The sequence below is a fragment of the Limanda limanda genome, chromosome 9 (genome assembly GCF_963576545.1).
Source record: "Limanda limanda chromosome 9, fLimLim1.1, whole genome shotgun sequence".
NCBI classification, from domain to species: Eukaryota; Metazoa; Chordata; class Actinopteri; order Pleuronectiformes; family Pleuronectidae; genus Limanda; species Limanda limanda.
The window spans coordinates 21,322,000-21,392,745 of NC_083644.1; the positions used below are offsets into that span (position 1 = coordinate 21,322,000).

Consider the following 70,746-nt stretch of genomic DNA (forward strand, 5'->3'; position numbering starts at 1 on the left):
AGGTGTTGAGTTTAACAATTAATGACTCTAAAACATAGTTCTTGCAATACATGGCATTACTTCAAGGCACTGCAGTCTCCATTACTTCAGATAAGGATTTAAAGATCATTTTCTGTTATTATACAGCAGGTTGAGGACACATCCATGTGTGAACGAAGGCGAATGACAAACTGAAGGTTTTTTTTATTCGCCTCCTCACACACAAATCGGAAGTCAACTTATACATTTGCCAGACCTTGCTTTTAATGTAGAAAGAGAAGTTTTGGGCTATTGCACCCACCTCATAGTCTGGATCCTCCACAACGTCTTCCTCGGCGATGAGCTCATCATTGAGGAACTCCACCCAGGTCGGATGCTCTTCTTCTTCCTCATCCTCGTCCAACTCATCCTGCTTTCTCTTGCTGCCCTTTCCACAAGGTTTAGTAGGAGAGACTCTGATTTCTGTTGGGAGAAAAAAAATGAAATATGATAAGTGTATAGAAACTTCTTTCATGACCATCTGCAGGTTCAAGTGCAACTTAAGACTTTGAGGTTTCCAAACCGCACTTCTTGAAGTTTGTTAGATAAGGAATAGATTACAATACTTTGAAGGATGTGGGATGAGGGTAGAAGATGTTAAATTTGGTTCAGATCCAGGAAGGTTCCCACTTTCTTTTAAAATCTTGGTTTACCAGGGAATAAGTCATGTAGCCTATATTGTTTTCAAAAGATGTGAAAGTTAGTGTGGAAATAAAGATGAGAAAAACAGACAGAGGGAGCATTTTATCATCTTGCATTAGGATCAGGCTTAGACAAGAGGAAAACAATCAGAAATTAAAACTAAGAATAGTCTAAATCTAACTAATCTTCAGGTGATATGAGGAGAAACATGCAGTACAAAGAGCATTTAAGTAGGCTAATGTTCCTCTGGAGACTTCCATTCTAGTAGAGTCCTCACAATTAAATTGTCTAGTAAAAGGAAATTACATTTCAATTTTACTCCGAGCTACAGACATTAAATCGAATCATGGCACCGATCACATTCCAAACACGTCTGTAGACCCCCTTTCAGCAGGACTCCAGTCAAGAAGTGTCCATGACCTGCAGAGTGGGACTGAACCAACCCTCACCTGGGGAGAGGGAGCGCCCGATGCTGCTGGACACCGGGTAGCCCAGGCGGCCCTGCACCCAGCGGGGCAGCACGGACAGCAGCAGCCGCGTCACCCGGTGCAGGCGCTTCCGGCCGGCGAGGCTCTGGCGCGCCGGACTGGGGACCTCGGAGCTGACGATGGCCACTTCCGGTGGCTGCCGGAAGCCCAGGACCCACCAAACCCCGCGGTACGCACGCACCTGGAAACCAGAGCCAAAGTTAGGGTTGTTGTTTTTTTTAAATGTGACAAACAATCAGGTTTAGTGTTCACATTACCATGATGCCAAAGGGCCAGAAGAGGCTGCGCAGCATGGAGCGGAGCGCACCGTCTCTGCGCACGACCCTGTCCTGCAGGTGAGGACAGGACACCGGTCACGACACACACACAGACACACACTCCATGGTGACTTCAGGTGACTGGAGCACCTTGGACACATTGAACCCATGCTTACCTCGGAGTGCTGGGCCTGGACCTGCTCCACGGTGTCTCTGTGGACTTCACTGGTCGTCATGCTGCTGCGGGTCTGAAGCCTGGTGGAGCTGCCGAGTTGCACCGAGGACAAGACGGAGGATTCTACTGAGAGAAGTCTGGGGGGGAGGGTCATGTACCCCGAGGTCACTGCTGGGGAGCCAATCGCTGTGAGCACGTACACCTGGTGCAATCGACAAGGACCAATGAGCGACTCCCATCAATTAACCGGGAACTGGCCGAGGAGGGTGATCACGTGACCTGTGTGGGCTCAGTGTGTGTCAGGGCTTCATTGTTATGAATGAAATGTCAATGTGTTGTATTCCTGTGTTTAGATTGTTGACACATTCACAAATCTTAAATATGTTGCATAATAACGAAGAGCAGAGAAAATGGATCAGGTGTGAAATGTAAGGAGGCCTGAGTGGTTGTGTGGAAAATTTTCCAATGCAGTTTACCATGATAATAATAAACTTTAATTATAAAGCACAATTCAACACAAAGTGCTTTAAATAAAAGCAACACAATGAAATTTTGACAAAACAGAACCAGATATTAAAATTTAATACAAACAGCAGGTGAAGCCCTATCAGGCTTAAACGTTGGCAGTATCACAGTACATTACAGAATGAGAAAAAACAAAACAACCATGAGGTAAGAACTAAAAAAACAGAAATGAAATGAAAATGCTCAATAGTTGCATTCATACTGCACATAAACAACATCCTGAAACTATTTAACGGTGAGAAGTCACACCATTAGTTCCCTAAAATGAGTTTCCATGTTATGGTTTATCTTAAAATATCCTCTGACTGCATGGAGAGGTACCAGAGGCTGTGAGAGGCAGGGAGCTGCTGCTGCTCTGTCTGCTCTTTAGCATGAGAAGAGGTTTAATAATGAGGCCCAGTCTTTATGCTGCAGTACTTGACAAGCTCCCTAGAAGGAAACCTCTTCCGGCCCTGGCCTTCGTCACATTTACGTATCTGTTGATGTATTTGTTGGAGGACAAGATGTGGGAAGAAGAGATGTATAAAAGCTGCCGTTCATCAACCCTCGTCCTTATCTACTCTCCGAACCTGTGTGTAAGGACGGCGGAAGACTAGTCAGACATGGCGAAGGACACGGTCACTCGGACGTTCAGCATTGGAGCTATCAGTGGAAACAAATCTTCAGATTATCTGTCCACAGAACGCAGGCACAGCAGCGCAGGGGTCCGGGCCCTCCTGTGGGCCACCAGCAGTGCAAAGTCCTTCGGCTGTTCCCTGGGATCAGACTCTCTGACGAGCCGCGAGAACATTTTTCCAAATATCCTCACGCCTGGCAGTATCCCGCAGTTCACTATCCCGAGTCTGTCTGTGCAGAGCGACTTGAGATCGGTGAACAAGGAGGAAGAGGGCGAGTCAGGAGAAGGTTTGGGAAGTTCTGGGACAGAGCAGGAGACATGTGAATCTGTCTCGGCCTCCTCCTCTGGCCTCTCATCGACCACGTCTTCTTCAAGTTGCAGTTCAGCTCTGTCGGTACGCAAAGCTGAGCGCAGCATCTCAGACCCTTTCATACAGAGAAGGTCTCTCCTCAGGGAGGGCTCCTATCCATTGCCCGAGGCCCAGCACAGCCTGGACCCGGCCAGCAGAGCCGCCCTCTCCCTGCCACACCTGGCCAAGGTCACCACACCGTACGGCTTCATCAGCTTGAGCCAGAGCCCTCAGATGGCGAACGAGGAGGCGCTTCTGTGCCAAGCCGGGCCACGCCGCTTAACCAGGGATGAGGAGGCCCAAGGACGTGTGGGGAAAGCTCCAGAGAAAAAGAAAGTAGACATGAAAGTCAACTCCTCTCACATTTCTGGAGCAAAAAAGAGACTTTCCAGAGACTCAACGGACTCAAGGACAAAAGGACAATCAGTAAACACGGAGATCAAATCTTCTCCTGCCTCATCCACCAGCACAACAGCTTCTGCAGCCAGACACCCAGACGGCAAACTGAAACACCGCTTCTACAACGTTATAAAGAAACACTTCCCCACCCGCCATTGAAAACATACGGGACTGCAGAAGTGTTTTAGCAGAACTCAAATTGGTTTACATTATGCATCTACTTCTCTATAAAAATGCACTGGTTGACCTTAATGTCCTTCTGAGTTCATTATTGCCTCATGTCACCAGCTACAACTATGACTTTGCTGTAAAAACACATGAAAAATGTATCAGTTGTGACATAAAAAAAATAAAACAACATAAACAGACTGCAACAGTATTGTGTGTTTATGATGTGTGAGTCTTTCATGTGTTATTCCACAGTTCCATTTTCTTTTCAGACCTGCAAACACCTGTGTTGAGGATCATGGAGAGTGAGTTCCTTACATCAGCCATGTGGTGAAGGTTAATGAATTCCTCCACCGCTTTCATCAAACTCAAATGTCAGCCCCTCTCAGGGAGGCCTATTTACACTTCCTGTTGAATGTGTTTATAGTTTCTGCAGCTTGAATTGTGTCGGTGCGTCCTCCACACAGAGAACCCAAGTCGTCCTCCTTGCTCCTTCGTTAGCATATGAAGAGGTTCAGTGGAGAGGCCCTTAGTGATGGTTGCCTAATTTATATTTGCAGCCAGTGCGCCCTGAGCTCTCCCACGCACAGAAAATTTAGTGGGTAAATATCATTATGACGCAGAGCGCGAGGCAAATGCAAGAATGAGCCCCTGCACACAAGAATAGATAAAGGCGATCTCAATGTATAATCACTCTCCATGTTGTTTGTTTATGTGCATGACGTCACTGGTTTTACATGAACACTTCAGGGCGAATAAGGCTTTCCGCTTTTCATTGAGTGACCGTACAGTTAAGTCAATGACACACGATAACAGTTTCAACATAAACCAAAGATTGAATGATGCACTTGTTTCTGTGATCCTGGTTTTTCATTCACCACCCGAAGTTAATGATCATGGTTAAAGGTCGTAACGAAGATTAATTGGTAAATTTGCCTCCGCTTTCCCACAGAGAATAACAGTCTCTGACCTGGAGGTGCTAGCCCTCAGCCCAGCCTCTTCGCACTGGGCTGCAAACTGTCTCTGTTTAAACTGAAGGTCACAGTCTGATGAAGCCAACAGAATGATATCTGCAAACAGCCAAGAGGAAATTCTGAGGCCTCCAAACAGGAAGCTGTGCCTTCGAATCCTGCCCATGAACAGCACATATCAGTCATCAAATATCCATCCATCCATTTTCTGAACCTCTCATCCTTTGAGGGCTGCAGAAGGAGCTGAAGCCGATCCCAGTTTACATTATGGAAGAGGGGGAGTTTGCCAGTGTATCACAGGGGCAGCATACAGAGACAAACAACCATTCACTTGTGTACAAACGCCTTCCTGGAAACCTACCTGTGAGGCAACAGTTGAACCACTGAGCCACCGTGCCGCCTCATACGAGACATGTTTGTGAATAAAGAGCAGATTCACTCCTTCGTCATTCCTGTGTTAAAATGCAATGCATTAATTCATAATATAACTTTCATGTGTGTTTTACAAGTCAAACGCTCGACCGTGAAGAAGTCACCTAAGTTTCACTTCACTTTTTCTTGTGTTCATCTTTTCATCTCCTTTGCCGTAGAAAAAGAAAAGCTGAAGACATTTAAAACTAAAGTCACCACAATGAAAAAACCTTGTACACAATTTCAACATCCAACACTCACATTTCATCATAGTTTTCAACGAGATGGTGACTGCGATGGTGTGAATGTAGCATACCTGATCATTAAAGGAAAAGAGACCATGGCCCTTTAACGCAGGGGACGAGTGAGTCACTGTGAGGGGGGGGAGCACTTCAGCAGCAAACGGCACGACAGCACAAATAATAACAACGATCACACATTGGAATATCATATAACAAACATGACAGATTCAGGATTTCCAGAATTGAGCAGTTCTTTTGTAGCTTATCTACAACTGTTGGTCTATGTCCCTGCCAGCTAAACACTCAATATAATCACAACAGTTTGCTTCCCTTTCGACATCAGGACAGCAGAAGGTCACCGCTTCCACCGTAAACTAAAAACACATCTCTTCTAATTATACCTTGAATAAAAAAAAAATATTAAATTTTTTTTTTTTTTTTTAAACAGCGTTTTAGTAGCACTTATCTGGGTTAGTTTACTTATAGCACTTTGTAGTTTGGCTTTCTTGAAGAAAATTGTACTTGCTTGATTCTTCTTGTTCTGGGTTTGTACCCTTATGGTTGAATGCACTTATTGTAAGTCGCTTGGGATAAAAGCCAAGCTAAACTAAATGTAATGTAAAGGACACTGATCAGTTTATAAATGATAAATATTGATATCTCTCCTTATTGTTTGGCCCACTTACGCTAACATGACCCCTTGTATAAGCTATTGTAACACAACAGCCAATGGCAGCTTCAGGTGGTTTGCTGTAGCTCAACAACCATGAAACACATGATCAGAATCTTGTACAAACCATTTATGATTCATGATCCTGGAGATCCTCTGAGCTGTCCTCTTATGATGCAACCATGAGACAGAGGTCTGGAATTCTTTAGAATGTTCTTAGTCATGTTAAGTTGTGTATAACCAAACATGAGTCACCGCTAGTTGCTTTCATAACAGCCTTTGTTCCATAAAATCCTAATTATTAATGTGCAAATGCAGGAAGAAAACATCAAACATCAACCAGAATGGCACAAATAAATGTTTATTTGGATCTGCCCCATATTGCACACACTACACACAAATATCCTTCCCTTAAACATGTCACCTTTTATTTAATCAAGACCCATGAATTATTCGGTTCAGTTCTTCAGAAATTGTACTTATAAACAAACAAGAAAATAAACAAACAAATGGACGGATGTTATTAGAAATTTTGTTCTAGTCCGAATTATTAGACGCAGTTATAAAATTTAATCTAGTCGTAAACTAAATGGATTTGGATTTGTATTTATATAGCGCTTTTCTAGTCTGATGAAGACCACTCAAGGCGCTTTACAGTACAGTTTCACATTCACCCATTCACACACACATTCATACAGTGCATCTACTTGCAGCACTTTGTTATTCTATGGGGGGCTATTGAGGGTTCAGCATCTTGCCCAAGGACACTTCGGCATGCAGATGGTTCAGACTGGGGATCGAACCGCCGACCTTCAGGTTGGAGGACGACCACTCTACCCCTCAGCCACAGCCGACTAGTAAAGGTCAGGTTTAGTCAGGATATTGTTTTGAAACCTCTTCAAAGGGTTTAATGGAAGCACAATTACCTCAACCAAGGAGGTGATATCTTTACCCCGGTCAGCAAGATTACACACAAACTTCCTCAATACGTGGTGGAGGGTTGTGGTATAGGTCTGAGAAAAACTTTCAGTGTGGATCCTTCATATGTCGATGAAAAGAAATCAGACATATTTAAGGAACTGATGAGTATGTGAAACTCGGTGCATTTTGAAAAGGGGCTGTTGGGCTTTGGCAGAAATATGTGCTCTACTAAGTTACACCTGTGGTTTTCCAGGGTCAAAACTTACTAAATTTATCTCTGCTGAAAAGCACAACAGTGTGCGCATTACCTTATTTTCAAATTTGGCCCAGGGAGACCACAGATGCTAGAAATTTGAATAAAATGGCAACAATTCAATGAAGGTAGTGGTCGTTAATTTTATTCACAGAGCTTTTGGAACAATCCATGATATTTTTAGGCCAAACCTTATTTCTGATGGAAAATAATTTGGAAGACATTTGTTCAAATTTGACAGCTAAGAACTATTCTCTGCATGTTTATATAGGTCTTGCTATATTTACTATATTTCGCTCAATGAAGATATTTTTCCAAAACTTCTTAGTTGAGCAATATGGACAAAATAAAACTCAGCCTGTGTTTTTCTGCTTGAATGTTTCACCTTTCCACTACAGTCAGTGAAAGCAGAAGCTACTGGGTTGAAGCGGTAACCCCTGGAGAAGCTGTTGCAAATGTAAAGGCTCAAACTGCATCATCAAGGATAGAGAAGTTCATGCTGAGACTTCCCGGGGCGAAAAGCACATCGACAGCTTCAGAGAGAGAGAGAGAGAGAGAGAGAGAGAGAGAGAGAGAGAGAGAGAGAGAGAGAGAGAGAGAGAGAGAGAGAGAGAGAGAGAGAGAGAGATAGAAGTTTGCAACATGAAGTGTCTCTGCTGTAACTGCTCTGCCCTGTTCCGTTGTTCTGTCAAGTTGAGGTTAGCTACACAAAAGTTTTGCCCTGACAACCGACACTTGAGTTTTCCGGTGCCAACCTCAAGCTCAGACCCCAAAATTAAGATAAGAGCTAAACTAAATTAGCAGAGCAGCAGAGCAGACCTGTTTAAATAAGCTGAGTTAAAAACATGCAACGGCGCGGAGGGAGAGGGAGTAGCCGAAATAGACAGGAAGTCTGAGTGAGAAGTGAATTAGCCACCTGTGAGCTTCACATGAACAGTGCTGAGTGACAGAGGACGTGGAGGGTGAAGCTGTTGGAACTCTAGGGTCCAGATGGCGTACAGTCCAGGGGGCAGAGCGGAGGAGCTGCCACCAGCTCTGCCTGTCAAACAGCACAGGTAGGACCGACCATGACCCCAATATTGTGTTTACATTGGCTTTACATTTTGGTTAATCCTGATCACATATTCCTATTTAAAAACATGCCTGTGATACTGGTTATTTTCAGCTCATTTGATGAAGTGGATGCACCACAGACAGAACATTCTTTGTTATTCTTTATGCAGGTGCAAAGTTCTTGATATGCAAAGAGTTGCACTCATGCACAGGGTTTATATTCATGATAGAAGTTCAAAGTTGTTTTATTCTGTGCTGTTACCTCCACAGGAGTCGGAGTCGCTCCAGCAACGACTCTTTCCTCCTCAGCCCTGTGGGACTCCAGCATCAGAACTACGCCTACGACGATGTCTTCTCTGAGCCCACTGACTGTCATGCAGATCAATGCCCCATACACCAGCGCTACGGTACGATACAGCAGAGTGCAAAAAAATAATCATACAAAGTAAATGCAACTGTAAAAACTGAATCAGGTAGGGTCAGATAACGTAGTGCATCCCCTGCTGCTGTTTGGTTCTCAGGGTCGGGGAAGAATCGACTTGTACAGCCAAGTGTGATGGGAACAGAATGCATGTTACCCTCTGTGGTTTAGCCCTCTCAGTTCATCTCACAGGCTGCATGTGAGAACTGAAACAGAGGAAGTGCCCATCTGGAAACTGTTACTTTCAATAAAATACATGTGATACTTAGAGAGGTTGCCATGATTTGCAGAGTATTCAGCGAAAAAATAACTTTTTCTGAATGTGTAACTCCACTGTCTATGCCGACCCTTAATAATATTTTAAAATAAAACGTAATCACTAATTCAAAGAAGGTTGCAAACATACATGGGGATTAAAACAACACAGAACAAAACAAGAATAAGAAATATAACATCAAGGAAAGGAAAATATTTCAAACAAAAAACTTACGTCGATAAAGGAAGTTCCTACAATTGCTGACAAGTCTAATCTCTATCTTCCCTGCAGATAAAGCAGGTAGGATGATCTCAAAGTGTTCTCTCGTCTCTCTGTTGCTCACTGATCACGTCTGAAATCTCTTTCTCATCTCAGATCCCTTTCGACACCAGGAGAGATTTTTCTCAGACGTCCACCCCCCGCCTGTTCCAAAGAAGAGGTTAAATCGCACCCTCTCCCTCCCTGGAACCAACGCACCCCAGCTGTGTCCCTGGTCTCCCTCGTCTCCCCTGCAAAGACACCCTCAAAACTTTGACAACCCCTTGTACATGCTGGCTCCCTCACCTCTCCGCTACTTCCATCAGGAGATAGAAGAGGTCACAAAGGTCAGAAGGAGCGTGCCTCCTTTGCACTCCTTCTCCCAGCTGTCCTTTGACTCCCCGGACGAACATCTGCCAAACCTCTTCAGCAGCCTCGACGACCAGAGGGTTGTTTCACAGGGGATCCTGCATCGCCATCTTCTCTTTCTGAGAAGCATGGCGCAGAGCGTAGAGGCCGGCATCCTGCTGCGAGTGGAGGCTGCAGAGAAGGACGTCAGCTCATACCAGCCTCAGGATTTCCTGCTTACTGAGGACAGCCAGCCAAAGCAGATAGGAGAGTGTGTTTACTACAGACTGCACAGCCCCAGGTTTCCAGGGAGGGAGCTCGGTTTAAGGGTATCAGCTATTTCTTTCACTTTGACATACTCTGCAAAATTCCTTTTGCTGTGTTGAGTTTTTGCACGTACTCTGAAATGATGTCTTGCAGTTATGGTAGTCTTGGATTTGTATAAGTGGTTTGCATGTTTCTCACAGAAAACATGATCTTTATCACCACTGGCAAATGACTTGCGGTGCTAGAACACTTCCTCTGAACTGTCATCAGGTGGCTCTACTAAAACAGCTCATATCTCTTTTCTGTTTCAAACACTAAATATATTTGCAGTGCAAGAATTTACTGGTTATAACTTTTGTTTCATGAGTTTTCTCTCCTTCTCCGCAGGTGCACAAACATGCAGACGAAGCACCCACCCAGCACCAACTGTCACATGTCAACGTGCAGAGTGTGGTCGCTCGTTTCACACCCAGCAGCATCCTGAAGAACGACTCCAGCACCCTACAACCTCAAGATCCCTCCACTCCTTCTATATCAGAGTTCACTGCTGCTGAAACACCAGGCGGAGGCAGCACTGAGTATTCCACAGATCCCATAATGATGAATGTGAGCTCGGTTCAGTGTTTCCTGCAGAGAGGACACTCAGTGAGCGTTGAGAGGGACCTGCCACACGCCACTCTGGAGGACTTTGTCCAGGAGAGCCGTTCCCTGCAGAGCGCAGAGAGCTTGCTCTATCACAGGCAGGTGTGTGTCCTGTTGCTGCAGATAATAACAGGTGCAAAGCATCTCTACAACATCGGGGCCACGGCAGCTGAGCTCAGACCCCAGGAGATCTTTCTGGTGTGGCCCTGCGGGGCAAGGGACGAGACAGAGAACAAGCTCGATGGTTCTTCTGAAGCCAAAAGAAGTTTGATGACCTGCAGGTTGAAAGAAGAGAGGGAGTGGGAAACCCTGGAGAACAAGGGCAGGATCCAGATGTTATGGAGGAGACAAGGTTCCCCTCGTGTGGTGTTAAACCCGCAGTCTGTGTCTCACCCCCTTTCCTCCATTAACTCACAGATTGGGGCCCTGTTGCAGTTCTGCTTGTCCTCACAAGAGAGCTCAGCATCAAGTCTCTCCACGTCCTCATACAGACGGGCTCTTCTTCATCTGTCCTCTCTGCTCCACAACGGGAGCAGCGGGCCTCCGATAGCCGACATGGTGGCCCTGCTTCAGGTGCTCCTCTGGGGGCCCCAGGTCCCACTCCTCCATCACAGCGGCCCCTCCACAGCAGGAGCTGTACACAACTGGCTGACCATCAAACGGGCGCTGCTGGTGATGAAGCTGGCGGAGAGAGGGTTGATCCAGGATCAGTCTGCGCTGGACTGGGAGGAGTGCCTGTGTCTGCAGTACCTGTCATTCACAGACCCTGAGACAGTTGTGAGTGTGACCAGTCAGCTGGGGCTCACTTTGACCATGGACTGACATGTACAGAGAGTCCATGTTGAAATTAGATGGTTCCTCAAATCACTCCTGGGTTATTATTATTATTATTATAGAGTTAAAGGAAAAGCCAATTCCTTCCATGCTCCTTTCAGTTTCTTCATGTAAAAAGTGCTTCACTTTGAATGTTTACCTCCACCATGGAGGTTATGTTTTCTGTCTGTCAGCTAGATTTCTCAAGAACTACTCATCAGATTTCCATGAAATTCTGTGGAAGGTCAGCCATGACACAAAGAAGAAGTAAATGGGCGTGATCAAGAGATAGGGTATTAGCTTCAATTGGGGTGTGAACACCCTTTTTTAGCTTGGGCTGTAAATGAATAATTAAATACCCTGAAGATGTATTTTATTTCTCTGATGTCAGTTTAGTTATTTCACAAGATAATTGAGCATTTCCTTTTTTTTTTTATGTACTGTTTTCACAGACTGGAAATTAAGGTCTCTCGAAAAATAAATCCCCAAGATGATTTAATTTTGATTGTGACTGTTTGACACTGTCCGAGGATAAACACGTACAGGCTGAGTCAGAGGCATTTTGAAATCAAAGCTTAACATGTACTTCTGTGATCGCAATCTCTGATTTGACCTATAGTGCCATGTTCACACATTCAGTGTTTTGATTCTTGTATTTGTTTTTATACTTTTACTTGTGTTTTTCATTCGTGAAGCACTTTATCTTGAGAAGTGCTTTACCAATATAGAGGTTGTATTTTCCCTAACCCCTCAAAAAGAATCATGGCAGTTTTATATATAATACTTAAGGGCTTTGATAAACTTGCCTTTTTAAAGTCTTGCTATACGGTTCTTTTGTTTTTCCACACTTTTGTTTGATAGCTCAATAAGATGATTACAGCAATGTGACATTTTAGAGCCTTAGTAAGCTTCAAAGGAGATCGTCACACAAACCACTTGCATCTGAAAATCATTTTCCAGCAGCAGAATGGATCAGTGGTTCAATATGATGATTGGTGAAAGCCGTTAACCCTTCTCCCTTTAGATGTGGTGGGTTGACACTGTGTGATTTTGTCACTTCAAAACACAGAGCGCTGACATGTTTCACGTCTGCATGACCTCACAGGACCACAGACGACACTTTCTAGGTGAGCACTTTTATTTAGTACAGTTACAACATGCAGATTCCTATCAAGTGAATTAAAATCACAAATGAAAATCATGCACACATTTAAAAAAAATCAATACAAACTGGAGAATCAACTGATACTTGCTATGAAGACATATCTACTTACATGAGTAAGATGAATTTGAATTTATCATAAATATTACACTGTGGAGACGATCAGGGTTTATTCTGAGGAGGGGGGGGGGCTGCTGAAGGGGAATGAGAACTACACATCACAAAGGGTCATACAGTGGCGAGGACACAATGCCCTGATATTATGTGGGCGCTTGCTTTACATTCCTGGTATATTAACATCTTACCCTAGTGCAAAATCATTGAAACACAGCACGTGGGAGGTACAGGTCAAACACAAAGGAGCAGGAAACCTTAACCCTACTGAGCTGGAATAATATTTTCATCTCCCAAAAAATGATAAAGATTTGTGGGTATGGACCAAAAAAACTACAACATTGTAACTGCTCAGCGTTTTTCTTGTAACTGCTCAGCGTTTTTTCTAGTCATCATCGGAGGAGTCTCGTTCGATGCTGTAAGCCATGAAGAAAGCATCAGGGCGGGGGGGGACGAGGGGATGACCCGGTCTCACAATCTCAAAGCCCAGGAAACTGAATGTACGTAGGAGGGATGCTGAGGAGGGACAAGACGGAAACACGTGTAAATCTCTGAGATGATGTGATTCCACTTAAATACATTAAACATGTGTGGTGATTGCATTTATAATATAATCAGAGATTCCTTTCAAAACTATAGCAGTATGTATCTTAAATAGTTTTAGAACAATGTTTGGCCACAGCAGAGGGATCGGCTCTACATGCTAGTTTTAAACCAATTTTTGATGAAGACTGAATTTATGAAAGAAGGTTCTGAGGAATTGGGGAAAATATACAAATAGTGAAACAACAAAATCTAAACAAATTGTTAAGTTTGTTCATTGTGGTAAAGTCTCCCTCGCCTCAGATATTCAAACGTATCTTATTTTGAAAGAAATAATCAAGTTTCTCCAGAGGCTACAAACTAAATGCGTTCAATAAACTCACTGTATATTTCATATATGATTAACTGTAGGCTCAACTATTCATTGTGCTGGTACTATATCAAAGTTTTGTATAAGTAAACCCAGACCAAATAAAAGTCGTACCTCTATCATCACGGCTCTTGTGAAAGCAGATGAAGACGTAATCAGCCTGCAGCTGCTCCTCTGCAAATTCCAGCAGGAGGGTGAAACTGTGAAAAGTCAGAGTAAACAAAAGTGTTAATGTTTTATAGATAATATGTTGATATGTTTCACAGAAAATAAACATTCATGATGGTCAAAGTCGATTTCTATGAACAATGTCCGAGCCTTTTCAATCACCATACATAATGTAAAGCCTGTTTAGACTTTCTGTATTGTTTAGACATTTTGTACAATGTGTGATGACTAGAAAAAAGAAAAGAATCTATTTTACCTTTATTTTCACATCAATCATTCACAAAGAAAAAGATAGATTGTCCTTTTGCCCGTTAAAATGCTTATGTTTTGCTTACTGACCTGTCTTTGCTGCCCTCGGGCAAAGCTCCAGGGGGGATTTCAACGTAAAGGTTCCCTCCTTTCAGCGCCGCCCTCCACACACAGAGCTTCCCGTCCGAGCGACGTGGCTCGAAGTGCAAGAAGCGCACCCTGCCGTTGGCAGGGGGGGGCTCTTCCAGAACCAGTAGCTGAGCATCCTAAAGGAGAGCAGAGGGAAAAGTGCTTTCAATTATCATAAGAATCTTCCTGAGCCCCCAAAGATAGAGGAATGGATAGATATAGTAAATGACATTTATGTTATGGAAAGGATAACTTTCTTCCTTCGTCTTCGGAAAACTGTGTTCATCCAATTATGGAGCAAATGGGTGAGATATGTAAAACCCCTAAGGCCAGACTTTGTGGAAGTATTGAATGAATGACCCTGTAATGTTGCCTTGATTTAGCGAGCCTCACCAACCTCTATCCCATTCTCCCTCAGATCACCCTCTAACATGTTGTTGTTTTTTTATTCGGCTTGTTTTTATTCATTTATTTGTTTTTCTCTACTGATCTGTGATTATTGTCTACATGTACGCACTTTACCTCTCCAAAAATGTACAAAGTTACCCAATTTTGAAAAAGGTTGACAGCAGAAGAAAGAAAATTGCCCTTGGGCTGAAGTAAGTTTTTGTAAACAACTGTAAAAAAAAAAAAAAAATAAAGAATATAAAAAAAAGTTATAAGAATGTGACGTTTCATCAAGGTTATTTGACAGTAAATAAAACTTTGAAAAAATGCCTGAACATGTTATGTGTGTAGGGATGAAAAAAGCAGGTGTAACAAGTTCCTCACCACTGACACAGTTTGTGTGCCCTGAAATAGAAAACCAGCTTTATCTCAGCGGCACAAACACAGCGGCTGGTTTTTTAGTAAACCAGCTCAGCACACTATGTTTCTCCTTCCAAAGATCCTAACCTCATCTGGAACATCCTGATTATTATCACACATGTTATATTTAGCAACAAATTATGTTTGTGTAGCCTTTGAGATACATTCAAATATTACAAAAACAAGGCCACAGCATCTTAAGAAAACAATGACATCATGAGGCTCACTGCTGGTAAAGACAGATACGATTCCAAAGAGCTGAATTGAAAACAACCACCTTTGTGTTTGCATCTCTGCTGGTAGATAAGACTTGTCAAACTGCCCTGTTACCACAAGGCAGGTCCACATCAACATGAGGTGCAACTTACGGAATAGAATAGCTTGGCTGAAAGATTGCGATCCCGCTGGTCATTCCCTCGCCCACCTGGGATCTTCAGGGGTGGGAGAGGGGCATCAGGAGCACCACAGAGGCCCTAGACACGGGTAACTGCAGCAGTGAGAGCACCTCCTGGGACTGGAGATACTGGGGGGGGAAAGAAACGCAGAAGGAGCCATTTAAAAGAGGAATATTCACTGGAGGTTCTGCTAACAAACTAAACTCTAACTATGAACATCAGGCTTGGAACAAACTCAGTGTTGAATGATTCAACTAAGACGAGGTAAAACATTTGCTAAACCTGGGTGAGTTTTTCGACACATAACAGAAAGCTGGGGGCATAGTTCAATCAGTAACTGTCCCTGATTCAGACACAGATATTTATATGAGTTTATTGATAAGGAGCATTTGACCTCTGCACATTTAATTAACAAGCATGATGCAAGAGTGGCTGTGCTTCCACAGCAGTGAAGGATTCTCTTCCACATCATCCTTGTCCCGTTCCCTGATTCACTGTTCATACAGAAGAGTCACACATCACTTCTTAAGATGAACAGAGCCGTGTGCCTCGGTTTCTCAGAACCATATTTTAATCCAGTCACGTGATTCTGAGGAGAACACGACCAGATTAACAGGCTCTGTTTGTCTAGCCTCCTTCCATCCAACACTAACCGCATTGCTCCGGTTTGACCATAGACAGGGACAAGCACCATTTCACCCAGAGAGATCAGCTATTAATCCAAATGTTCGACAGAATTGTCTTAGCTTGCCTGTGCAGTCCGTGTGTGTAGCTGCGTTTGCAGAGGCGGCCTATTTACAGAGTCCTGGTCTGGAACAAACCCATTAGCTGCTGCAGCTGCACTGTTGCAGCAAAGCAAGAACGCTCTCACACAAACAGATGCTCTCTTACGCAAATGCCACTGTTGTGCTATATTTGGAGCAGATGTGTGAAAACCAAATGAGAACCGTGGTCATAGGCCGAGTCTAACCATGTCAATCTGTGGTATCTAACTTATTACCAGATCGTGCAAACTAATGGAGATTGCGCACTCACACAGCCAGTTAGCATCTGAACACAAAACCTCCGATGCCTCTTTTTTTCCTAACATGTAAACTGAAGCACGGGGGGGTTTCAAATCGATTTGCACAACTCAGCAACCTCTGAAATCCTCATGTGCACTGCAGGAGGCAACACACACACACTCGCAGCCTGGGTCGCTCTGGTAAAGACAGCTGCTCTGGTCACATGAGGAAGGATCCTCTGGAGCCTCTGCTTGCGTAAGAGTACCGTTGCCGTGCATTAATATCACAAAAAGGACCACTCATCTCTAGGAGGTTGTTGTGCAAGTGTTGTTAGAGGGAAGTGTGTGTGCGTCAGACGGACGACACGCTGCCTCACGCCAATAACTATAAAACAGGATCAGTAGTCGCGAGCCACTGGGTTAAAAAAGGCACCTGCCTGTGTCGAAAAAAAGCTACTGGTGAAAGAGAGAACTACATATTTTATAATCTTCAACGACCTGGATCACTGGATTATTACATAACAGCTGCAAGGCTGTTAACATAAATGCTAAATGTCTTGAGGGAAACAGGGGAAAAAGGCTGGAAGTGATAGATAATATTATTGTTTTAGTGATTGTGTTGAATAAGAAGCAGATTCTGAGTGTGTTTGTGTGTCATCTCGGGACTCAAACATCCCCATTGTACCACCCCCTCCTTCGCAGTGCAGTGGAATTTTCCGACGAGTCGTTCACAGTAATAAAGAACCAGAAGAAGCCTCGGGCCAAAACCCTGTCAGGACACAACCGAGGTTCAACAATAACACACACCTTGCCCAATCGCTCAATGGTTTCACTCTGTCAGACACATCTCCAGGATTCAAACTGGCTGACTTATAAACCAACAATGGTTAACACAACAACACCAGATTTGATTGAAGCCCACAGCAGAGGTTGTGTTACAATGATGGTTGATGACTGATCCGTTCAAAAACAACGAGAGGTCCCTGGATGTCTCACTGTTTGTTCACCTCTGAATCAAAATGGGGTAAAAAAACAAGCTCTGAAGCCCCTATTGGTCAATTCAGCCATTATTCCACTAGGCTCGTCAGCTACAGGCACATTTTACATAACCGTTATATAAATATATTGACTGATCCGTGTATTCTTACAAGATCACAGTAAAGGTCAAGGTAGAAAACGTGATCACACTCTGGATGTAATATTTCCACTGCTACCCCTGATGCATGTAAACACTGGTTATACTGGTTATGTAGCGTTAGCTGTTACAATTAGCAATTCATCTAGGTTGACATTAGCGTGAAAGCAAACACACGATAAATAACTCGTTTAAACACCGAGTTATTCAGTCTTAATACGCGTTGTGCTATGAAACATGACACGGACTAGATTAAATGTGGTTATCGATAAGTACCTCGACAGCTTGACGTTAGCTGACTAGCAAACTCCTCGGGGTTTTAACTACTACATTTCTGCGGCGTTAGCATTAGCTTCGCTAGCTAGAGCTGGCTAACTATGAGTTTGTGTACTTGCTGGAAACCAGATTTCCTTAAATGCTATAGAAACGAGATAAAGCTCAATCGTTTATGGGTCTTGTAGAAAACCTGTACCCAGAACCGAGTAAACTCAAGAACCTGTCCATATGATTTAAAAAACAAACGGGCAAAAATAGCTCTGTTATGTAAACAAAAAAATATGGGGCACAGAGTTCGCCTCTCCAGGAAAAACACCGCATCTCTAAGCTAGGCCGCGGTTTTTAAACGTAGCTTAGCTTAGCTAGCGTCCCAATCCACTGAGACTGCGACATCACATACCTCTCGCTTTCAGTTTTATTACTGGACTGCTCGTTGACAGGCATCTCGGTTAAGTTTCTCTCTTTTTCTCTAACAAAACAATGACTATTCAAAATCGTCTGAAGGTTAGATTTAACCATCCGGCCAGCGTCCGCTCCAGCTGCTCGCTCTGCCCTCTCCTCGCCTCCTACTGCGGGCGAGCGGCTCCGCGGGCTGGGGGCTCATCGGGGGAGGGGGGGCGGGCCTGACGCGCTGCTGCTGTCACCGGAGCAGCGCGTCACGATCCAGATCCAGCTCAGGTACATAGTGATATCAACACTGTGTACTTTAGTGCACTGTGTGTGTGATGGAGATTCAAGACACTCATATATATGCAAATAACAGTAAAAGCTTGGACAAACAAATACACTGAAATAGGATCAAAAATATAAAAAAACAACACAACCCCTCTTATTATAACTCATGCAAGCAGTATTTAGGGCCCGAGCACTGACAAACAGTGAGGCACTATTGAAATTGTAAGAATTATTATTATTAATTTTCAGGCAAATTAATTGGCTTTTTGAGGGCTTTAACATGTTCAAATTCTTACCAAAATTTGCAAAAAAATGTATTTTCTATTATTTATTTATTTTTAATTTATAAGGTTATTTTGGGGTATTTAATTTAATTTTTGTTTTTTATTTACCTCCTGCGCAGAAGCCGACTGCGCAGGATTAATTTAATTTAATTAAAATTTTGTATTATTGTCTTTAAATTTACATAGTGTAAGATTTGTGCAGTTAATAGGAGGTTGAAAGGTTCGGCCAATATTAGGGGTTCAGTATCTTGCCAAGGACACTGCAGTATGCAGATGGGAAAGAGTGGGAATTGAGCCGCCAACTTTACTGTTGGAGACCACTCTACCCCCTAGGCCACACCGCCTGCTCATTCTCATTGGAACTATGTCTGAAGCTAAAGTAACTTTACTTAAAAGTTACTTTTATATATTTGGATTTTAGATACTGGATGTTTTAACATGCTTTAAAAACCTATTCTTAGAGAATAAACCAGTAGTTTCCAACCTTGGCTTCTGACGCTTTACAAGAATCAGTGTGGTACACATTTAATTAAATATAATTCTGAAAATTCATGCTGCTGGACGTGGTGCTTGTCATCATATTCTATCAGATAATCAAAATATTTTCTGATTGTAAATTAGTAACTGGAGCTTCAAGGACAGTCATTCTATTCTAAGATCTGGTGCAGTACCTGAATGATACCTATAATAGTAAATTAGTCACAGGTTTAATCTCCGCCTGGCACCTGATATTTATTGGCGTCAGATACTGTTCTAAGGCTTCAGTATCAACAGTATCAGCGCAAACTACCAGTGTCATTTTCCTTTTTTCAACAACCATCATCTGTGCCTGTCAATCAGGGAGTGGGGGAACATGGTGCAGGGTGTGTAGAACGCCGACTCCGGTGCCTGCAGCTCAGAAATCACCATCAAAACGACCGGGACTTCACTTCAGGAGTGAGACACAACCGAACGGTCCAATCAGGTACGTTTGTTCTTCACACTGTAGAAGTTTATAAAGAATTAAACCCTCAAATGTTGTTTGCCTCGTTCAACTGGCTGCTGGTGCCTATTTTAAGCTGCCTGTGTGAGTCAATGACACAGAGTGCAGCTACAAAGACTGTGCACGTTGCAGTGCAGGTGCACTTTACCCGCAGTGAGCCTCAATTATTTTTTGATTTTGAATTATCTGTAAGCAGTTCTCCATCTTCATTTACAGTTTTATTTTGGATGCAATTTCTAAACCTTAACCTGAAAGAGTGAGTTGGATCATTTGAAAACAACACAAGTAAGAAATGAGTCCACTTCAAACAGCAAACAGAATTTTACAGCAACTCACGTACATGGATCTGACTTGTTTGGGTTTTTTATAAAGTGTCTTATGAGCGGATTCTGTCCATCGAAAATCTGAGCGATGTTCCAAATCCATGGAAAGGACTCACTATGAACCGCTGCTTGGTGTTGGCCCTGGTCGTTCTGCTGGTGACCTCGGGGGTGAGTGAGGTGCACGGTGAGTACTGCTATCAACAATATACTGCATGCATGCTGATCAATGTACTGCATTGCCTTGTTTTCCTTAAGTATTTTAATTGAGCATTTTCAATTCTACACTTTTTGACTGATAGCTTCTGTGGATCCTTAATTCATTCTCTTCCATTTGGTCCTCAGTGTCTTCTGTTTTATTTTGGGTTGTAGATGCTTTGGACTCTTTTGTTGAGGACACAGGAATTCGGTCTTTCATTGAAAGTCTGCAGGATGGTTCAATAACTCAGGTATTGTTCATTGTTATTATCCACGATCTCTCAAAGCCACACTTGTTCTGTTCAGAGTCGTAGCAATGCTTGGATTGAGGAGCTTTCTTTTACTCATCCAGAGCAGTAAACACAGAATATGCCCTTATTTATGTTTCTATATATTTAATTTGAAGATAATAGATATATTTATATATTAAATAATAGTATTAGTAGAATTCTGAAATATGAAATAATTTGTCTCATCAGCTCAGTAGAAACGTATGCAGCAAAAAGCAAAAATGGTTTAAAATCTATTCACTCACTAATGCTAACGTCCAGATTACTGATGTGATTTTTGTATTGGTATAAACAAAGAACAGCCAGTACTTTACTGCCATTTTGAACTTTTACATGCTTGTATGAATACTTTTACTCGGCTGATAAAAGTGCAGACCGGTTGTACCATGTGAGCATCAGGCTGAACAGTGTGAAAAGTGAAATACTGTCTTTACCTGAGCAGAGCTGCCAGTGCTCTGTATGATGATGAGCACTTTAACAACGTATTCCCAGTGACTCTTTTAATAGAAATGAAAGTTGGCCTGTGGAGGAGTTACAGGATGTGTCTGTGTTCAGTTAAATGTCTGACGGATTTCATAAATTAACCTGAAATGTAGAGTAGGATAAACAACATAATCATTCACACTTTAGGTTGGATTTCCCTTTAAGTACAACAACACTACGCCAAACCTGTAAAATCTGACCAGTGTAGACACAACATAATAAATAAGTGGATTTATAAAGTATTTTTATGTGGTTGTATATTGTATTACATATAATTTAGCTGATGCTGTTATCCAAAGTGACTTCCTATTAGTGCATTCAACATTTATGTTGTAGAGGCCGTTCAGGGTTCAGTTCTTGTCCAAGGACACAGTATTTACTCAGTATTTGCTTGGATTCGAGCTGAAAACCTTCTGGTCGGAGCCACAGCAGCCCCCATAATTTATGTGTGTTATCTGCTGCTGTCTTCCTCCAGATCAACCTATGGGACAGTGTCATGTGGTGGTGGGGAGCAGAAGAAGTGGGAGCGATAAGAAGAAGAAAGAAGCCGATCGGCAACAAAGCCATCCTGAAACCCAAAACCAAAGAATAACGGATGTCGAGCTGCTGAAAGAAGAGACCACAGTCTTATACTTTGAATTTAATAATAAAAAACTGTTACATTTGAATATCTTTGTATGTTAGACAATAAAAGTTTTTATCCAGAAATATTTCTCGTATTAAATCAATATTTCCAAACCCTTTTTGAATAATAATTGCACACATTTTCAAAGATGATGGCAATCTTCATTAAAAAAAAAAATTAAATGTGCATTTGAATAAGATAAAAAAATGTCTTATTATTCAGAGAACTTCTCAGATAGATGTACAAACAGTGATGATAATACTGATACATGAATTATAACATCAAATATATGTTAACATGCATGCTTTTGTTTTCAATACATTTGTGAATGAGGGGAACATTTTATTGCGTGCATTTACTCCAACGTACAAAAAGACCACCCTGAATAAATACGTGTGTATTAATACTTTGCGCATGACAAAACACTTGCTTCATCTAACAGGCTACCGTGACCATGAAACAAGTCCAATCTCTCTGGTGTCTTGAGCTTCAGCGGCATCCACACTCCCTCGCCACCACATCTGGTTTAATGGAGAGAAACGTGCCGTGTTCGTTCAAGTCCACCACCTCCAGGCTCTCGTAGGCCACGGGCACGCAGCACGGGCCGCGCTCCTCCGCGTTCCCGCTCTCGATGTGGGAGTTGAGCAGCACGGCGTGGTTGTTGGTGTTCAACATGGGGAACAAGCACGAGCCTCTGCAGTTGTTGATGACGGCCGTGTTGGGCCCCATGAGATGTTTCTCCAGGGAGACGGTGAGGCTCCTCAGGCTGCAGAAGTTGCCCCTCGCCGGGTGAGTGGAGCCGGCTCTGGGGGTCCGCTGTCCTATCTGCAGCTCGTAGGACCGGGCCACCGTCTGCAGGGCCTTCAGGAGAAGAAAGGCGCGGTACTGGTTCTCTCCTGGTACATGCAGAGGAGAAAACTGTCAAATGAGTTGCCATCCAACAGGATTGGGAGGAGATGCCTGACTGCTAGAGACAATAAGACACTACATCACCTGCTCCTGGTTCTGTCTTTGGTAAAGCACTGAGTTCTTTGAGCCTCCCCAGCCTCTCTTTGGCCCTGCTGCCCACCTCCTTTCCCCCTATCACCTCCATCATCTGCATCCCAATCTGCTCCACCCTCTGCCTGAGCTCCTCCAACAGAGAGGGAGATAGAGCCAACTGTCCGGGATGCACCTGAAGCACGGAGCCCCATCGAGAGAAGGAGAAGACGGTGGTGGAGGAGGAGTTGATCAGCCCGGCCAGCAGGGTCTCGCTGGAGGACAAGCCCAGCGACAGGTAGGGCACGGACTGCAGCGAGCCCAGCTGCAGCTGAGGGGCCTCGGGGCGGTTCTGAGGCAGGACCTCACACAGGAAGCGCCTCAGCTCACACAGGAAGGAGAAGGTCTGTGACGAGGACAGGGTCGATCCTGAAACACGACTACATCGAAGCAAATAAAAACAGAAGTTCATGAGGCACCGCTCTGACGTCACTGTGGTAAAAAACGTTGACAGGGAACATGAAAGCTAAAACAACCTTGTCTCAGTTCCCCCAGAGAAAAGCAGAAGTGGAGTTATGTTGATGCTACTTCCTGATTTCTCACCAATGAGGATGTCTTTAAGGTTCTGCTCTGCAAGAGTGAGGGAGTAAATGTGAGGAGAGTTCAGGTGAAACGAGAAAACGAGAAAAAGAGAAAACACAAGGAACTGGGATCGTACTCAGATCAGGAGATTTGGCCTCGACGGAAATCCTCCATTTCTGACCCGAGCTGGCGTCTGATGCGTTTCCTGTCAACAGTGTGTACTCTGTTTCTGCTGAAATGCACACAGACTGGAAACCAAAAGAGAAACATTTGGGGTTGTAAATGTTTGCAAGTGCTGCTCATCCACAACATCATCTGCAATATTCTGCACTGCAGAATCAATACTACACCTAAAACCATCAACACAGAATAGTGTGTAGTTTGTGCATTATTCCCAGCAGACCTTTTCTTACCTGCGTGTGAGGCTGCAAAGACGGACTAGAGAAGGTCACTTCCAGGTCTTCACCTTTAGGAGGACTTTGAAACACCAGGAGCAGCACGTGGCTCAGCATGAGCAGAGGAGACGGAGGGAGGTCAAAGGTCAACTCCAGGGCTCCTGTGTCCTCCTCCTCAGTCACGAGCACTGATGGAGAAAACAATACATGACCTGAGATTAAAAAAAAATTCAAGTAAAAACATTTCAACTAAAATGACAACCTCTCACCTCCAGTTGGATGCAAAACCTCCAATCCTCTTCGCTGGTTTCTGCCCTTTTCCTGGGCGAGCTCCAGTAAGACGGATCCCGATGGACTGTCGGGTCCTGGGCAGACTCCGAACTGAGTGAAACTGCTGCTTGTGAGTTCACCGTCGTCCCCCACACTTTCACGCAGCGCCGCGAATATGTCCTCCACATAGCACGGTGCATGGCGAGGGGTGGGATCGGAAACTGCGGAGGCCAATGAGGGTTGGGGGAAAAATAACAATTTACATGAGACACTGAAAAAAAGATTCAAAAGACAAGAATTTAAACTCCATGCAAACACCTTCATTGATAAGCCTGCAGCACCAGAACGTGAACTGTAAATGCATTTCACAAACAAGGCATGAATAAAGTCCCAGTTGGAACTGCGTGGGTTCTGACCTGTCAGTGCCGCACAGGTCCAGCACAGCACCAGGGCTCCGCAGCAGAAGACCTTCACCACCGGCATTCTTCTCTGTCTGTTGGTGTGTCCGTGCTGTCAGTCCTTTTTTCAACTCGTTCTTCTGAATGGGTCCAGCTCCGGAAGATGGGAGGTGTGCACACTCCCCCCTTTTTATCTCACCAACTGGGGAACACGCGGTCAAAATAGGAACATCGTGTGTCCTTGGTGATTTCAGACGTGTTGGTTGTGTTTCAGATGTTTTTTTTCCCACCTTCAGGAAGCAGGTTAAGCTCTCACACACTTAATCTTGGTTAATGAGGAGGAGGAGGAGGTGTGTGAGGACAAACATCAGGGAGGGTTCGCAGATTATAGAAATTACATGAAATTAATGCTTTATAGGTGCAGAGCAAATATTCTCAGACACAGGTGAGTTTTCAGTGCTCTGATTTACATTGCTTTTAAAAAATACAGTTCGAAATGACCCTTGCATCAATGCCTCTGTCAGAAAATACTGGAATGCTGCCTGTTTTAGGAAACACATTTTGGAAAATACACATTATATACACGTTATTCACTTTATTGTCAAAATGACTGATACTTATATCATTTACTTTACAGCTACTGCTCGCTCTATAATGGTCAATCCATCCATCGGTTAGTTTGGTAAAGTAGTTTCATATTTAATGGATACAGATATAAGAGTGGTATTCATATTCTCATCTACGCCTCAGTAAGAGAGGAAAGAAGCTCCCTGTTCCTTTGGTAAAAATCTCCCAGTCAGTCACCAGTGATATGACAGTTGAACCAATGTATTGTTCATGATGTGTGTGTGTGTGTGTGTTCTGATGCCACTGTTGACTTGTTATTGGTCGTCTGACAGTGGCTGAGTTTTATAAAACACTCAGATCCTTCTTGTCGGAGAGGAACAAGAGTGAAGTCAAAGAAAACCATGAGGTGACCGTTTCACTCAGATTAGGACTCGATGGTGGTGGACAACGGTATCTGTTGTTTTTGCAGCCGGAGAGGAATGGAGGAATGGACACATGCTTTGCGATAGGTTTCAAAGAGCCGGTACTCCCATCGGCAGTCTCACAGCTGCAGCCTTGTTTTGCAGCCTTTCAAGGTCTCAGGGATGATTTTTGGTCACGTATCTCGAGAGATAAAGTCAAGGTTCGGTGTAGTTCGTTACAAATCTTCGGCGAGGAATGAAAGGAATCAGTCATTAATCTTTCGTGTTTTCAACGGATTGTTTCTCTGTAGCTGTACCCCATCATCATAACATCATGTCCTAATGATGAACAGGCTTTTGAATACCTGCTTTGATTCCCACAGTGTGTTATGTCTATGGATGTCTCTACAAATCACTACTCATGAGAATCAGAGCTCGACGGATTCTCACAGCCGAAGTGAGCCATTCACAGATATAACGATATTAGTGATGTTTGCCATGAACACTTATTTTACAGACTAAACAAAGCATATGTTTTTACTCCATTATATAAGTTTCTGTATCCACCCCCCTGTGAATCCTCATGGGTCAGACTCAGAGAATGAAGAAGTCATGCACACACTGTGCTGGGCTTTCTGGAGCCCATCTGTCTCTCCACTGCTGCCTCCAGGTGAGAAGTTTCACTCTCCAGACTCCTTGGGAGGTTTTCTCTGAGACATTACAGACGTGTTGTCATAAGAAACAAGTATAGTGTTCTGTAAGTTGTGGTGCTGGGAGGTATTTGTGGGTATTTGTGAAGGAGAAATGCAGCAGAAGTACACCAGAAACGAATCTAGATGTTTATTACCTTTGTATGTCAGAAAATTAGCAGCATTTCACAAAAACTGCAGGGCAGACAACCATGCAACTTGGTAGGAAGCCGCAGCATGGGTTGGGAAAGAACCCATTTCAAAATGTTGGTGTGGATCAAGATCAGTATAGGCGAATACAAAATAATTTTTAAAACTTCAAGCATTTTTAGTCTTTTCAAAACTTTCCCTGGATTTGTCAGAGAACTATTCATATCGTAAAAAAAGGCATTTTAAGGGACTGATTTCATGTATTATGAGTTATGTGCAGATCCATATAAAAATCAGGATCAAGTTAATTTAAATGTGGTTTTAGAAGGCAGCTGTTAGGCCTTGGTGGAGGTATATGTGTCTGAGTTTCAATTAAGTTTGATGTCGATAATGAAAACACACCAGCGAGGAAGAGGAATTACATTGTTTTTGTCTATTTGTCTTTAGTCTATTCCCATTGTTTATTGCTATTGTGGTGCTATTACTGCTAAGTGAACACATAATACATGAGGGAAAACGGAATCACACGAATAAAAGCCACAGCACAACAAAGTGAATTCAAATATTATAAGAAACATTTTTATTAATAATCATAAAACGCAGAAAAAAACCCATTAATTCCATTTGTTTCATTATAACATCTTAGGATAAAAGCACCAACATCGAACAGTAACAAGTTTTCCATGAAAACCCGGGGCCTTTTGGGAAATAGGTTTGCCGTTATTGCACCTCAAACCTGCCCTGGCTTCACCAATCAGAGATCACGATACACGGACTGCGGTTCACGCTCGGCTCTTTTAACGTCGGTTCAACCCAACAGAGGACGGTGAACCTCCTTCTTTAGAGACACGTATCAGACAGAGGCTTTGTGAGATGAGGGAGATGCTGAAAGTTTCTCCAGACCAGAACGACTCATGTAAAGCCAATTAAAGCTGCGTTTCACCGGAGAGGCTGCATGTCTGTGACAGTGAGAATAAATCTAAGGAGACCTGAATATAGATGTTACCTCGACAGACACTTAATGAGGAGCTTGTCCTGGTCCTGAGTTTGGGGGGGGAATAACTGAGGGACTTAATCGCTCCACGAGATGGTGAATAAGCTAGTGGCGTGCAGTAGTTTAAATCTTTTGCATCGTTACAAGCATCCTGGGAAGTTCCTGAGTTCCAGACCTTTGGCAGGATTAAGAGTAAACAGCCTCGACTCTACAGCTCTCACAGGTTATCGAGCGTCCATGTCCCAGATGGGGATGAAGCTGGAGAACTGCATCGAGGCTTTAAGGTCCAATCATGCCCATGCACCAACGGACTTTGATCACAGCACCTCATCCCTTTCAGTGATTGTACAAGAGGCGGGTTCAAATCTGTGTAAAATAAGTGTTTCCATGAACTATTCTCACCGTCACACACATTACAAACCCCCCCCCTCGACGTGAGAGAAACGTCTCTAGGTTAAACTGTATTATCCAGAAAGCAGCCAGGCGAGCTCGTGTTGACTATCGTTACCCATGAAACCCTGCAGCACAACAGGGCTGGAGCAATGTTTTCGTATGAATAGCTGCAATTTCCTTGTTTTAAGTGAAGGAGAGCACCGTGCTGTCTATTCTGACAAGTAGTATTAAAAACCGACAAGAATCTGAAGACACAGTTAGAAGCAGAACATGTAATTGTAATCGTATCAAACATCAAGAATAAGAAAAATCATAGCGTCAGACAATAATTACAAAGGAGCTCTCAGTGCTGGTAACAAACGGACTCTATTGTCTCTAGTTATGTTCTAAAACGTCTCTCTGAAAACACGCTCGTGTTCGCGCAGTGAGTGCACAGGACAGGAGTTTACTATAAAGCTTTGATTATTATTAGTCTAATCTTCCCTTAGATATGCACCATCAAGTGGGAACAGAAAACCACACACAATGAGCGCAAGTGTATCCCACTATCAGAAAAAGAAGCTTTGCTGCTCACACACACGCTAACACAAGTGTTTTACATCAGCATGTCTCACAGTATGCTTACACTACATGGGAGGGCCTTGTCAGTAAGACATTCACTTTAAGCACCAGTAAAGATTTCATTGTCGTCTGGAAATAGAAGCACCGTTTTTCCTGCAGAATCTGGGTTGGTATATATATATATATATATATAAAAAAGGAAATAAAAATAAACAGACATGAAAACTTCTGGTAAAAATCGAGATAACAGTTCTAGAGCTGGAATCTAGTTATGTTCCAGTCACAGCACCTTTGTGTGTTGATTACACAGTTTGTGAGTTTCTAGTTCTGTGGCGTGTGTTGTTAAGACGCCGTCTATTAAGGTCGTGCGATGGCAAAGCTTCGCTCTCCCCGGCTTCAAGCCTCCTGTTTAACAGGTTGAATTTAAGGGGTTGCAATGCCAGCACCAAAATACCCCTATTGACTTATATATATATTTACTCATTTATACATATAGACTGTATATAGAGACTTATCTTATATATAGCTTTCTGTTTTATGCTGGAGACATACAAGGGGGAAAAAAACGTATGTACAAAATCAGTGTGTCTTGTTAACCTACAGATATGTGACTTACTATTGACAAAGCGGCCGGAGCCATGTTAAAACAGCTGTGTGAGAAACATGAACAGAGGCCACTGTTCACACAGTATCCATCTCAAGATGGCGTCTACACTTGTACACGAGGCGTTTAAAGACAAAAGCACATTAAATATGAGAAAAGGAAATGCCTAAAAAAAAAAGGCTTTTATAAACGTCCCTGTGTACAGCACCAAGTGTTCGAATTGTTTTTTTGTTTTCACTAATAGAAAATAAATAAAATCAGGCACAGTCCAAATTTAGCACCATGGTTTTCAGACTGAGTCAAGTACACACACTATTGCATTCTACACTGTCGACACAATTCAGGATTAAAGAAAAAATAACAATAAAGAGAAAAACAAATACCAAGGCAAAGAAGAGACTGATGGCATAAATATAATCTAAATTATACACAACTATACAGTTGGAGCATGAATCACATTCACAGTACAAACATTCTTTACAAAAATAACAAATTACACAATAAAAAACAAACAAAAGGTGTGAAAAGAGTCCAGTAGTTTGTCGTGGTTATGTGTTTCCCAGTGTGTGAGGATTTGCATGCGTGAGTGTGTATCTGTGTTGTGTGTTGTAAAATGTATAAACCCACATTTTGCTTAACCCTGCGACAGCAGAGATAAATATGAATAAGTTTAGTATGAGAAAAGTTAAAAATTCCTGCTGTGGCTCCACAGATTAGTGTGACTTATCAAACTGACCGGAGGAGGAAATATTCACAAATACAATAAGTTCAATTGTCTGTGGTTTTACTATTTTATCTTTTACACCTGGATTCAGTTTTATTTAACAGTGCAGCCACACACCCCTGACCTGGCATTCCATAAGTGTGGCTAACAATACACAAAAAACAAAGAGCACCATCTCATTAAATCAAATTTCATTGGTCTTACTAAAAAAAGCATTAAAATTTACTCAGCTAATGAGTCCGACTCAGTGTTATTGTCACCCCTGGAAATGATTCACCAAATTTTCAAGGTGAGTTTGAGGTCAGATCATAAGATGTTAAGGTTCATTTACACACAAATTTTCTCCCAAACTTTTCATGTGTCCGTTAGAGAATGTGAAATGTACCTGATATTGTCACAGGAGAAACTTTCATTGATATGTTAAATATCTGATATTAGAAGATAAAACACTGAAACAGTTTCCATTACTCACAATGGGAATTAAATGGTTTGGCTGAAGTTAGTAGCAAAGAATAGAGATATAAATTCTGGATTTTGAGGGTCAAAAATGGCAGACCTTAAAGTGAATAAGATAAAAAACAGAGCAAATCATTCACATAACCAGAGTTCATGGGGTGTCAATAATCCAGCCAGAGTGTTTTTGCTACACGAGAAAATATCTTACTATCCAGTGTGAAGTTAGACCAGAATATAAAGGTCCTCAGTTTGTCAAATATGCTTCAACAAACACTGAATTTGACTGAAGGAAGAAAACAAGCAATAGAGCATGCCTGCAGAGAGGAAAGGCTGCATGACATGTGAGCAGAGTTCAGTGAACTGGTCTGTGTGTTTGTTTCAAATTGAAATTTGGACAGAGGATGACACCAGATGAGATTCAGCTCTAGAAAGTTGGACTGTGTGCTTTTATAGGTTGTTAATTGTTACATAAAATCAATCAGAACTGATTATTTAGCAGAACACTAGTTGCTGTTGTTGTGACTTGGACAAATAAATGACAACCTATCATAATGTTGAGGGCGTTAAGGTTAAACAACAGAATCATTCAGGTCAGTCAGTGCTGGGCAGCAGCCAGTACTGAGCTCAAACCACCACAATCAGCGAACAACACTCACATTTACATGACCAGTACCATATTAATTCTGCTCAAGCTAACCATAGTGGTGGTGCTGGTTAGTTAGTGTGTGTGTGTGTGTGTGTGTGAGAATGTGTATCAGAGATCCCACTACAGAGGCCGGTCTTGCAGGCGGTTGGGTAGTGCAGATATTTTGAAGCACCAGTGAGTGAGGAGAGTGCCTTGGTCCGCACCTGGACATTTGCATAGTTAATTTGTTGTTGAGGTAGTTTTCATCAGTTACCTGGTGGAGCAAAGTAAATAAACAAATGAGTCAAAACAGAAACCAAATCATGACACTGTCAAAATCCTGATGTACCATCCAGCACACGCTAAAAAAACGCGTTGGAAAAATAAATTGAATTTGTTCTAGAGTTGCTGTGGTTGTACATTTTTTTTTTTTATAGACACAAGACGTTGGCTCATTTATTTGTATCAGGTCACAAATTTTGAGTTAAATGATAATTAAAACGAGCAAGCGAGGCAGAGCTCAAACTTTACAATGACAGCTTCAAAACTTCTAAAAGTTATTTTATGTCGTTATGACAACTGATCACTGGGTGAAGGTCTCCATCTTGGCATCCCTAATTTGTTCATAATAGTAAATTGGGTTAATATAACTTGTTCATGTTAATTTGAACCAACATATTTCATTTGTGTTTTACCAACTTTTTGCTTTTTTGATTGTTCAACACATTTTTTTAAACCTTAGATCTGTCTTACCTTGTTCAATCAGAACAACAGCTTGTAGGATCACAGGAAAAACAGGTATCCTGTCTCTCACTCCCTACCAGTCTCTCTCTTTCTCTCATTCTCTGCCTCTCTCCACCTTCTGATTGCCCCTCCCCCCCCCCCCCCTCTGCATTCTCCCACCGCCCCTTCCCTCCCCAAAACCCTATCTAGGTCGGGAGCCGGGGAGCTGGGAGGTGATGTAGTTTCCATGCATGCCCTGAGTCCTCCACATGCTGCCGCCACCACCTGAGCCTGTGGCCGGTGGTGGGGGGGGCAGCCGAGGGGAGTAGTGCACTGAGAATGGACGAGACGAGGAGGAGGTGGATAGGGAGGAAGAGGAGAGGGAGGCAGCGGCGGCAGCAGAGACAGAAGCAGAGGTGGAGGAGGAGATGGAGAGAGAGAGGGATGACTGTGCTCTCTGGTGATGGAGAGAAGAATGGGAGAGACGGGAGGAGTAGAGGGGGTCTGAGCGGGACGATGGTGGGGCGTCAGAGTGTGCGGGTGCTGAGGAGGAGGAGGGGACGCTGTGCAGGGGCGGTGGGGGGGGCAGGGACAGCGTGGGAGGGGAGGGGCTGTGCAGCACTGACTGAGTGCGGCTGTGCTGAGCCTGTGAGAGCGGGAGAGGTGAGGAGACGGAGGTCAGGCGTGTGGAGGGCGGCTGGGGGGAGGTGCGCTGCTGGGTTGGGGAGGAGGTGGAGGAAGAGGAGGAGAGACTGAGCAGAGAGCCGAGGCCTCCAGAGGCGGGCAGCGCTGCCCCAAACTGATGGGAGGACATGGTTGGAACCACGTGGTGAAATATACCTGCAAATCATAACAGTAGAAAATGGAAGGGGGAAGGCAGGGCGAGAGAGTGGAGAGTGGGGAGTGGGGGGGCAGATAATAGTAGCAAAGAGAGCGAGAAGGAGGGGGGGGGACAAAGAGAGAAGCAGGGCTGAGGCAGGTTGTGCATAGCGCCAAGCGAGTCTTTAGACAAGCACACACAAAGCAAAGTGAGTCAGTCCACCGCGTTTGTGGTCGGACAAAACCAAATCCACGAGGCCAATTCAGGATCGTATCAAAGTTAAATCACAACAGTGTAGATTTTTCTGGGTAGATTTGAAATTACAGGTGAACTGACTCTGACGTACAACTCCTACAGATACACCCAGAGAAAATGACAAAGGAGTAAAGTATGACTTGGGTAAAACATGTTATGATTCATGGCCAATTACAGATTTCAACTGTTAAGAATTCAATCGGACAAAGTGTAACATTTTCCATGGGTGTTTCCGATTGCAGCACTCGAGCAGCCAGTCCATGTCAAAGCGAAGCAGCACAGACTCAGTCCAACTGTCAGACTGAGTCCGACAGAACCACAGCAGCAGGAGGCCTCCACTTACCAGGTCTGTTACCTCAGACCAATCAAGTTGACCCCTTGTTAAGACTAAGCCCTCCCTCTGACTGGTCAACAATACAGAGACTAAACCACACGTGATCATTCACTCAGCGATGCTCACCTCCAGCCGCTCCCCCTGTCAGCCCTGCACTGGAGAAGCTTCCCATGGCAGAGTGTCCGTTGACGAGCCGCGCGGCCCCAGACACCGTGGACCCGCCTGTCTGGGCCCCGAACAGGGATTGTAACACCGACGCCCCCCCGAGCGGGAACTGAGGCCCCAGGTACTGTCCCACAGACGACCCCGGGGTGGAGGAAACTGCTACAGGGCTGCCGCCCACCTTCCCACTCAGGATTCCCCCTCCACTGGTAGCAGCTGCAGAGATGAAGAGGTTCTGACTGGCGTGGCTGCTGCTGGTCTTCAGATCCCAGTCCCGGGGGGTCTTCTGCTTCTGGTGGGCCGGGCGCTGCTCTGAGCTGCCGCCTCCCTGAGCTCCGCTGCCTCCACTCCGGCTCCCTGCCTCCTGACTGAGGAAGGGATTGGGGGTCATGTAGCTGGACGACTCTCCGTCACTCCCTTTTCTCACTTGCTGATGTTGTTGTTGTTTGTGGTCAGAATCTGAGTCTGTCCCCCGGCTGGACCCCCCCATGCCGAAAGGGGAGCCCCCTGGTCTAAGGTCAGAGTTGGGTTGCTTTAGGTCTGATATGGGTGAAAAAGTAGATTTCCATTTGCTGGTGGAGGACAAGGAGGATGAAGAGGAGCCCTCACTACCTGTGCTGTTTCCACTGCTGCTACCAGATTTTCTGCCTGGTGGTAGAAGATAAAAAGAACAGTTGTCATCAAGAAGCTTTTGTTTTAACGTGAATTCAAACATTTTCATCAGCGTACCTCTTTCATTATCCCCTAATCTACTTGGTCCATCCCTGCTCTCCAAGGATATAGTAGCAATTTTTCTTTCAATTCTGGAGGACAAAGACAAACTCAGTCACAAGAGTTGATGCAATCAAATGACACAAAGTCATATTTTTTTTTATTAAAACATCAAACTAGATAATTGATTTGCAATAAAAGTAAGGGGACGTGTTGCAGTTGGCATCTGGATATGACACAACAACTAATAAGACTTTGTATCAGAGACAAATAACCTGCAGCTAAAGGAGAAACCTCACAACAAGGCCGGCTCAGCAGGTGTACTGTACCAATTATAATGACTGTATTACCGAGAACTAGAGCTGTCAGCGGGGTATCCTGAGTCATCGTCATCCGAGCTGGGGGGTGAGGAGTAACGACTTGAGCCATTGAGCTCCAAGGGCCGCTCTCTCTTCAAGATGGGAGGCTGGTCCATGTCAGGCCCACTGGGGCTCCGGCTTGATTGTTCTGGTGAGGAGATGGCAGAGATCTCCAGAGGCTGGTTGATGTTGTTGACCTGTTGGGATGAGGACATGATGATCACACCTGACACTCATGGATGAAAATAGGTAGAGAATAACCACCTGCCTGTAAAGTCAAATAATTGCAGCACATGGCCTTATATGAGTGACTATGACTGGTAGTATTATTGTCATCCTTATTCAACTTTATAGAATCCTAATATATTACCAATCGGCACTTTAGCAATCAAAATAGTTTCATATTGCTCCCTGCTGGTTTCCATCTCAAATGCTTCTGGTGACTCACCATGGTGTTGATGTTGAGTGGTGATCCAGAGGAGTGGTTGTTGGAGCTGAGCCCAGGGAACGACCTCCTCTTCGGGGACCCGCTGGCCGGGACAGGGCCGGCAGAGCTGCGTTTTCGTCTCCCACGCTTGCGTCCCTCCTGAGAGCCGAGGCTGTGAGAGGAATGTGAGGACAGCATATGTGTGGGGGTTGGTGTGTACTGTGTGCCAGGCGACTGGTGATGGTGGTTTCCATGGTTACTGTGGTATCCCTGCTTGGCTGAGTTGCCAGTGTGATGGTGGAGGCGTGATCCCCCGGCCATGCTCCCTCCACTGCCTGACGAAGTGGAAGACGTGGATGAGGAGGACGAGGAGAAGAAGATTCTCCTCCGCAGTTCACTATCCTGGGGCTCGGTGTCAGATTCACCTCCCTGCCGGTCTTGTCCGTCTTCTGGAAGAATCCTTGGTGGTCCGTCTGCATATTGGAGCACCCCTCCAGTACTGAGTGGGGGGCTTTGGATGGGACCTCCTCGACCTATGGGTCCTGTCAGAGGAGCATTGCTGTGTGGAAGAGGTGATGAAGAAGCACCATTATGGTCCTCAGGGTGGGGACCTCCATTCATCAGCCCTGAGCTGGATGAATATCCTAAAGAAAGGTATAAAGATACACAGGAGGAGAAGAAAGGCAGTTATCAAATGCAGAACACAACAGAATCAATAAATAATATCTTAGTCATTATTATTATTAGGTGTGAATGTATGAAAACATTGAGTGGTTAAGAGGTCATCCTTACCATTAGTCTGGCCTGACTGAGAGACGGGACTGGGAGTACTCCTCTGAAATTATGGACCCAAAAAAAAGATTATGACATGAAATCATAAATAAAAACAATGTAAAATGTGAGTAAATAGCTTTTCGTACAAACCACGTGTGTACATCAATCTAACTGTATATCATTAGACCTACAGCAGGGCAACAATGTTAGTGGCCTAAACTAAGGTACGAGAGGGCGTCCTGTCAAAATCTTTGTCCACGATAAAAACATTGAACAGGAACACCTTCAGTTATTTTCAAGCTCATTGGTTAATAGAGATAACAAAAAATTGGTTACTGTGCCAAAGTGAAACTGTCATGAGGGTACTCACCAGTCTCTCAACTCGACTGGGTAGCACCACGCTGGCCAGTGGAATGCTGACAGGTAGTTTACTTGGGTGGACAGTGCTCAGGGGGATGCTAATTGGAAGGCTTGTGATGCTGTTATCAACCTGAACAGATGGACTCCTCTCTTTACAACCCTTTAAGAGACCAAAAGGAAAATGTGCTGACGGTGAGGGAACTGAAGATCACAAGGGAATTAGGAAATTGAACGGACAGTAAAAGAGAGTTCAATGTTTACCCTGTCTGAACCTTTCTGTGCATCCAATGAATTGGGAGAGGGGCAGTTCTGTTTGGCTCCAAGTGGTGAGTTAACACCAACAAATTCCCTGGAAAAAATAGTTAGCAATTTATTTATTTAGGGAGAACCTTGAAGACCTTTGAGAACTGGGAGATTCTAGCGCCTACCAACCTGTGCATGGTCAGCCCCGGACCTCTTAGGTGCATTGAGGCAGTGGGGTCCTGGTTAAGGTGCCGCCGCAAGGCAATCTTGGCAGGGGAGAAGCGTGTGTAGTCAGGAAGAGTGTGGAAGGAGCTTTGCTGCCTCTGCCGAGCGTCAGGGGCAGTGGGTACGATCTCGTGGTCGGGAGAGATGGGCAGGTAGCGCGAAAGAAGCTCTCCCTTTGTGCTGGCGCGGTCGAAACATGAGCTGGTGCCATTAATGGAAAGCTCTTGGCTGACACCATTGAGGGTTGGGCCAGAGGACATGCCGAGCTTTGAGGAGTCCAGGTCTGTGGAAGAGCGTGATTCCAGGCTCTTCCTGTATGGGGAGCCATCACAGGGGCTGTAGGACTTGAGCTGGAGCAGCTCCTGTTGCCGCTGACTTTTCTCCAGCTCCACAATGCTGATCTACAAACACACACCAGGGGGAGCCATTACACAGGAAAACAGGTATCCAGTGATGATGTTGACATGTCTAGGAAAAAAGTGATTAAACAAATCTTCAATTAATTTATCTCTCAGGTGATAAGCTTAATGCCAATAAATATCTCTGAAGACGGGACGGGACAAAAGAGAAAACTGCAAATTCGGAGCATTACAGTAGAAGAAAAGAGAAATTCAAGCATTTGGAAAGAGATCTGGCAGAATCAGGAGTTTGTACCTGCAGCTCCAGACAGTGTCTCTGTTTCTCAGATATTTGTCTGCGCAGTGCTTGCTTCTCCTTCAACAGACTCTCTAAACACAAAGAGCCCCAATCCAGCTTCAGTTCCTCACATCGAGACTTCAACTGAAAAAACAAACAAATCTACAGTTATTTATTTGCTTATCAAGAATACTCAAGTAAAAGTAATCATACTAATACTGCCGGCCATTATCGTAAAAACTAGAGCAGGAATGGTATCAGGTGTGAATTACTGGAGATGATGCTGGAACAATGAGGTTTGGGTTACAACACTAAAAGGCGCTGAGGTCTCACCAGTAGCAGGCTGTGGTCTCTCAGTAAGGCCATGTCTCTCTCAAGCTGTTTAGTCTGTTCTTTCAGCTGACGGTTGTGAGCCGATATCTCCTTCTGGGCCTGCAGCAGGTCTTCCGCAGTCAGAGCTTTCACTCCCAGCTGCTCAAAGACACACAGCACAGACACACACATAAGCTTTTTTTCAGACATGACCTGCAGGTAAGGTCCAGAGAATAGGGTACAGACTTCCCCCGCAATTTGCTTTTCACATAGGGACGACATAGCGATAGGTTTTCTGCACAGACACGTTCACAACAGCAACAACTTTGCTGATGCTTTAGTTATCAGGCTGCTAAGTGTATTCAGGGTATGATCACTGTAACCCAAGTAATGTCATTATTATGTTATAATAGAATTTGGGCATTAATGCTTCTGTGCATCATTTGACTGAATTGTTTTACAATAAAAGAACATAAGAAGGATGGATCAAGGACTTGACAGGAGAAAGAGAACAAGTGCAAATTTCTGGATGTCGGTATAAGATAGTTTATAGGAATGTTGTGTTTAAAGGACAACACAGTCGTAGTTCCTACCTCATCTAGTTTAGTCTGAAAGAGACCTTTGATTCTGTCCTTGTGAGAGTGACAGACAGAGTGGAGTTGCTCCGCCTGTCCAGACAGATCCCTGTGTTTTTGCTGCAGAGACATAAACAAGAATACAGTTGTGTGGATGGACCAAAACAGAGCAATCAGCAATTTAAATTACTTTTGCAGATATACAAAATGTACCCAATCAGTAGCGTATGTAATGACATATCTTAATACCTTCTCCTGTTCTAAAAGCTGCTGCAGGTTGGTACGGTACTGAGGAGTCTTCATGTAGGCCATAAACTGGATGTACTGAACTTTGATGTTATCTGCGAAAAAGGATTCAAGACACATAGGGACAAACGAGAAAACACAAATACATTATTAGTTAGACCGAAAGCCACATCTACACTGATGTTTCATATGTTTGCTACATTCACAGCTGACATCCACTCTACTATTTATGAATACTGTGGGATTGTATTTCAGTCAGTTGGGGCAGAAACAGTGACCTTTGGAGAAGGTGAAGCACACACCCACGATTTCTTCCTGAATGGATCTTATCAGTCAATCCTTATCTTTTCCTGATACATAACACTACTATTATATGATCCTTTTCAGGAACCAAACAAATGGCATCAGCCTCGACTAACAGTAAATGCAACATGGATAATGAATGACAAACACTGCTGACCTGGCTGTCTAGCAGCTGTTGTGCAGCTAAATAGCATTTTTAAAATGCTGCAACTGCCAACATGTGCAGGAGGCATTAGGATGGATTATTGTTACAATCTTCATAGGAACGTGCATGCTAAGTGTACATGAATGACTATTTCGGATTCCGACCTAAAACATTCATCTACATGGGGAACATTTTAACAAAAAAAGGGATTAGTGTGTACATATCCTTAAAGTATTTTGGATTCAGTCAAGGCAACGAGTGTTATCTCTCTAGGCTTTGTAACTGTCCTTCTGACATCATTTGTAAACGAGTAGACTTTTGTGTTAACTTATCATAAACAGATCACCTTTTCCAAGTCGTTTTAACGGTTCAATGTTAATCAAATGGATTTCACAAACTGCATTTCGTTGAAATAGAGTTGATCAAGGTCTGGTGCATCTTCGTAGGCTTACCTAGCAGTTGTTGCAGACCAGGCGGAGTGGGGCTGAGCAGCAGTTGACTAGAGGGATAGTGCTGGACCTTGGGAGGTAGCTGGTAGAAGGGACTCTGAGGTGGCCGGTATGCATCTGCACAAACAGTAAGCATGTTGAAGTTAAAGTCAAATGAAACTCAGTGATGTAGTTAAGAGGACATTTGTCTCTTCTGTGATAGGAGGCATATCTCATTATGTGTGTGTGCGAATATGTGTGCGAGCTCTGACCCTGGGGGGGTGCCGCAGAAAGGGTCTTGGCGTGCAGCAAGTCCAGCGCGCTCTGATTCTTCTTGTTTTTCTTCTCGGCAGCCGGGGCAGCTTTCTTGGGTCGGCCGCGCTTCTTGTTGTTCAGCTTCCGACCTTTGGACAAGAGCCGGGTTCTCCTGGGTTTGGGGGGGGGCTTGACCACTGTCACCAGGCTAGGACGCTCTTCCTCCCCACAGGAGTCCTGTTGCTGTAAAACGTATAGACACACACATATTTACACAAAGAGGACAGGTACCTCTCCTTGCAGGGTTAAACAGACTGAGTCGTAAAATGACACATAATACAGCAAAAATTGAAAACATGTTGTGTAAATCATGTCCTACCTTGTTTTGTTCTTTCGGTTTTGTGGGCGTGGTACTATTGCTTTTATTGTCCTTCGTGTCTTTCTGCTGACGTCGCCGAGCAACCTCTTGCTCCTCCTGATAAGAGATGAACCATTTTAGTTGTTTTCATTTTAATACATACATTAAGGGACACTGTGTTTATATTGAGGAGGCAGAGCAGGACTTACCCTGAGTTTAGGGTTTTTGAGACTATGAAAATAGTTTTCAAGCTGAAAAAGACGAGAAGAAAATTAGATATTTAGATATAACCCTAGCCCTAACCCTTAGATATTTATTTTTAAACTAAAGGATGCAAATACCCTGTGACGTGATTTTGAATTTCATCAATTTTAGTAACTTCAGTGATTTCTCTTATTCATGCTTCAGCTTTTTCACTTTCCACACAACACAAGAGACTCAAAAGTGACATTTTATCATTTACCATTCTAATATATATTTTTTGCATATTAAGAAAAAAACACATTCAAAGCTGCATTAAAATAGTGATGACCATTTCAGCCTTGTGTTTAAAGGCTGCGCTGATGTGTAGCTTTAGGTACTGGTGACACATGAGATACAAAAGGTTATCACAATGCAAACCATTTTCTCCTTTACTTCGACAATAAAACTGTGGAAATAAAGATACAGTGTAAAGATGATTCTTGTTACAAACAAAAATACTACAAATGAAGGCTTCGGTGTATTTGAACTGCTACCACAGGGTCTTGCCACATGACACTGCATGGTGGCATTCAAGTTGTGACGTGGTTGAACTTTCATTGGAATAACGCTGCATTTTGTGCCCCCCCCCCCTGCTGCACTGCCAGAATGGCCTCATTGAAGTGAATGAGTGGGCTGCATATTCTAATAGTACAGTCTGTGAAAGTCTGCATGTGGCCTAACTCTGTTCAGCTTGACCAAATGCCATTCTCTGAGGGACAAAAAACTACAGCCACATCCCTACTGTGACACTGTTACTGCTTCAGTTGCATTTCAAGAAGTTCCACCACCAACAACATTATAAAGAGCGAGTACAGATTGGACTCAAGTGGTAACACAAAACACATCAACACATGCAGATTGTTACCAGCACCTTTTAGGCAGCCTTGCAGCTGTCTCACTGGGATTCCCACTGGTTACCGGGTATTACTTTAACCTACTGCCAGAGTGACACACACTTCAGTATTATCTATTGGGCTTGTTTCACCATGCATAACCCTGTGTGTTCTCTCCTCAGATTGATAACTCCTGAGACTGACTCATTAAGATAATAACAGCTGCTGTGGAACCCTGCCTCTTGAGCTGAGGATACTGTTGGTGTCTAATCTATTATGCAATGGCACATTGAAGTGTTTTATTTTTCACAAGATTTCCTCTGCTAGTAGTTCTCGTCTCTGCATTTGTGTCCACCTCTAATCACCAGTAACACAAGCAGTGATGAAGAAAAGTTTTAGGACTTACTATGGTGCGGTCTATGGTGTGCAAGTAGTAGGAAACTGGTTTTCCAGTCCAGGACACAGAGCCCCTCAGTGGAGAAAGCTCCACAACACGCATTATTGTGCCAATATCTGCAATACAGAGAGAAATGCATACAAATTATATACTAAACAAAAGAAGCTTTAAACAATAAAATCTGATTTCTCACTGATTGTAATACTTACCACTCAAGTTTCGACTGTTTATTCTAAAATTTAAAGGTGCAAAAGGTTTGGAGGAAACTATTTTTCCACCTGCAAATAAAAAACAGACAAAACAAATATTAATTTCCATTGTAGTACATTTTAGACACCGTTTAAAATTCAAACACTGTTACTTCTTAAAAAGAAAAAGGATTTTTTGTTCTCGAACTTTGAACTTAATATACTGCTGCTGTTTTGAAGCTCATCTAAACAACCCATGGCTATAATCCAAAAGGAGTAACCGCAATCATAATTCAGTGTTTAGCTTCAAAATACTAACCTTCCTTCATGTTTGCAAAGCGCTCCTTCAGCTGGTGATCTACCTCTGGACCAAAGGCAAAGTTATTCACAAAAATAATACTGCAAAACAGACAAGAGAGATGTGTTAAAGATCTACAGTCAACAGCAATACATTTGTTCACCAAGCAAATAGTACATTTTGAGAGAGGAAGATGTTTTAGCAACATCGCCAAGGGAGAGAAAAGTTAATTACATTTCTTCTAAACATTTCTAATGAGAGGGCTGCACAGGATGATCTTTATCTGGGTGACCCGAGTTAAACTTGTTCATTCGAGATGGCGCTAGAGACTTTATACCAAACATCAAAATATTCGAAATACTTTTTGCCAGTGAACAAACTTTGATAGTTTAAAAAGTTTTGGAATGGTCCCAAGAACTACATTTCCTAATTCCATGTATCAGTTTAAACTTGGTTAAATTTTTAATGGTGTGAAATGTCTGGAGATAGTGTCCATCAGACCGTTCCTGTGACAAAGTTTGGATTACCACCTTGTGTTGGCAATTCTGTCTTTCCATTCCTCAGAGAGAAAATCCCCTCTCTCCAGCTGAAAAAAAAGACTTAGGATTAAGATGCTGAATACCTTCGTACCTACTTTGAAATATTTGGTGAGTATACGTGTGTAAACGCGACACTGAGTCAACTTACTGTGTAGTCCCCATGTTTCTTCCCATACCATCTCATCCACTTTTTAAATTCTTTATCCATGGACTGAAAGAAAGAATTTAACATATGATAATAAAAGTAAAAATAAAAAGCTCTGTGTGTGTACTAGAGGTGGTTCCAAGAGAGAAGGATGATTTCCTTGTCCAGAGATTTTGAGTGTATTTTACAATCATAACTAATGCCGAGATTTTAAGTTGTATTTGCAGCCGTTTAGTTTAATTGAACTGAGACTTCTTGCACATAGACACATTTAGACTAAGAATAGTTCCTTGTACTGTTTTGCAGCGGGGCTGTTCTTAGACATGTTTATTCCAAAGTGGCATGGGTGTGTTGCTAAAAGAAATTAAAAGAAAAAAGAAAACTGAATACTAAGGTTGAAACCAGTATGAAGGCTGATCAGACAAAGACATCCCACAGTGGAAAGACTTTTTGTCAAAATTGCCAAATTTTCTGCAGATATAACTGCACTGCGTCAACACGTCATTTTACTACAACGACTAAGGAATGTATTTTTGTCAGAGTGGTGTTTTTAGAATGAACTCAGCTATAGTCTCATGTTTCTCTGCTGAGTTTTAAACGTAGTTACCTCTGCATAGGTGGCTGGAATGTCTGCTTTCTCCACTCCATAGTAGTGTTTACAGTTAGTTGCTGCTGCAACCTGCAGCACTACCTGTCCTACTCCTGCAAACACGAAACAGTTTAAAAGTTATAGATCTTATCTTATACTAAAGTTATATAACCAGGCTGTCAACACCAACATCCTGACCAAGTCTTGCAACTCTACCAATCTTGTCTTTTTAAAGAATCAACACCTTATGGTGTCTTTTTTTATCCACTGCACTAAACCTTCTTATTCTTCCAGAACCCTGGATGTCCGAAAATAACAGCGGACTAACCACTGCCGAGGTCAACAAAGGTGTCATCTTCCATCATTTCCATCTCGTCAATGATCTGAGCCACCAGGTCAAAAGACGTCTCTCCGTACACCTCAGGGGAGAAAGGCTCATAGTTGTTCAGCTTCTCCGGGTCGGTCACTGAGTGGTTGTACACCTGCTGTAAGATGTGTCTTAGCAGTCCGTTGGATGGACGCTTGTTCAGCTTCATGGGCTGGGTGGTCCCCTTCCACTATAAGGAGGGATTCACACTCATTACTATACTTACTCAAACAAAAACATACAAAGCAAGTCAAAGAGGCATTTCGCTTATGCGTTATCAACTTACAATGGGCATTCAAACGAAATCAGCATTCATTTCAACCACTATTGCAGAAGTTAAAAGGAAAAACTTTACACAAGATGCTCTCTGAAAAAAACTTAACTTAAATTAACAAAATTCAATGAATGTTTTGTCTGGACACAAGTATCCAATATACCAGAGATCATCAGCTTAGATGAAAAAAAAAAAAAAAACTAAAACCCAAAACACCTAAATTCATGTAAACATACTGTACAGGATGGCATAAATTCAAGTCACAAATGGCCAAAATTCAATGCAGAGCGATACAGTATTTTCCACTTTTAGTGTTTTAAGTTTCATAGCAGCTACACAACACTGAAAACCCTTCACACAAATAGACTCACTAGCTGATGAATGCTGTCGATGGCCCTGTTGTACTTGTCGCACAGTCTCTGCATACTCTCGAAGCTGTGAAATCACAAGACACAATATTAAAGGAAATCATTTTGTATAAGATCAAATCTAACTTGCCATTACAACATACTTTCAGGGGTGATTTCACAAAAAGATTTAACCATAATATAAAGTGCATTATAGTCATTGTTTTTTTTTCTTTCAGAATGATCTAAAAAAAAAAAAAAAATCAGCATGACGTTAAGATTGTCACGTGACCCGCGGCTCACCATTTTGTGTCGTAGTCAATGAGAACATAATTTTCCATTGCCAGTTTGAGGTCTGGGATCTCCTCACACACCCACCTACAGAAAGTACACACATAATACCATAATTGCATCATGTACATGACACTGTCACTTACAGTACATATGACTGTGGGCACAAACAGTACATGAGTCAGAGACTGGATATACTAACCGTATGGTCTCGATGATTTCATGAGCAGCATCATGATGTTTATCCTGAAAACAGAAAAGAGGGACACCATTCCAATCAAATTCAAAAGAACTACAAATTATGGTCATTGCAAGAAGCTGAAATTGAAACATCACCTCTAAAAAAGAAAAAAGAAAAGTGGACTGGATTATAGCCTTCATGTTCAGTGTATATTTAGACTGCACTGGTTTAAAAGGTTCAGTGTGTAAGATTTAGGTGAAAGGGATCTACTGGCAGAAACTGAATATAAAATAATCTTAGTGATGCTTTCACTAGTGTGTTTCATCTAAATTGTATGAACTGTTGTTGTCTTAACCTAGAATGGACACTTTATATCTAAAAACAAACATGTGGAGCGGGTCTTCTCTATGGAGGCTGCCATGTTTTTTTTACAGTACCCCAAAACTGGACAAACTAAACCTTTTGAGTTTTTATGACAACTGAAGGCTACAACAGGTTCTCTATCATGTTTGGGATTGGAGGGTGAGGTGTGGGGTGTTCATCTGCAGCTTGCAACTTCACCAATAGGTCACTAAAGTCTAAACATTGAACCTTTAAAATGTACTTCATAAAGTAGCAGGTGGGTATAGAAAGCATAAAACAGTCTGTTCAATAATTCTTTTGAATTATCAAAAGAAATCTACAGGCCAGGTAGCACAATACAGAAAACACAGAAACCCAATAACAGCAATAAACTTAAACAGGCTTCTAGTGGCTGAGTATTAGTTGAACAGTAGACATGTTAACATAGACACCAATTTTCAGATAATAACCAGATTAAAAGTAATAATAAACTTAAGACGTGGGGTATTCTGAGCTTAATCACATTATGTAGAGATGTATAGGTCTTAAATAGCATTAAAGTCCTATATGAGTTTTTACAGCATACATGTAATTTCAAACATGTCAGTAAGCAACTGCTTGAAACCGTGATTATACAATGCTCTCTACATGAAAATGAGAATATGAATGGAATATTCTTGAGGAGACATTCTGACCATTGTTCAAACAGAACTGCCTCAGCTCAGTCAATTCCACAAGTCATTCTCTATTTACTTCAGTGTATACAGTCACCTAGCTTCTACCAAGCGTCACCTGGCAGATTGCCCCAATGACATTATCCTGTAAAATACCTTGCTAAACCTGGGAATTTATTTCCTCCTCAATGCTGTTGAGTCTTTCAGGCCCAGAGGCAGCAAAGCAACCCTAAATCAAGATTCTCCTTCCACCCAATCTCTTCTCTGGAAATTTTGTTTTCACGCTGGTATGCAGTTGCCTGTTTACAACATGTGTAGTTCGGAGTGTCCCTCCAAAACAATTCAACCTTAGTTTCATCAGCCTGAAAAACATTCTCCCGGGAGCTTAGTGGAATTTCTTTGGCAAACTTAAGGCATGCATGTGCTGTTTCCAGGAGAGAAGCAGCTTCCTCAGTAATGTCCTTCCATGGACACGTTACTTAATGAAACCACGAACCATGATTTACAATTATTTAACCATGAGATATTAACCAGCTGCAATCATTAAGCCATAGCTGATAATCTGGGCTTCATTTTTACATTTCTGATCTTCTGTTTTGTGCCCTTAGAGTCATCTTAGCTGGATACCTATACTCAAGAGAGTAGCCACATAAATAAATCATCTCCATTTATAGAGTTTGTGGACTGATGAATATTCAAACTCTTTGAAATCTCTTCCAAACCCATTTCCATCTTCATGCAAATAAACAATTCTTTATCTGAAGCCTTTTGCCCCCACTCTTTTGCAAGAGACTGACTAGACTCCTGACTCCAGTTCTCTTTTGTTTCCCTTGTTAGCCGACTTCAACTAACAGAGTAATTTATCATGCAACAGTTTCCTTATAAATTTTCATAAAACACTGATCACCAATGAGGACCCAAAGGAAGTGCTGCTATTTCAACTAAGACATGCAAAAGATATAGAACTTTGAATAAACAAGCTAGATATCATAACAGCCAGGATTAGAGATGTACAGCAGTCAAATAAAAGTTATATGACATGTCATGTTAAAAAAAATCACACAACTATGAGAGTATTTCAAAAGGGTACTTCACAGTTAAAACTCTGTTGAAAAAAACGCTGTATCTCGCAATGTTTAAGAAAGTAAAACAAACAAACCAGCCAGGGTGAAAACACAATGTCCTTGGCAGAGGTTTTACTGAAAGGCAGCATGTCTAGTGTTTAAAGACACCTTGCTTTTTTGATTTAATCCCATTTCTTTAATGCAGCAAAATAAATATATTTATCCATTTCCTATTTCAGTGGTGTTTTTATTATGCCACTAATGACCGAAGATGGTCACAACAAAGTAAAGAAACAACATTTTGTTGTCAGAAGATCGCACATTTACTTCAAATAAAAAATGGGATGGTCCCGGGCTGGTGAAGAAAAAAATAAATACAGGCACACTGAAATGACTTAATCAAAGCTTCATGTTACAACAGTGCAATGCCCACAAATAGCTGTTCATCCTCTCACTGCATCAACATCAGACAGACAAAATATCCACTGCACACACACAACCCCCACTGGACTCTATTTTGACTGCTCAGAAACTGTCAGTGATTACAACACACTATTACACTTAATTTAATGGCCTTGTCAAAAATAGTCGGTGTAAAAGTGGCTTTATGGGACACGAAATCGAGAAAATGTGCAGACAACTTGATCCAGACATTTTCTATTCAAAAGGAGATTGTTGGGGTTAGATGCGTTCACAATAACAGGATAATCTCTGGAGTGTTCAGGTGAGGACTGGTGTATGGGGAGGCTTGCAGGAGGCAGGACATGAGGTATAAATTCCTCTGCAGATTTCACGTTTTTGTTTAAAGCACATAGACATCGGAGTCAGGCCTTATTACAAATTAACTATCAAATCTTGTCTTTCCAAGTTGCTATCTACATCAGTGTCTTTTGCAAGGGGGCTGGCAGGAAAATCTCTGCAACTTGCAGCAGCTGATCAGACATCTGACATTTCAGGAAGTTATCTTGAGTTCAGTGCATGTCTGAGAGCAGCTTTAGTTACTTCTTAACTTAAAAAGTCAGTTTAAAAACACAAGTGGAAGCTTAAGGATAGAAAAACATTGTACAAAAAACTGTATTTTTATTAGGGCTTGGACAAAGAGTGGTATATACTTTCTTCCTTTTGCCATTAATGCAAACTTAAGCTCAAGCACTGTTAAATTATATTTAGTTTTTTCTTTGTAAAAAGGGCCATGGACACAAATTATAGTGTGACTCATAATCAAAATCTGTTTTTGCAGTAGTTTTCAATGCAGACACCATGTATCTGAGGTTAAACATTTGTCCTTGTAAATCTAAATTAAACTTAATTTCACCTGGAGTAATTCTAACCTTCCTTCAGGAAATGTCTTCAGTAAATTCAAGACTCAATACCAATTTAAACCCTTTCTGAGGAAACCAATTTAAGTTACACCGGTTTAAAAGACACTGAAGTCTAGATGAAATCTTTATAAAATTAGATAATATACATTTTATTGATCACAAGTAGGGAATCTATAGTTACTAATGTTAGCTGGAATGCGCAGTTCTGTGGCAGTAAGAGGGCTCAAGTTACGCCCAGAGTGCAGCCAGCCTGAGCCTGTTGCCGGAGCTGACCCACTGACCCACTTTCAGTCTCCTTCCTCAGTGCACTGCCAAGGACAGCCTCTGGTGGAGGGGAAGGAATGGGGAAATGAAAGGGAGGAGGATAAATCAGAGGGTAGAAGAAAAACAGGGTAAAAGGAAAGAAAGTGAAAGTGAGAAGAGCTGGAAACTGTGAAGAGTGTGTGTGGTGGGGGGGGGGGGGCGGGGGGGGCTGGCATTTGTCAGCTGTTTGAGGCCTGGCAAAGCAGCCCCAGCTAACGGCTCAGGGCTCACAGCTTCCCGCTCAACACTGCCCGCCACTACTCTGCAAACTTCCGCCAAAGCTCAGACATGAATGCGCACACACGCTCAAAAGATGTATGACAACACAGGAAGTTGTGTACTATTTCTGTCAGCACAGAGTTCCGGTTCTAACTTCCTTATCAAGCTCAAAGCCAGCAGTGCTGTTAAAGGAGCTACAAATCTTCTTGAACAAACAGCAGGCACAACAGATGTAAAACACTGTCATACTAGAGAGGGAAGGTGTTCGAGTGTATTGAAGAGAGTGAGATGTTGAAGAGGGGGGGGGGGTTACCTGCTCGCACAAAGACGGCACACAGCAACACCAGCACAGGGCTGTTGCTAAAAATAAACACGATTTGAAAGAGAGCGTCACACTCGAAAAACTGGAGACTCTCCTCTCTCCCTGCTACGAGTACCACTGATGCGATTTTGACTCCTCCCATGGAAACCACATCCAGTCCCTGCTTACATCAGTGCTCTGGGTCGTGGGTGTCGGGGGTTTTACACCACGCACTGCTCCACTACGTACTGTACACCTCATCAGCCGACCAGAACAAATGACTAAGGCAGGCGTGCCACTCCTACCCTTGTACAACTCCTACCACGAAATACAAATTAGTCAGTGCATCAGTATATGAAACAAGATACTTGTGCTTGTTTTTCTTTCTGACTTTTAAGCAAAAATACGTGGAAAATTCTTTTGTGTGAATCATCAGATGGTCACAAACATATTGCTCCACGGGGGATGTGTCGTGACAGATGAGCGCAGCAGGTCACATGTTGATGACACTGAGCGACTGCAACACAGCTGACCAACATTGGCAGGCTGCCTGGCTCCAACTTAAAAACACTGTACAATAAAATCACTTCACCAGCCACAGTGACAGGACAGCAGCTATTATGGTACATTTTCTTTTTTCACATTTCAGTGCTGCAACCACAATATACTTAATGTTATGCCTCTGTTAAGCCTCTGATTTTACTACAGTAATTGCAGCCTTGTAAATAATATGTGAAGTTCACAGGTAAGGATCAAACCCAAACACACTCAGCAGTACTTATCTAGCAGTGGTGTGCGTTTGGAATGCTGTGTAGGGCTGGTTAATGCCCACACCCACAACCAAATGGACAAAGAGCTGCACCACACCAGACGTGCGGTTCATATGGAAGCATTTACAGATGCACAGATGTGGTCACTTAGTGAGACGGGGTGAGACGGGGAGAAACAGACGAAACACACAACCAAAAAGAAAGAAAGCCTATTTGCATGGGCTGGGCTCTGACAGCACGCCTTATTCTCCAACAGCCGGTACAATATCCATGTTGTGTGTGTCAAAACACAGTCAGCACATTGTCCATGCTCTGTGGGTGAGATAAGCAATCTTAATGCTCTGTGGGAGAGAAGCATGAATCTACACGGAGTGGGATCTGTTGCTGCCAGGGGGCGGTTCAACGAGGCTAAAAACTCTTCATGAAACGTGACTGGAAAAACACATTGAAAGAGATAGTTCACCCAAAAATGGAAATTCACGAATTTGAGTCCACAAAACAGTTCTGGAGACTCAGGGGTAAACTTTGTTAGAGCAGAATCTAACACAATTGAAGTAAATTGTGAGTCCTCCCTCTTCAGATGTAATAAAACAATGGTAAAACAATAACAAGCCTCCATACTGCTCCTGTGGCGTCATCTAAAGGTTGGCGCATGCTTCTGCAACTGCCGCTTTTCACGCATTTTGGCGACGGACTAGTTTTAATTTATGGTTCTCAAAGGGTTGTGCATGATGCAAAGCAATTCACCGCCAGAACACTAGGCGGAGTAATGTTTTTTGTTGAAGACGACCTTAGAGACGCCTTCTTTGTGTGTGGCAGTCGTCGTGGACTGTTTATTAACTTCGCCACTGCTGCTCCTCATAGCCTTTTTCTGGCTGACAAATTTGTCCCATATCTTCCATTATACAAGTGGTCGTACTACCGGACCTCTTCTGCCAAACTCTCTTCTATTTGGTCCATATACGTTCTTCTAAATCTTCCGTGGTTTCTGCCGGTATTATGGGACATGAAACCGAAAATGTGACTACGGAAAGGATGTTGTTAGCAGACCAATCACAGCCTTGAGGGCTGCGTGAGGCTTGCGTAGCTTTGTCGTATAGTTAGAAAAATTGGGCGACGCACGCAAGGGGCATGAAAGGGCTCTTGCCTGTCCCTGAAAGGAGGCATGTTGTGTACTTTCTGTTTATTACATCTGAAGATCGGTCACTAATCAGCTACACTGTTTACCCCTGTAACTCCAAAAGTGTTTTGTAGACTCACTTCAGATCATTTCTGGGTGAACTATCCCTTAAAGGCCACTTTCTGGCAAGTGTTTGTGAATTATTTTATTATAGCATTGTTGAAAAGAAGCAGTCACTTCCACCCACCTCCCTGTAGAGCTGACCATATGGACATGAGGAGGGCTGAACAGAGAGGAAGTCTTTCCCCTTTGAAAACAGAGGGAGAGCTCTGCTATCCATATTGCAGAACTCAACATGCAAGCCCATCAGCTGTTTCTAATTCAGCACATGGCCCTGTACAATAGATATCATGCAAGTCAAAAGTATATTAAATTCCACACGTACTTGTTCCTATGTTTATCTTCACTCAACCATAACATAAGGAAATGGGAGAGGCTACAATATCACACTCTGGCGTGATGTGGCGGGAGGGTGAACTCTGAGCCACAGCGGAGAGGAACTTCTAACTCAATGACTTGAAACCATTTCAGCTCACACTGGAATAACGGGATTTACACACTAGATGGTGGAAATGAAGTAACTACACCACCAGATAAGGTTGCGTGGGTGGAGAAGAGATGAACCAAAGACATTCTGAGAAATTCAGTCAGTGCTGTCTGTCTCACCGCAATTACTACAAAGGAGAAGCTCTGTTTAGACTAAAACGCACCAAAGTGCCTGCGACCGCTTCCTTTTCCGCTGATCTCCAGTGAGTCAACTGCAACCAGACACTGAGGAGCTGACAGCCTGCTGCATGGAAACACAACCAGAGGAGGAAATCAGTCCCTAATTAGACCAGTGTGACTATAACTGGCTCCTGCACAGAGCCATGGGGGGCTCGGTGGAGGTTTGAGAGTTCAAACTACCAAACATACCCAGCTGGTCGCAGTGGTAGAGATGTCAAGAGATAAAAAGAAGAAAAAACTAAAAGGCACTCGAGGAATGCAATACTGCTCCACACGCGTGCAGCACTGAACACAAACACACATAAACAGTACATATTTCTATATGGATTTGTGGTGTTCGATTGTTTACTAGCATCACGTGATGGATCCACGCATAGGAAACAGGTATAACACAGGATTGTTACAGCGTGTGTGACCTTACACCATGTGTTACAGCAGAGACATTAAGGTTTAGGACTGAGACACACGATGGAACAAGTAATGTAAGGACACGGTGGCTGGGGGGGGGGTGGAACGTTGTGTGTTTGTGTCGCTGCAGTTACAACACACCTCGTTGTAACTGACTGTCAACGTCTGGCTCAGTTCTACTTGAGGCTACTTCTGCTTTGATACGATAAGTCCACACACTGTATGTTTTCCATTTCCGGGACTTACTGGTGTGGACAACCAGCTCACTAAGTCAGTGGAACAGGCTGGAACCGGGCGGCTGTCACCGCCGGGACCAGTATGACCTGATTCCCCGGACGAGCGTGCCGTGGCTCCCTCTGCTAGCCGCTGTTAGCACAGAGCTAGCTAACAAAGACCAAAACAGAGAGTAAATGTGGGTGTGTGCCGGGCGGGTGCTGGACGGGTAACACTTACATATACTGGTAAGGGCCACGGGTAGCCTGCGGGTTCTGCTCCGACCGGCGATTTGAGCTTGAGCTCCAGCTTTTCTCCCATTCTCCACTCCACGGCGGCCCGGCGGTGATGGAGGGCTAGCTAGCTAGGCGCTGCGCTCGGTTAGCCAGCTGGTCGGTTAGCGAGCGAGCTACAACGTGAACATTTCGTGGCGCCCGGACGTTGGAAGGCGTGAAACAAAAAACACCCACGTCGACGCTGGTTGCTAGGTGAGGACGCAGACGACGCGGCCGAGCGTAGAATCGAGTCCGACTCGGTTTAACGGTGTGAATAGAATTCGTTCTCATGTCCACTGGCAATAACACCTCGTCCGTATCGCCGCCATCTTGCCCGGCATGAATAAATATGGCAGTGGGCCAGTGGCAGCGGAGGAGACGCCGACGTCACCAGGGGGAGACTGTGATGTCATCGAGCGTGAGCACTAGCGAGAGCACGTCCCACGGAGCGTGACGGCCTAACCACAGCTCGGTGTAGAACTGAAACCCCCCCACACCCACACACAGACACACACACACACACACACACACACACAGACACACACACACACACACACACACACACACACACACACACACACACACACACACACACACACACACACACACACACACACACACACACACACACACACACACACACACACACACACACACACACACACACACACACACACACATATAGAGAGAGAGAGAGAGAGAATATCGCTTCTAGGGTGGAGTCCTGGTAAGATTAGCAAGAAATAAAATGAAAAAAGTTTCATAAATACACAAAACAAGGGATAAATTACACACACACACACACACATAGAATATCGCTTCTTCGGTGGAGTCCTGGTAAGATTAGCAAGAAATGAAATGAAAAAGTTTCATAAATAAACACAAGCAGGGATAAATTACACACACACACACACACACACACACACACTGACACACAAACATACAAAAACACATTTAAAACAAAGAACATACAGAAAAACGTATTGAGAATCAGGCTAAAATGAATGATGGAAAATAAAAGCCTGTGTTGAATGCAATGGCAGTGATGCAAAATGATAAAAAGAGAGTAACGATACACAGTCACTTATTATCACAGTAATTTGAATGTCTCTTCTAACACCTCTCTCTCTTTCTCAATCAGAAGAGTTGTTTTTCTAGAAGACGAAATCTATAGCAGCAATTTGACAGCTGGGTATAAGTTGCTGTGCCTCAGGTGTTCCAGTTCAGAAGGCACTAACCTCCTGCCACAGCTGGACGTGTTGCACACACACTTGTGAGACAAGTAGGCACGTCTGCTGTGAGAGAGGTGCAATGTTGCAGTGTGTGTATTCCCCCCCCCTATCAGCAAAGGTTGACTCCCTGGACTTTGGTATCAGTTAATAACACATGCTTAATTTAGTAGACATTGCGGTTATGAATACTGAATTCAGCATGAACTTATCAAGCTTATGACAATATTGACATGTAGCTGACCTTTGATATATAACTGAACAACACTTACAAAACCCACACTTACGCACACAAAGAGAGAAAGAGGGATAACAAACATGTGTGATGTTGTCAGACCTGAACGTGGATCAATAGTCCAGGACTGATCAAAGTCCTAAATTAGGAAATCTGTGTCAGTAACATTTTCAAACTCACGTTGTTTGTCCCACTCTCTTGAATCGGACAGTTTAAATGGACAACACTTTTAGAATAATATGAAAAATAATAAATGTTCAAGAATAAAATAATTGAACAATCATGTCTCACAAGAAAGTAAATAAAGAAAGGAGCTTGAGAGACATTCAATTCACTGAAAGTCACAACACTCTGTTACATTACTGCTCAGCTCTGTATGAAAAATCAGTCTTCTGTACAATTATTACGCTGCATAGTTTATAGAAAATGCCTTTGTAGGATAGTTTCTCACACTGCACACGTGTTCTGCAGAACTTGGCTATCATTCAGAACTGTGCAGTTAAAGATAATTAAAGCATGTTGAACTGCAGCACTGTGAATGTTGACTTATATTGTATTCTGCTGTTGTGGGTGTGGATGGCTTAGCCTGTTAGCTACAATGTAATCCTTATATTTAATTTGCATGTCTATCTTTACTGCCCTGCAATGTATTTATATGTTTGATGCAAAACAATTGTATGCAACAACAGAAAAGTAGAACCTTCTAATCTGCTGCTTTTAGACAATGTCTCTGAGCGTGGCTATTGTTCGATTGCCTATGTAATGACAGGAAATCAAATGTGAGGATGAATGGAAAAGAGAAACCTCCACAGCTCATTCATGGAAAAGTTTGCTGAATCAGCGAAGGGATGCACAACAGAAACAGTATTGTTTGGAGCAAGAATGTGACCTGACATCATATTTTGAAAAGGTCCTCAACAATAAATGGCAGGAAAAAAGTTTCATACAAATTTGTTAAACTGCATGAATCACACTCATTTATTAAATGCATCTCAAATAGTTATTAAGTATATAACAGATATAATCCACTCAAAGAAGCCAGAACATCTCATATAAAAAATAATACCTCGCCAGCCTCTATCTCGACTTCTTTGCCGCCAGCTGGTTGTTGGGTTAAAAAGAGACAATGATGTGGTGACAAGATCAGCTGTGAGGGGGGGGGGGGGGGGGCGACGATACAATCCTGCTCCTGTTGGAAGTGAAGCTGAAGGTCACAGGAGTCAATACGATGCTGAGCTGTCGCTGAAGGATCATCCACTGAGACACAGGCTCCACAACGAGGGAGGACAGGACACACGAGGGGCAGCCAAAAATAACATGTGGGGATCCAGATGATGAACGAAGAACAATTTTAGTCAGTTTTAGTGGATTGTAAATGTGAAGTGGACGGCTCATTGTTCTGAGATATTAAAAGCTGAGACTGGAGAAATTAAGATTAAACTGGAAACTGCAGAGCAACGGCTCTGACACCACACGTGTGTAAATGAGAAGTTCATTGTCTTAGTTACAGAGGTACAGATGGTGGCTGCATATCAGAGTGGATCCTGAGAGGTCCATCAGCGATAAAGATTTCGGGGGGGGGGGGGCAGATATCTCATTATAATCATACATCTTATAATAAATAACTTAAAAGAAAAATTAAAGCAGTACAATACAATAAAATGGATAGAACTTGAATGAAGACAAAAATGTATGTAGATCAATGTGCAATTGTACAGTCAAATATACAACGGTATTTCTTTATGTTTAAAATTTTAAAAATACACAATATGAGCTAAAACAATGGGCCGTTAAAAAGAAGTCGATTTTAAAATGAGTCCCTCTGCTACACTGGACCTCAAGACTGCAAAATAAACCTTTTTTAAAATATATTTTTAATTTATAGATTGTTTTTTGTTTTAAATTTAATTAAATTAAATTTTTTTTATTTAATCATCGTGTTTTAATTGCGTGTATTTAAACTTTGACGCCACCCCACGGTCACACCGTGTGACGAAAAAATGATCTTTGTATCTCCATCTTGTTGTGATGACACTCATCTCAATTTGAAGTTGATCTAATGTAAGCCCTGGTACAAGTACCTCAAAGTAAAAATGTGTAATATGGCCAAAATGGCCACTAAATGCAATAAAGCAGGCTTCCGGTCTGTTTTCAAATTGCACCGATAGACTTTTTTGTTTGTCTGGTCATGATACACATGTGTATCGATTTTTGTAAAGATCGGTCAATGTGAACATGTTCCCTTACATGTTGGTAAGAATCATTTATAATATATAATAATAATCCTTACAATTTCAATAGGGCCTCACTGTCAGTGCCTGTCAGTGCTGGGGCCCCAAAAATTAAATTAAATTAAATTAATCCTGCGCAGTCCGCTTCTGCGCAGAAGGTGCTTTAGGTTATGTTTTATGTTCACATTGTTCTTTATATTCCTAAAAATAATAAATAATGAGGGTAACTGATCCTATCCGAGCAGGCAGGTAACATCAGACCCCGCCTCCTGCAGCAGCATGAGTGGTGAGAAACAGCTGATTCAGAAGAGGCCACTGCAGAGAGATTCAGCCATTGATTTATATGACAATGCAAATGTTCTTAGTGGCATTCTGTATTAATACGACAGGGGCTGCACTATTCTTGTATTAAACAAATAAACAGTAGGAACAGTTGTGCATTTGGGAATAGGCTACACTCTGCAAGTACTATTACTTTGAACACTTTAAGTACCTGGTGCCTAGAAGGTAACTTTACTTGAGAACATTCTCCTATATTAATTTGTAGTTTGACTTATGTAAATTGTTTTAGGTCTCCCTCATTTTGTCTGAATTCCAATATTTGATCACGTATTTAAATTACAAGCGTGCACATTTTTTTCATGTGACCTTGTTTGTTTTGTTGAGGTGTGACGAAAGATGTAAATATTTTCCTCTGAGTAACCTATGGACAGGAGGAGGTCAGTACTGCAGTTGTATGCAGAGATGTGAGGATTAGACAGCAGTGGGTATGAACTTCAGAATGAGCTATTGCACTTTCATCTATTATGAAACACGCTCATGTCTAATACACCAACCAGGCTGGTCAAATTATTGATTGACCTTTGTTTCACCCATGGCCTACATGTTCACATTAAAGCAGTGACCTGGTGTGTGAGCAGAGAATCTAAACCCAAGTGAACCACTCTCCTCTTTCACTGCTGAAACCCAGACAACTTACATCTTGAAATCTGACTAAAGAGGCTGCAAACATAGAAAGACACAGGGGGAGGACGGCTCCAGTGTCTCTGCTGAGTGCGTAAACATGTCGGTGTTTACGGTGCTGTATGTTGAGTAGAGAGAGGTGGCAGCTCGCCATAATGAACCCTCTGACCGGCCTCCCTCCAGCTCCCTGAGCAGCTCTGAGGCCAGCTTCGGGACGGGAGCCAGTGGCAGCACAGGGAGGCTCAGGCCCAGCTCAGTCCAGCCAACTGGAACAGTCACTGTGTAGATCTCTGCGATCCTTCAGTGTGTGTCACATTACAGCGAGCCCTGTCCCCTCGGTTGCCTTGTTGGAGCATCTTCTGCTCATACCGCCATGCCAGGGGCTTTTTTGGGATCCACATTGCACTGCACATACTTGGCAATGAACACATTTGTGGGCTTGAAGAGGATGCACATTAGAAACACAACATATGTAGATGTGTTGTCAGACCGAATCCCGAGGGCGTCACTTGACCAAATACACAGGTTTACAATGAGAAACGATGCAAACTGGGGAAACGTGAGGGATTCTTCTTCAATTCGTTGTTATTTTGAACAAAAAACAAGGTGTGAGGATCGAACCGTGGAAACCTGCTGCCACCTACAGGACATCTATGTCACTACAGCCCTCAGTAATAAACAAATATTAGAATACTGACAGCTCTGTTGAACAACAGAGCTGTTGTTCGCTATCAAACACACCTGTCATTTATATTTCTAAGAAATGACAGCTGCAGTTCTAAAAATAGATAAATAGATGTTTCATGAATTTGGCAAAGGAAAAAGGAAAATCTTAGAAATTATGTATATATCCATTACAAAAAATGCCAAATACTACCTCTGTGTGTTACATTCAGGGCATCACTACCCCTGTACAAACACTGCATTACTCTCAATAACAGAAAACAACAGTTTCAGATGTTCATAAATAAGGATTTTAAAGAATTTTATTGAAACAAAGATCAATTTCAGTCCCAGTCCCTTATGGTTTTCAAAAAGCGTGCTTTGGGTTTTAGCGCCAACATTTCACGGCTCTTCTCCCTCTTTGCTTATACAGCAGCATGTATATACTCAGAGAAAAGGGGGAAAAAACCCTATACAACAGGTCATTTTGGCACAACTCATACAGCGTGTACTCCTGTGCTGGCATTTCGTTACTTTCACAACAGTTAGGTCTCCATCGGAGCAAAAGATGAACTCATTCATAATGGATTTTGACCGTAAAGGAGGCGTAATACAGTAATCATGTCAGAGTGTTTCTAAAAAACAAGACACAGTAAGAATCAATGAGAAGTGTCTTTCTTGTTAAAGGGTTGCAGTACTGGGCTAGTGTTGATCCTAGTGACAAAAACACTGACGTCTCCTCCTGTTCAGACGTCATCGGTTCTCAGATTCAGTCTCAACCATCGCAGCCTTGTCAAAGTGAGCCCTGGCTTTAATGCATCGTTTGAAATCAGAAATAAATTTAATCTGAACCTTGACACTAAAAACACTTGAGCCCAGTCATGCAAATCTTATCTGAAGTACAAGGAGCCTCCTCGGACTTCACACAAGAAAAACACTCAGAAACTTTCCACGGGATGATATGGACAAAAGAAATGAGAACAGGAACCAGAGAATACTGCGACATGTTCCTTAGCCAACATGTGGTAGAGCGCCACGTTGGATCAGACTCAGTAAACACTTTGGTATACATGCTGGTCAGATCCATGTCTTGTGATTACATCAACTCAGTTGGACTCGCCTTTGCTTGAATTCTAGACCCCCCGCCAAGTAAAGACACAAAGACTGTTCATTGTAACACATTCATAAAGCATGCACTCCGATGGACAAAGAGAAAAGTGTCATTTTGGACAAACCCCCCCCCCCCCCCCCAGGTAACAGCGAGATCAGGCGAAAAAAGTGCAGATTTTTCATGTTCACATAAAAAGATTGATATAAGAAATGCAGCAGTTGACTGAACTCAACTTCTGATGCAGCATTTCTTCATTTGTCTTCGGCTCCGTCTCGATGCAACACGTCTCTGAGAGGAGAGCTGATCCAGGAGATTAGATTATCGCTTCGTCCTCCACTGAATAATCTGACATCACATTTGAAAAGGCAAAAAGTGGTCGCACGGGAGCGTTGCTTCTCTGAGCAGGAGGGCCGCTCAGAAGATGATCAAGGATGGCTTCATCTTAACAGTCGTCGTGAATGGACTACATTGTGTTTTGATGAGACAAAAAAAAAACTGATCCGATAGGACAATGGAAACACTATTGTTTTAAAATAACTTAAATTGCCAATAATAGTAACCAAAGAGATTTCAGATCTGTGGATCAAATGCAAACATTTTGAACACGAAAAAGAAAAAGCCTGCAGATCTGAATCCCCCATCCGCATCATCTTACAATTACAGGATCTTCCATAGCGTGATGAAGAGCAGAGCTGGCCACGAACTCTTCAGACAACTGTTAGTAAACCTGCTACAAAAAGCCATCACAAACGATACTGGAAAGACACCCACTTTAGATCTTAGAATATTGTGAGAACATAATAAAGGACCACTGCTGTGAACGAGCATCCCGTCATGAGTGAGGAGACTGTGTCCGCGGAAAATCTACAGCTTCGGTCTGACTGGAAACTTTCACACGTCCCCATTGTTAAGACATCTGCACATGATTTTAGAAAAGAAGAGCCAAGCGCACAAACCTGCCACTGACCCGTGTGCATTTGGAGGCATCGTTTTGATTTAATCAAGAAGTAATATCTGCGTCTCTTTAAAAGAGGAAAGAATGATGAACGCCAACAGGTTGACAATAAGGTGGGCAAGGCAGCTTCTGAATAAAAAAGAAAAAAAAAAAATTCATTCAAGATGTGAGGACAAAAAAAAAGAAAGAAAAGAGGGATTTTAAGTAAGTACTGGTATTGAGGAGTGTAGAACAGATTCATTCCCCAGCAGTTAAGTGTCCTAAATAAATACAAAGGAAGACAGAAAAATAAAGGGAACATCACAACATTTGTTTCAGAATAAGGGGTAAACTGAAGCATCATTAACTTAAATCTTTCTTTACACGAAAACGAAAATTAGTTGCTTTTGGCGTACAATCAGCAGTATTCATCTCAGTGTCGCCCTTCCCTTCCCTCCAGTTTCCAAAGAAGGAACAAATATCTCCCCCAAGAAACTGTCCATGTTTTTGACTCGTTCAGACCTCTGTGCACAGTAAGCAGGCTCGGCTGTTGAGAGCAAACTCAGCCACACAACTTGGCATTCTTTCTGAACTCATTGTAACTACACAGATGGACCCGGCCACACCAGACGCAGCCCCGTTTTCAAAAAGGAGGGGGAAAAAACAAATGAAAGGAAAGAGGGAAAAAGAGATCACATGTCCTGCTAAGTCCTCTCTAGAGCCTTTGGCCCCGATGAGGGAAATTCTCCCTTCATGGCATCTTTCATAATACATTTTTTTTTGCACAAGCGGAATCCAAAGTTTTCCTGTATCTGCTTGGTTTCCAGAGATAACAGGGAAACAGTGTCTAATAACTACTTTTAAAGTTGCTGTTGATCGTACTCTGCAATATGTCTCTTTATATGTGCCAGTTTGTTGTGTAGATATTCACAGCGGTTCTTGTCTTGGCTATAGTTTGGATTAGTCTGCAGGGGAAATAAAAGCACAGAGTCAGAGACAGATAAATACCTTAATATACACATCAGATATACTCAAAGCAGTTAAAGGAGGAAGGTTCACCTTTTTTATTTTATGATATTCTTGAAGTATCTGATTGTGGATTGTCTGCAAAGAGAGGGAATAAATTAGTTCGTTTTTTAAATAACCCAAGATACTTTTTGACAAAAACAGCACCTGTGTTGTTCAGGAAACTCACCTTGTACTTGTCTGTGCCTTGCTGCAGTTGCTTGAGCTCATTGTCGAGCACCGTGAACTGCCGGGTGATGCCCTCTATCCGAGCATGCAGGCCCCGGTACTCACTGTACTCGATGTTGAAATCATTTTTATACCTCTGACGCTGCTCCGGAGAGCCAATTACCGTGTACTTTCTGAGAGAGGAATGAGGGGAAAAGTTAGTGAAATACCCAAACCACTAAGAACAGAGTGCAAACATTAAAGGCCCTATATTGTAGATAGTGAGATTTCTAAATAACATTCAAGGTTTTAATCCTAAAGCAGGTGCTGTAAAAGTATCAAAGTGCCCAGTCCATGGAGAAATGCTCACAGCCTGTATTTAGAGAGTTTGTGATGTCACAATCTAACAGTCACTGTTTTCAGCCATGTCACCAGCTCTGGTCAGCACCTGGCCCGATTATCCAAACTTGGGATTTGGCTTCTCTGAGCATTTACCTGAAATCAGCCACAGCTTCATTCAATATCTTTGACCTCTTGTTAAATTACTTATATCATTTTACTTTTTTACTTCAAAAAATCTCTTTAGAAACGAGTCCATCTCTAAGTTGCCATTTCTCCAAACCACGAAAGGTAACAACACTAATAAATTAATGTTTTCACAAGAAGTTTTCAAGTTGAAACAATTGCATTTAGTTAAGTATATTAAAAGTATGATCAAATAAGCAATCCCAAATGTATGTTTGCAATGAACCCGTTGGATTACAGACGATCAACACTGATTCATATAGATACAGTAGAGAACATAAAGATTTTTCAGATATACAAGCGTTTATTCATAATGGACATCAGAAACACTAACACTCTCACAAAGTCATCCTAAACATGAAAATATGGGAAACATGTCTGGGTGCTCAGTTGACTCAGTTTTGAATTTTGATGTAAACTTGTAATCAGGCACAGCTAGTTTTAAAGAACCTTACAGCAACTGCACGAACTGTATGCGATAGGAAAATGATGTAACCAACTTCCATTGTTTTTTTGGACATGCATCTGCCCCCCCAGGCTCTACCTTCAACTCTACCATCTTAACTAACATCATCACTTCTGATCTGCAGAGACCTACAACTGTAAAACCTATACTCACAATAAGTAGTCTGCCACCTCAGGTGCTGATGAAGGAATACTGGTACTGTTGCACATCCCGTTCAGACCTGAAACAAGATCAAACAGAACTATTAACATTGTTAATGTTATTTGTGTTGTCCCAGCTGTAGTGCGACTGGAAAGAAAACACCACAAAAAGGTCATTCACTATTATCAGTTATTGTTGATAAAAATTAATCTCTTAAACCGCTTAAGATGATATCTGCCAGTTGGAGTCTATTTGAGGTAACTGAATGCATAACGCTGAACAGCAGGGGTCTCCGTTTTATCAGTGAGTCACAGACTGGTCACATGATGGATCACCGACACACAGTGATGACTAAGTACTGTCTGTCCGAGTGTGAAGAGCTCCTGTTATTCAGAAATCTCTTACCTGAAGCGTGTTGTGAATCAGATTTTGAGTAAATAAAGATGTTTTAGGGAGAGAGAAAAAGAGGACGTCTGTTGCTCTCACCTGTGCTTTTCTGTGGAATACTGTTGCTTTTGAGGTTTCCTGGGCTCATCTCACAGGCTCTATTAGGCTCAGGCCCACGCTGCTCACGACTCTTCCTCTCCTTCTCCTTCCCTTGCTCCTTATCCCTCACCCTGTCTTTGCTCTTCTCCTTCTCTTTATGCTTTTTCGACTTCTTCTTGGATTTGCTGTTGGAAGATGAGAGGGTCTTGTCCCGAAGTCCGTCCATGACTGAGTGTCCGGGAGATGATGTGCTGAAGCTGGGCACAGTGAGCGCCGTGGACATGGTAGCAGCGACCAAAGGAGGCCATTCTGAAACCACGGTTTCTTGAGAGTCACATTCTCTCCCATTGTGGCTGGAGTCATTGCTGACGTCCGACAGCGCTTCGAAGGGACGAGGGATGTCCAGCACAGGGAGCTGCTGGGAGCTGGATGTCACGCCGCCTTCTGCCGTGGAAACCACCTCAGCCTGCGCTCCTGCAGCCTCTCCTCTCCCATTGGAGGAGCTGATCTTGCCATTAACAGGGGCTGTCGTAGCTTTGCTAGCGAGGTGGGATATCCTGGGCTTTTTGTTGGCCAGAGGGTCGGTGAAGTCAGCAGCGGGCCGTTTCTGGCAGGAAAAAAAAGCAATTTTAGAGGCAGAATCTGAATTAGGGTTCAATATGAATTCAGTTGACCTTAGATTGAGCCGGGGGGGAAACTGCGAGCCAGCTCAGAACAAATGAAAATGGTCTGAACTGACGAGTGAGTGTACACACAGGAGGATTCTAGTACAAGCATAGAAAGTGGGGTCAAACGGTCTGAGGGTGTAAAAGTGGTCTAAGACTTGTGAAAACCATTGTAGATGGAGACAGCAACACAAAGAAACAGAGTATAATAGGACGAGTATTCTCAGATGTACTGTGACGTCTTCACAATACCAGGGATAACATTACAGGCAGGGCTCTGTTTGAGCCAGCATGCGCTACTGTCTTTGGGAGTGGCCGACACAAGACTGGTATTCTCAAACTACAGGAGGAACCTGCAACACAGTGATTGCAACAAGCTGAGCAGTTATTACAATGTCCATTTTCATTTTGGGCCAACAGCCAGATTACTTCACACTGTTTTTCCACAGAGCTCACATTTATGGGAGGTAGCAGTTATGAAAACCTGTTTTTTTCTGCTCAAGAGTGACAGAGGAGAGATTTTCACTTATGCGTTTTAGTTTGAATGGAAAACAACTGTAAATGAAATGCTAGCATGGACTGGTTATTGTGGTTTTATCCATCTTAGTGCGGACATGGTTTTACTCCCTTTGCCTTGCAGCACTACCTGATTCATCCCCAATCTGTCCGATGTTTAGGTACAGCTTTTATTTGTTTTCACCTCAGAATCTAAAAATGTCTTCAGCGTATCGTGTTCGCTCGTGTGTTTGTGTGCTGTGTTTACTGAGGGAGTGTGCGGAAAGCAAGGGGCGTTCAGTAGGTGTCTGCCGGAGAAGAACCTGAGAGGAAGGAGCTATTAATAAAATAGTTCCCTCAACCTAATGGAAGAGTAAACAAAGAATAAACTGGTCTGGTCAGACTGAAAAAGAGGAGCAGGATAAGGAATGTGAAAATATGAATTAGGTAAAGAGTGAAAAAGAGTGCAACTATCATGAATTGTAAAGTGGATGCAATTTCAGTGTTGGTTTAGAAACAGTGCTGTGGTACCAATTCAGAATAAATCTAATGAAACTGAAATTCACCTAAAAAGGGAAACAAATCAGTTTAGAGGGAGAAAGAACTGAGAAAAACCCTCCATGGGAAAAAACAGAAATCCCCAGACAGCAGGGAGAGCCCAGACAGGAGGGTGTAGTGTCTGGTAAAAATAACTTGGTACATGTTTTTTGTGAAATTATGTGTATATTTCCTATTATATATTTTCTACTGGATCAGCTGGAACAACTGAAGGCAAAGTAGCTCTGGTCCAATATTAGCTATGAAGAGTCTATGTGCACTCTGCTGAAGAAACAAGTCTCCAAACTGAAATGTCATTACAAAAATAGTCACGATTGGACTGTCTGACCACAGCAAAAAATTCCTACCTTTAGATTTAAGGTTTACCGTTTCTGTGGAATCAATCAAAAAGCACTTATGAACATACCTGTTTAAATTTAGATTTTCATGCACCAGGTCTGTCTCTCTGTGTACTTTACATTACTATGTATTCTTTTATTTAGTTTGTGTATATTTTTTTCATTTCAAGTTATTTGGCCCCATCAAGCACTTTGTGACTCTTGCCTGGGAAAGATATTAAACACTATTCTATAGACTTTTTTTAATTTTAACTTATCTTCTGTGTCTTTTTGTTTTCTGCTGATATAGTCTCTATCATTGCCTCTCATCTTTTTTCCATGCTTGTGTTGCGTACCTTTGCCATGATTGTAAAGCTCTTTGGCTCAACTCCATTAGTTTTTTGCTATGTAAAGAAGTCTGACTTAACAATATATATATATATATATATATATATATATATATATATATATATATATATATATATATATATATATATTTCTTTTATTTCCATGATTATTAAACCCTCCTAATTAACAAAACCCACATCCTATTCTAGTTTTATGTGAACAGAACTTGGGGGGAAAAAAGGAGAAAAAAATGACATAACTGGAAAGAATAGAAAACTCACCTGGGAGGGCGAGCTGCCGGCCGGCTCTTTAGGCGGGCTCTCTGGTGGAGGGGCAGAGCTGTTCTGTTTCCTAACAGAGTTAACACACAGGCAAACATATTTAAGAAAAAGCTTGATATGAAAATAATCTTTGCTTACTTGGCGTGGCAGGGACCCAACTTTATCTATCCAGTAAAGATTGGATATTTAGATCCGATCGTTCTTCCATCTCAAATGTTGCAAGCTTGTTCTTTCTAGTTTAAGCTTAAAATTTTCTGCTCCAAGAAGTGATACTCTGGCGAAAGATCCAAACTATGAAGCTGTCATTTTTGCAGAGCTAATTCTACAGATGCATGAGGGCATTAAAAACAAGTTACAACAGCCTCTTTGTGAGGCTGAGACGGTCGCTATGACAACTGAGTGAAGGAGGAGCTACTTGACAGGGCCGCATTTTATAATAACACTTCACACGCATGGACAGGGCAATTAAATCATTATTTAAATCCGTGCAAATTTTCCAGCAGTTTAAAAGTCTAAAGTGTTTGTCGTAGAACTTCTCACTTATATTTCTCTCCAAAGAAGAAAATGTATAATCTCACAGTTCACCTCATGTTTCCTTAAAGGCTGAGCTGTTTTAGCAGCTAGTTCAAGACAAGTGACAAAGTGGTTTCACTCCAGTGACAGAGAGTAATAAAGAGAGAATATGGGCCTGCAGCTGACGTTGGATATTTTGGAGGTTTTGTAAAACCTGTACTTATGGTTTTTAAAAAGGGGATCTAGAACATACTCCATTTGTTTGTTTTCAACTCCACGAGACTCTTTACTAACTGTCGCATTCAGGCCTGTATTTGGACTTGTCCAGTCGTGAACACATCAGCCAGGAACTATTCCCGTGCCAGATGAGAACAGAGCCTTGGATGTATTATGATGCATGGAACTGATCTCATTATGTGTCAGATAAATCTGTCACATGGCAGCAGTGTCTAAAAAAAGAGTTGCGCCAATATACAGCAATCCAACCAGGATAAACAGTGTTTAACTTACAGCCAAGACAAAGTTAACTCTCATATTGACATATTGATCCAGTCTCTTTCTTTAAAGGATCAGTGTGTAGAATTTAGTGACATCGAGTGGTGAACTTGTAGGTTGTAGCTGAATTCCCTTCACCTCAGTGGTCTTAAAAACTCAAAAGGTTCTAGTTTGTCCAGTTTGGACAGCTGTAAAAAAAATAGCGGCCTATGTAGCGTGGATCCGGTCCCGATGTAAATATAAAGGGCCTGTTCTAGGGTCAAGAAAATAACAGTTTACAATTTAGATGAAACAAACATCACAAAGATTATTTTATAAAACATTTTTGCTAATAGATTGCTTTCAACCAAAACCTTACACACTGAACATTGAATTCATTCCGTGACTAACATGACATTTGATTCTCACTGTAAAAGAGCAGTTTGCACATGCACAGATCCTGCTGCCACAGCTGATGTCACTATCAGTAGGGGGCAGTTGGATACAACATGTCTTGTCAAAGCCCCACCCTATAGTTCCAACAGGCCGTATGTGTGTGTGTGTGTGTGTGTGTGTGTGTGTGTTTGTTTGTGTGTGTGTGGTGGGGACAGTCAGATAGACAGGTGGTGGGAGCTAGGAGTGAGACAGCGGGCCAAGCGGTACAGCTAAACCTTGGACCGGAGCCACCTCACACATAGATCAGCATGTGCTAGAACAGTGTTGCATCACGTGCGCTCCAATCATGTAGCTGCGCTGCTGCGTGACTGAGTGTATTAGCTCAAAACTCTGGAGGAGCTGGGGAGGGGGGAGGCGGTATTAGGTGGGAGGCTATGATTGTTAGTCAGCTGATAAACTCCCAAACAAAGCTCAAAGTACAGTAAAAACAGACACACACATGCCTGTACAAACAAAATACAAGCAAGTACGTACACAACAGTAACTGTGGCCAGAAAAACAAGGATCCAAATACACTAACGCAAAACTACTATTAATGTTGTATGTAATCCTTATATGATAGAGTATTGGGGCCAAGACAGAGGAGAAAAATAATAGCTTTGCAAGATTTAAGAAAAAAAGCTACTTTTTAAAAAATTGAATAAACGAGGAGAACCAGCGCTCGCCGGAGTTCTGCAGCTTCTGAATCCAATATCTTGAACCAATCTCATGTAAAACTATGAAACCCTTTGAATAACACACAGACGTAACAATCAATATACAGTCGACCGCTACCAAACATTTCCTCCTTCACAAAAAAGGCAATAGACACAATCTTGTCCTGATGCTTATGATAATTTGGTGCTGATGAGTCAAAATATTAAGTATTACATTATTTGTGAAACTTATGCAAAAGTATAATTTAACTCCCTGCTCCATATTCCTCATTTTAACACTGATTGATCATCTTAGATTCCCCATCTAAAAACCATTGCAGCCTAAAATTATGACTATTTTCACATAATATTACGACTTTATTCTCCTCTATTCTGTATCACATGTATTACAATCGTACATGAATAAAATTCTAAAAACACAGTTCAGTTGTCTAGTCAACACAAAACATACCATAAAACTATGAGCATCATTCTCAACAAGAGGGTAATTTCAGGTAAAGCAGCACATGTTTGCTTGGCAAGTTCTTACGGTGATTCAATTTTAACGACCCAGCTGCCTTTAGCGTGCACCATAGGTACATTTGAGCGTATCATTGAGTGTAGGAGCCATTCCTGAGTCCACTATGCAAACACAGTTTAAGCTCAGAGCATTGCTGCCTGGTCTATATATAGCTAGCTGGGAGCTTGCTATTCCTTAGCGTCCCAGATCCTGAGAAACTCAATTTTTCTACTAGGAAGATGGCCAGCAACTTGTGCCGTCAACAATTACAACACTCTGACAAAATTAAGTGAAGGGATGACATGGACACCTGCCATCATCACATAAAACAAAAGCCGGTTACCCAAGTTTTGAGCATCCATACTGCGGTACATAAATCATGACAGTGGGGAGAATAAGAGTTCCACATAACTCATATACCATTATCTCATAATTGTTTGCGTACAAAGATATTGCAGAACTGTAAAGGCAGATTTCTCAACAATGTCTGGCAGCTGTATATTCACCCTGTGGCCTTAACACACCGCATTGAACACAAAAGAGGAAACAAAGTTTGCAGCGTCACACTGACTCTACAACACCCTGAGTTATAGCATAGGAAAGGTCTACCCAGTAAAAGCAAATATAATGAAAGAAGCAGATGTACAAAAACATCCGTCACTTTACCAATCAGCTATTGTTGCTCTGAAGCTAAGGGACCTAATGCTTCTGGTATGCAACTTCTCCCAAAGAGACTTTTCATAAACATTGCAAAACAACATCCAAACACTGAAACTTAAAATCATCAGTAAAAATGAGAACTGTTAATTTCAACATAAGGCTGATAAAATATCTTCACATCTAAACGGCAGGAAATCCTCATATAACATGTATAGCAGCAAGGTGACGTGTGGGTTTTTAAAGTGAGAGTGATCCACATGCCTGACGTACCTAAACAAGATTCTCTTGAGTATCTGCTGATCTCCTTCCGTGTAGCCCGCCCAGTCCTTCTGAATCTCCTTAAACAAAAAGTCCTTCAATGTGAAGGTGCTGTCTTTCCCATTCAGGTTTGCCACCTAGGTAAATACAGAGAAGCGATGGGTGAGTTTACTACTGTTTGACTGAAGGTGTGTGTGCTAAAGTTGCTATAGCGTGTGTGTTTGTGTGGTGAGACCTGTTGCAGGAAGCTGTCTAGGGAGTCCTTGTCCATAAGTGAGAGGCCATCTTTCTGCAACCTCAGGATCAGCTCAGGCTTCTTGTAAGGCTTGAGGCCCAGCAGGTGTATGAGACGCTCTCGGAGTGGCCGGTTCTGAATTGCCCCTTTCTTCAGAGCACTGCTGGAGATGATGACGGGCCGAGATGTTCTCCGCGATGGGGCAACGTCTGAGAGGCCAGGTGCCGGTTTCCGTATCTGAACCTTTTTGCCTGAAAGGAGTTACAGGGGAGAAGTTAGATCATGTAAGGTTGGCACATGGCTGATATCACTGTAATTACATGGAAATCAAACATTTTCAATTGTCTAACCAACAATATTTAGAGGTGCACTTGTATGCACTTGGTAGCTATTGAATGTGCAAAATTGGACACCAACATTTTAAGAAATAACATTCTGGCGTGTGGAAGAAAACAAGGAGCAAAACAGAGATACATTTTGGCTGAATGGTTTTGAGAAGATATAAATCCTCCTCAAGTAAAAACAAGTTAGTGCAGTTCACTCTACAGTTGAGTAATGAGTTGTGCTGAGAATTTCTGCTAATGGGAAACTTAACTGCTGGAGGAATTGTGTGAAATAAACTACAATCTACCAATGAAACAAACGCTTTGGCTGAAAAAGGACTCAAGTGACTTTTTGGTAGCGAGTCTAGTAATGGAGCAAACTTCTCCTTGACCACTATAGGACACTATTGCTATGATACAAGCAGACTTATATACTTTCCTCTTCCTTTTAACATCACACACTCTTTATTTTTGTCAAAATAATTAATCTTTAAATGTGAAATTATGAAATACTGTACGTGTTGTTTGACTTACTGCTGAACAGTGAATAGGCTTACAGTGGACGTCTTTCTTTGCAGGCAATGAGGCAGGGTCACTGTGGTTTTCTAACACTCAACACGATATGTTTTATAGTGCAGCTCACAGAACAAAACAAAAAGGTCAGGAAGTTGACGTGTTCTGCCTGGAGACAGAAAGATGATCAGTGTGTATGTGGAGCATCGAGTGTTTTCAATAAAGGTTCTTGTTACATATACGAGGCGTGCTGGCACTGGGCTGAGCCTCTGCCATTCCGCCATGGAAGCAAACCACCTGTCTGGTCGGAGGCAGCAGGGACTTGAGCCATTAAGGGGTTTGCAGGGCACAGGAAATACTTCACTTAAAAGACATGCACGGGACTCCGGACATTTACAAGTGAGAACGCAAATGTCCGAGTCAGTTGATCCAGACACTTTATGAAAATCTTCATGCCTGGCCCCTCGTAAAATGTCTGTATAATGTCAGAGAGTGAGCCTATGTGACAATACAGCGGGGAAATAAGAAAAATGCTCTGCAAAACTGAACAAATCAAAAGAAAACAAATATCTCGGGTTGAAAAAGATGAACAAAGACGAAGATGTTGACTTAGAGAGAAGAGGAGATTCAAGAGCTTTCGGCGAATACAAAGTGCCATGTTATTTCCACAGCGGAATTTCTACATTATGTCCGGCCTCCTTCATGCTCTACCCAGGTGCCAACCCTCACCTGAATGTACCAGACGCTTTCCTGTTGCTGTGAATGCATCTGACCGGGACAATACACCTGCTGTGACATGCTCCGGAGTTCACGTCTGAGAATGGCTTGTATGTCGTTGAAATAGAAATATCTCTTCCATCACCAAAAACCTGACTTGCTGAATACTGGTGGTCCGTGACTGAGAGAACGACTGATATGATCACGTGTCGGTATCATGTCTCCTCACCTACGTATCGCCCCCCAGGCTTGATGACGATGGCACTCTTACTGCGAGTCTCCTCCTCAATCTGAGCCATGTTCTCCCTGGCCTTCTGGTAGGAGTCGTCTGTGGCACATACGGTTATCTTGTCCTGGATGCATCCCAAACAATCCAGCTGAATGCTCCCTTCACTGCCAAAACACAGAGAGGAGAAGTTGAGAGAGGAAAACGGGGATAGAATCCGGAGGGAGAGAATAGAAAGGTTAGAAGGGAATTGCTTTTCATTAAGAAGGTGCTGAATGATTTAGAAAGCCAGTTATTGAAGTAGACAGGAAACAAACCAATATCACGTTATATTTTAGAGGACACTACTTCAAAATACTGAATATGAATGGACCAATACAGGTTCACTCTCAGTTTTAAGCTTAAATCTCTCAATACTGTGCATTCATACGAGTTCAATTAAACATCCTGTTGGCACTAGTATTTTTTAAATTTCCATCCGACTGTGAGTTCCCTCAGTGAGACTTACTGCCGCATCAAAACTCCATTCTTTCCTGACTTTTTACGCTTTGATTCTCCACCACTTTGATTAGGTTTTGGCAGAAAATTAGATGGTACAGTTGCAGTCGCTGGAAGCTGAGCTCTTTCATTTGGGTTTTAGATTTGACCTCAAGGTTGATTAGGATCCAGTCAGGGATGCGGCTGAACTCCACCTGACCCACTTGTTAAAAATATTTTCAGAGCGACAGGGTCAGAAGCAGTCAGAGGAGCAGAGGAATCTTGCAGCTCTTCTTTTCTCTTTCTACTTCCTTCTGCTTCAAAACACATTTCTGGTTCTCTGATCCACACAGTATTTTTGTACATTTGTTAGTCTACAGAAAATGTCAGAATGACTTGAAAGGGCCTGATGAATGAAAATAAATCACATTATGAGGTTTTGTGTCTTTGCTGCTTCTACCACAGAAACACTTGTAGTAAGACCGAGTGACACAAATATATAAGTAAATATGAAAGCCAGGACCAGGATAATAATGGGTGATTAAAGATGATCAAATGATTTAACATTGGATGTTGTCTTTTCACACTTTCTTTATTAAATCTAAAAATGTAACATGTGT

General features: G+C 42.6%; 6 protein-coding genes across 7 annotated transcripts in view; 1 reads left to right on the forward strand and 5 right to left on the reverse strand.

The window, feature by feature from the left end:
- Positions 1–1,734, reverse strand: part of org (oogenesis-related gene) — a 2,038-nt gene extending 304 nt beyond the window's left edge. The window contains exons 1-4 of the mRNA XM_061078905.1: positions 1,582–1,734; positions 1,406–1,477; positions 1,110–1,329; positions 281–441 (exon numbers count right to left, since the gene is read on the reverse strand). Coding sequence (XP_060934888.1) covers positions 281–441; positions 1,110–1,329; positions 1,406–1,477; positions 1,582–1,734 — 606 coding nt within the window. The remainder of the gene's footprint in view (positions 1–280; positions 442–1,109; positions 1,330–1,405; positions 1,478–1,581) is intronic.
- A 6,325-nt stretch (positions 1,735–8,059) lies between these two features.
- peak3 (PEAK family member 3) lies at positions 8,060–9,426 on the forward strand. The gene is made up of 4 exons (XM_061078906.1): positions 8,060–8,160; positions 8,429–8,565; positions 9,211–9,328; positions 9,420–9,426. Exons 1-4 carry the CDS (start codon positions 8,096–8,098, stop codon positions 9,424–9,426), a joined length of 327 nt encoding a protein of 108 aa, XP_060934889.1. The 5' UTR covers positions 8,060–8,095.
- Positions 9,427–12,283: 2,857 nt separating this feature from the next.
- Positions 12,284–18,103, reverse strand: oaz1a (ornithine decarboxylase antizyme 1a). The gene is given in 6 exon segments (XM_061078338.1): positions 12,284–12,955; positions 13,467–13,552; positions 13,860–14,035; positions 15,074–15,160; positions 15,162–15,228; positions 17,915–18,103. Coding segments are annotated over 6 exon segments (666 nt in total). The 5' UTR covers positions 18,034–18,103; the 3' UTR covers positions 12,284–12,824.
- A 3,565-nt stretch (positions 18,104–21,668) lies between these two features.
- Positions 21,669–24,079, reverse strand: amh (anti-Mullerian hormone). The gene is made up of 7 exons (XM_061078375.1): positions 24,013–24,079; positions 23,596–23,817; positions 23,345–23,514; positions 23,068–23,179; positions 22,886–22,979; positions 22,365–22,789; positions 21,669–22,267 (listed from the first exon to the last, which is right to left on the reverse strand). Exons 1-7 carry the CDS (start codon positions 24,077–24,079, stop codon positions 21,861–21,863), a joined length of 1,497 nt encoding a protein of 498 aa, XP_060934358.1. The 3' UTR covers positions 21,669–21,860.
- Positions 24,080–26,354: 2,275 nt separating this feature from the next.
- On the reverse strand, positions 26,355–51,740 carry dot1l (DOT1-like histone H3K79 methyltransferase). 2 transcript variants are annotated; one of them, XM_061078794.1, is made up of 28 exons: positions 51,264–51,736; positions 43,523–43,566; positions 43,333–43,407; positions 43,054–43,117; positions 42,370–42,598; positions 42,060–42,154; positions 41,456–41,518; positions 41,299–41,354; positions 40,790–40,869; positions 40,492–40,560; positions 40,292–40,398; positions 39,019–39,060; positions 38,831–38,926; positions 38,469–38,694; positions 38,221–38,334; positions 37,324–37,415; positions 37,093–37,194; positions 36,521–36,658; positions 36,206–36,331; positions 35,516–35,952; positions 35,345–35,432; positions 35,094–35,243; positions 34,742–34,784; positions 33,971–34,593; positions 33,514–33,719; positions 33,182–33,255; positions 32,417–33,100; positions 26,355–30,432 (listed from the first exon to the last, which is right to left on the reverse strand). In XM_061078794.1, exons 1-28 carry the CDS (start codon positions 51,342–51,344, stop codon positions 30,425–30,427), a joined length of 4,212 nt encoding a protein of 1,403 aa, XP_060934777.1. In that variant the 5' UTR covers positions 51,345–51,736; the 3' UTR covers positions 26,355–30,424. The 2 variants fall into 2 exon arrangements, with proteins under 2 accessions (XP_060934777.1, XP_060934778.1); XM_061078795.1 differs by lacking the exon at positions 26,355–30,432 and adding an exon at positions 31,084–31,721 and having other exon boundaries at positions 51,264–51,740.
- Positions 51,741–58,704: 6,964 nt separating this feature from the next.
- The window catches only part of ell (elongation factor RNA polymerase II), a 31,157-nt gene continuing 19,115 nt past the window's right edge, over positions 58,705–70,746 (reverse strand). The window contains exons 4-12 of the mRNA XM_061077525.1: positions 69,653–69,816; positions 67,871–68,121; positions 67,648–67,772; positions 64,120–64,189; positions 61,456–62,062; positions 60,982–61,048; positions 59,860–60,031; positions 59,724–59,768; positions 58,705–59,629 (exon numbers count right to left, since the gene is read on the reverse strand). Of these exons, the coding sequence (XP_060933508.1) occupies positions 59,525–59,629; positions 59,724–59,768; positions 59,860–60,031; positions 60,982–61,048; positions 61,456–62,062; positions 64,120–64,189; positions 67,648–67,772; positions 67,871–68,121; positions 69,653–69,816 (1,606 nt within the window). The 3' untranslated portion in view covers positions 58,705–59,524. The remainder of the gene's footprint in view (positions 59,630–59,723; positions 59,769–59,859; positions 60,032–60,981; positions 61,049–61,455; positions 62,063–64,119; positions 64,190–67,647; positions 67,773–67,870; positions 68,122–69,652; positions 69,817–70,746) is intronic.

Excerpts from the sequence above, each read along its gene's own strand:
- amh (XM_061078375.1), bottom strand. The coding sequence starts at position 24,079 with ATGCCGGTGGTGAAGGTCTTCTGCTGCGGAGCCCTGGTGCTGTGCTGG. Across the intron at positions 23,180-23,344 it reads CTTTGCAGCCTCACACGCAG|TCTGTGTGCATTTCAGCAGA; the intron begins GTAAGAAAAGGT and ends TTTGGTTTCCAG. Across the intron at positions 22,790-22,885 it reads TCTGGGGGAACTGAGACAAG|TCGTGTTTCAGGATCGACCC; the intron begins GTTGTTTTAGCT and ends GCTTCGATGTAG.
- dot1l (XM_061078795.1), bottom strand. The coding sequence starts at position 51,344 with ATGGGAGAAAAGCTGGAGCTCAAGCTCAAATCGCCGGTCGGAGCAGAA. Across the intron at positions 37,195-37,323 it reads AGCTTTTAGAACAGGAGAAG|CAAAAACACAGGGATCTGTC; the intron begins GTATTAAGATAT and ends ATGTCTCTGCAG. Across the intron at positions 33,720-33,970 it reads CACTCAACATCAACACCATG|GTCAACAACATCAACCAGCC; the intron begins GTGAGTCACCAG and ends TCATCCCAACAG.
- peak3 (XM_061078906.1), top strand. The coding sequence starts at position 8,096 with ATGGCGTACAGTCCAGGGGGCAGAGCGGAGGAGCTGCCACCAGCTCTG. Across the intron at positions 8,161-8,428 it reads CTGCCTGTCAAACAGCACAG|GAGTCGGAGTCGCTCCAGCA; the intron begins GTAGGACCGACC and ends TTACCTCCACAG. Across the intron at positions 8,566-9,210 it reads CCCCATACACCAGCGCTACG|ATCCCTTTCGACACCAGGAG; the intron begins GTACGATACAGC and ends TTCTCATCTCAG.